General features: G+C 41.4%; 1 protein-coding gene across 1 annotated transcript; it reads left to right on the top strand.

The window, feature by feature from the left end:
• The first annotated feature begins 22,889 nt into the window (after positions 1-22,889).
• Positions 22,890-67,534, top strand: FAIM2 (Fas apoptotic inhibitory molecule 2). The gene is made up of 12 exons (XM_081934876.1): positions 22,890-23,127; positions 27,978-28,164; positions 43,702-43,802; positions 44,894-44,958; positions 45,490-45,543; positions 51,181-51,231; positions 52,580-52,619; positions 53,224-53,261; positions 55,692-55,779; positions 57,487-57,582; positions 62,273-62,326; positions 65,985-67,534. Exons 1-12 carry the CDS (start codon positions 23,113-23,115, stop codon positions 66,132-66,134), a joined length of 939 nt encoding a protein of 312 aa, XP_081791002.1. The 5' UTR covers positions 22,890-23,112; the 3' UTR covers positions 66,135-67,534.
• Positions 67,535-70,950: the final 3,416 nt, after the last annotated feature.

The raw sequence follows: 70,950 nt of genomic DNA, 5'->3' as shown, positions 1-70,950 counted from the left end.
AATAGAATAGCAGAGTTGGAAGGGACATTCCATTGGAGGTCTTCTAGTCCAATCCCCTGCTTAGGGAAGAAACCCTACACCACTTCAGACAAATGGATATACATCTTAAAAACCTCCAGTGTTGGAGCATTCACAACTTCTGGAGGCAGGTTTTTCCACTGATTAATTGTTCTAACTGTCAGGAAATTTCTCCTTAGTTCTAAGCTGCTTTTCTTCTTGATTAGTTTCCACTCATTGCTTCTTGTCCTGCCCTCAGGTGCTCTGGAGAATAGTTTGACTCCCTCTGCTTTGTGCCAGCCTCTGAGATATTGGAACACTGCTATCATGTTACCCCAGTCGTTCTTTTCATTAAACCAGACATATCCAGTTCCATCAACTATTCTTCATACGTTTTAGCCTCCAATCCCCTATTCATCTTTGTTGCTCCTCTCTGCACTCTTTCTAGAGTCTCAACATCTTTTTTACACTGTGGTGACCAAAACTGAATGCAGTATTCCAAGTGTGGCCTTACCAAGGCCTTATAAAGTGGTATTAACACTTCATATGATCTTGATTCTATCCCTCTGTTTATGCAGCCTAGAACTGTGTTGGCTTTTTTGGCAGCTACTGCACACTGCTGGCTCATATTTAAATGGTTGTTCACTAGGATTCCAAGATCCCTCTCACAGTTACTACTATTGAGCAAGGTACCACATATACTGTACCTGTGCATTTCGTTTTTCTTGCCTAAATGTAGAACCTTACTTTTTTCACCATTGAATTTAATTTTGTTAGTTAGTGCCCAATGTTCAAATCTGTCAAGATCCTCCTGTATTTTAAGCCTATCTTCTGGAGTGTTGGCTATTCCTGCTAGCTTGGTGTCGTCTACAAATTTGATGAGTTCCCCATCTATCCCATCATCCAAGTCATTGATGAAGATGTTGAAGAGTACTGGGCCTAAAACAGAGCCTTGGGGTACCCCACTGCATACTTCCCTCCATGTAGATGCAGTTCCATTGAGGACTACACATTGCGTGTGGTTGGTCAGCCAGTTATGAATCCATCTGGTGGTGATGCTGTATAACCTACATTTTTCTAGGGAAAGAAATGAATGAGATGGCTGTTTATACTGGCTCTATGCCTCATGTCAAACCAAACCCCTGATTTGCCTTGATTTGAGGCACCAGCATTCTGCTGTAAGTCTCAGAGGAAGGCCAATAGGTTAGAATCCTGTGCTAAATTAGCTCACCCGTTACTATAATTGCATGCATTTTCATTAGATATTATGGAAAATGTCTTCTGTTCCAATCAATTTCTTCAAAGGAAATCTAAAACTGGATAAGCCAGGTACCCCTGATGTTTCTCACTAATTGGCAATGGTGCATAGGAATGTGCAACATAAATATAATTACCTACAACAGGTATATTCTTGATGGCTTCCCATTCTTTTAAGTCACTGTTCCCTTTACTCATATTTTCTATTTTTTTCCTCAGATGCAGTACAGTGAAGTGCAATGAACTTTATCTAGGATGTGCCAATCCATGCATAAATGGGAAAAACCCAAAGATGTAGCTTCCACCATGACATTAGCTACTCATTGGCTATATGTACTCAGTGTCAGAGATGGTATTCTACCAGTTCGGACTGGTTCACCAAAACTGGTAGCGGAAATCGCAGGTAGTCCCTTCCACCTGCCCCGGCTCTATAGCATCCCATTTAGGCCCTTTTTAAAGCCAAAAGCGCTTGCGCAGAAGGCTTAGCGCATGCTCACATTTGCGAACCGGTAAGGAAGGTAAGTAAATACCACCCCTGCTCAATGTTTCTCCTTTCTCCTCTAGGACATCTCGTGGTCTGAGTCTTTTTGTGTGTATGCTTCATCTTCCTGGCTGTGGGATTCTGGAGGTCACTTTGACAGCACCAATGTTCTTGGAAAGGAAATGGAAACTTCTTGGATCTTGCAGCACCTCCAGTAAGCGCACCTGATTTATAAGGTAAATTGTGGTATACATGATTGCTGCAAGTTCCAACAGGTAACAATATTGTCTGCCCTAACTGGTTCCTTTTGGGCAGGGAGAATTCAGCCTACTGTGTGAGAAATTATTCTGGGTCAAAAACATAAAGTTGAACCGGGTAATTGGTTCCCATCACCACATGCCAAGTTTTGATCCATGCCAAAACTCTCAGCAGCCTTTATTTTCCCTAAATAATATCTGGCATATTTCCCAAAATGTGCTTTTTAAATGACTGCCTTTATTGTAACTGACTTTAAACAGCACACCCAGTGTTTGGATGTGTTTTAGACGTTTCTTTTATATAGCCAACTTTATGATAATTATCTACATACACTCAAGGCCCATCAGCAAATAAGTAATATTTTGCATTCATTTAGAAATTTTTGGTGTTATTGGCCACATATAAAATCTAAGACCTGATGAGAGCTCCATGTTGAAGATTTCCTGAAGCCCTTCCTTTCATTGGTCTTGATTTGAAGTTTAAGGTAAAGGTTCTCCGTGCACATATGTGTTAATTGTTCCCGACTCTAGGGGGCGGTGCTCATCTCTGTTTCAAAGCCGATGAGCCAGCGCTGTCCAAAGATGTCTCCGTGGTCATGTGATCGGCATGATTAAATGCCAAAGGTGCACGGAACACTGTTACCTTCCCACCAAAAGTGGTTCCTATTTTTCTACTTGCATATTTTACATGTTTTCGAACTGCTAGGTTGGCAGAAGCTGGGACAAGTAATGGGAGCTCACTCCATTACACCGCACTAGGGATTCGAACCTCTGAATTGCCGACCTTTCTGATCGACAAACTCAGCATCTTAGCCACTAAGTCACCCTATGATTTGAAGTTTACTTTATCTCTATCTTCAGCTGTGCCATTTCAAATTTCAGGAAAAATCTCAATTCTTTGCTTTTCCATATACCCACTTCCTTCCACTTAGAAAACACAACTGAGGGGAAAGGCATGGCAGGATAGTCTTATTTTCTGCTAACATCCAATTTTCAGCATGAAACTCTGGCCAGGGAAAAGAGCAGAAGGGAAAGATATGGAAGACCCTGCTACAATGTTTCCCTTTACTCATCATCTGAAGTGATTAGCTTAGATTTATCTCAATGTTTATTAAAATAACTGTTCATATAATGATACGGATTTTGGAAGTACCTGTAGGAATGATTATGGATCTGTGTAAATAAATCTGCCTGCTCGGGCAACACTCTACAGTTGTAGACATCCCGAATGGGAATGTTTCTAATGGAACATTTCTCCCCTCAACACACACACACAAACACACACTAATGCCATCCCACATGATTTGATCATCTAAATGTTAAGGATGTTTCTTTTTTTGCAGAAGCAAAGTCAACTAAAAGTCTGGCCAATGAGTAGGAGAACAGCAGACCCGGAAGAGACACAGTAACTCCATTTCTCTTTCTCTTTCCCTTTTCGAAGGGTTCATGGAAGGGAAAGTTGGTCAGGTCAAACTAAGGTATGACACAAACCAAGAAAACTCTGCTTGAATGCAGCATTCCCAGCCAATACCACTAGTACGTAGTTATACTGACTGAGAATGGAAGCATAGCTGGAGAGAACTGGGTTAAGGAAGGAGTGATTAGAGTATTGGCAAGACAACTGTGCAAAGGCTGGGGGAAGAGAGAGAAACAAGGGAGGGAAAACCAGAACAAAGTACTAGGAGCTTTTACTAAGAGCTTTCTTGAAGACTACAAATTTTACCTAATATCCAATACTACTGTTATTAATTCTGAAGAATTGAGTCTGGTGGACTGGAAGATACACTGCATTCTCAGCTATGAGGCTGTTACTTGTGCATATCCTGTATGGCAGCGATGGCGAATCATTTTTGGCTCGCATGCCATAAGTGGGGGGAGTGCAGGGAGGTCGTGTGCGGGCGTGCTGCACCCATAATGCAATGTGCGACCCCCCAGTGTGCATGCGCACACTACAGGCGCTCCCCCCATTTTTACATGCTTTTTTCACCCCCCCTGGCTCCAGAGGCTTTATAGGAGTCAGGGGGGGCGAAAACAGCCTTCCCCCACACCCCGGACGCCCTCTGGAGGCGTCAGGGAAGCCTCTGGACGGTCCCTGAAGCCTTCGGAGCACTCAAAACGGCCCTCCGAACAAACCGGAGTCTCATTTTAAGCGCTCCGAAGGCTTCAGGGACCGTCTGGAGGCTTCCCTAATGCCTTCGGAGCACTCAAAACGACCCTCCGAGCAAATCGGAGGTCACTTCCGGTTTGCTCGGAGGGTTGTTTTAAGTGTTCTGAAGGCTTCAGGGACCGTCCGGAGGCTTCCCTGACGCCTTCGGCTCGGAGGGTCGTTTTAAGCGTTCCGAAGGCTGCAGGGAAGCCTCCGGATGGTCCCTGAAGCCTTCGGAGCACTCAAAACGATCCTTCGAGCAAACAGGAAGTGACTTCCAGTTTGCTTGGAGGGTTGTTTTCAGCGCTCCGAAGGCGTCAGGGAAGCTCATGAAGCCTCCGGAGGGGGCGGGGAGGGTCTTTTCGCCCTCCCCAGGCTCCTATAAAGCCTCTGGAGCCTGGGGAAGGCGAAAAATGGCTTTAAAAAAGGGTGAACTCAGCTGGCCAGCGTGCGCATGCTGGCCAGCTGACAGGGCAGTGCCTCACGTGCCCTGACAAATGGTTCCTCGTGCCACCTGTGGCACGCATGCCATAGGTTCGCCATCACTGCTCTATGGAGTATTGAAAAGTTCTGAAAGTTTTGAGTCAGGTTTTGAGCATTCATCATGTCACAGACAATTCTCCCTTTTCAGCTTTAGGAGTCCTTGCCTCAGGACTTCCAGGCAATACTCGGCTTACTGAAAACTTAGATTCAAAAGAGACGTGACTGATTCTGAGGAATTTGTATTTCTGTTATTCCTCTTTCCTGAAGGGGCAGTCCCAGTCAATGATAGTGGAGAGGAGAGGTCTGCGTGGACACCTCTACTCTGTGTTCAACATTCTCTGCTCTCCCCATTTCTCCTAACATCTACATGAAACTGCTGGGAGAGGTAGTTAGTCAGCCACAGGGCCAAATATCATTAGTGTGCTGATGAGATCCAATTCTTTTTGACCCACAAACTGTGATCTTACATTGATACTAAGCATTCTTTATTTACTGTATGGCATATCATACATACACTAGCAATATGCGACATGCTGTTAGGAGCCTAAGGGGGGAGATTTGGTGCTTTGGAGCTGTGGTGGCACAATGGTTAGAATGCAGTATTGCAGGCTAATTCTGCTGACTGCCGATTGCCAGGAGTTTGGCAGCTCAAATCTCACCAGGCTCAAGGTTGACTCAGCCTTCTATCCTCTTGAGATTGGTAAAATGAGGACCCAGATTGTTGGGGGCAATGTGCTGATATTGTAAACCTCTTAGAGAAGGCTGTAAAGCACCGTGAAGTAGTATATAAGTCAAGGGTGGGTTGCTGGCAGTTTTACTTCTGGTTCGCAACCCGCGCACAATGCGCTTGTGCACTTGCTTCACACTCACTCCACAATTTACAGTGAACTGCGCACGCGCAGTCACTAAAAACCAAAATGGCGGTGGCCCAGCGGCAGTGAGGGAACTGGTTTGGGGGCGTGTCAGGCCTGGGTTCTGTGACCCAGGCCTGAATTCAACTACCGGTTCGGCTGAACTGTGCTGAAACAGGAGGAATCCACCTCTAATATAAGTCGAAGTACTATTGCTATTGCTACTCAGTTCTTATTTAGCTCAAAAGTTCTGCTTAGGGTCACAGCTAAATAATTTGGCTATATCTAAAATTACATGTGGAAGTTGATCAAGCTGCAGGAAAGACTGTGAAATGTAGGAGTCTATATACCTATCCTCTATTTTTTAACTTGAGGATGGGCAACCTGAAGTCATAAGAGTACATGCAGTCTCCAAATGACTTTTTGAAATCCCTTCTGATCTTAATTGCAGCAAAACCTTAGTTTAACAAACTTGAAGTAAAAGAGGCATAGACTTGGTTTAGACTTCACTGCCATTTAATAAGGTAATGTCCATTAAATCAGGAGTTTGTTAAATCAAAGTTTTACCACAGATGGTGCCAGCAATGTCCATTACATAATTATACTATCAAACCTCTTATAGTGGGATACAATCCAGCAAGATGATCATTAGTTAGGTTTATTGTGCAAAGTAAGAGATTAATACAGATTCTTGGAAATTGAATAAACACTCATTGGTTAATGAATTCATTTGGGCTGAATCTCTTAATGCTGTGAAACTGTCCTTTTCAGGATGCTAGAGATTGAAGTATTGTTTTCCGATAGAAGCTTGAGGAGGTATCTATTTGCTTCTCATTAATAATTTTCTGAGAAGCTCCAATTTCTTAGAGGCTTCACATAAACAATCAATGTAAATTGAAACAAATGACCAAAAGTTGGATTTAATAACCATTCAGATTTAATTGATATTCCTGTGGGAGATGATACAATACAATAGTAGAGTTGGAAGGGACCTTGGAGGTCTTCTAGTCCAACCCCCTGCCTAGGCAGGAAACCCTATACCGTTTCAGGCAGATGGCTATCCAACATCTTCTTAAAGACTTCCAGTGTTGGGGCATTCACAACTTCTGGAGGCAAGCTGTTCCACTGATTAATTGTTCTAACTGTCAGGAAATTTCTCCTCAGTTCTAAGTTGCTTCTCTCCTTGATTAGTTTCCATCCATTGCTTCTTGTTCTGTCCACAGGTGCCTTGGAGAATAGTTTGACTCCCTCTTCTTTGTGGCAACCCCTGAGATATTGGAACACTGCTATCATGTCTCCCTGGTCCTTCTTTCTCTTAAGCTAAACATACCCAGTTCCTGCAACCGTTCTTCATATGTTTTAGTCTCCAGTCCCCTAATCATCTTTGTTGCTCTTCTCTGCACTCTTTCTAGAGTCTCCACATCTTTTTTACATCGTGGCGACCAGAACTGAATGCAGTATTCCAAGTGTGGCCTTACCAAGGCATTATAAAGTGGTATTAACACCTCACGTGATCTTGATTGTATCCCTCTATTTATGCAGCCTAGAACTGTGTTGGCTTTTTTGGCAGCTGCTGCACACTGCTGGCTCATATTTAAATGATTGTCCACAAGGACTCCAAGATCCCTTTCACAGTTACTACTACTGAGCAAGGTACCACCTATACTGTACCTGTGCATTTCGTTTTTCTTGCCTAAATGTAGAACCTTACTCTTTTCACCATTGAATTTCATTTTATTAGATAGTGCCCAATGTTCAAGTTTGTCAAGATCCTTCTGTATCTTAAGCCTATCTTCTGGAGTGTTGGCTATTCCTGCCAGCTTGGTGTCATCTGCAAATTTGATGAGTTCCCCATTTATTCCTTCATCCAAATCATTGATGATCATCCAAATCATTGATGATGATCTTGATAGAGATATGCAGGGATTGTTATTTAGGCAAAAGATGAGCAGCATACAAATCTAATAAATAGAGATGGAGCTTTTTTAAAGTTCAGTATGACATAATATTTGGAAGTGATTCAGGCGGATGTTTCCCTAATTCACTGAACTGTAAGAAGGAAGTACAGCAGAACAAAACCTTCAAGATTCTGTTATTGCAACCAATCTCAATAAAAATAATTTTAGCCTTCCTGTGGAGTTGATTTCCTCGTCTAGTCAACCTAGTGACAGTGTGTTGCTGCTGGTTTGCCCCGGATTGGGCAAATTGATAGTGGCAGTGGCAGGAGGCTCTTCCCACCCACCTAGACGTTTCTGCGCATGTGCAGAAGTGTCGGGCAATCGCACTAGCGTGCACGCGCACACAAGCAAACCGGTAGTAAAATAAATTGCAACCCACCAATATGACACTTCCTACTAAACAGCCCATTAAATTATATTACATACTGTACTAAAAATCAGATTACTTTTTAATTCTGTTCTACTTTCTCAACACAGGAAACACACAACACACTAGTGTAAGTTGTTAAACTCCCCGTATATAGATTTCCCCAAAATACAGTCTCACCTACCGTACTTGATTCCATCCATTGCAGTCCTTTGCTTCTCAAAAATACAGCCTTGACCATCAGAAATGTTTTTACTTCATCCTAACCACAATTTCTTCCCCAACCATTGTGTGCGGGATACCTATTTTTATGTCTCTAATCTAAGTTTCACTTAACAACTATTCATTTACAACAGTTCAAAGTTGGAAAAAGTGACTTAAGTCTGCAGTTTCATTTACAGTCATCACCTCACCCCTGCAACCATGCAATTGCCATTCGGGTGCTTACCAAATGGCTCACATTTATGACCTGCTGTTGCAGAATCCTGCAATCACATGATTACAATTGCGATTCCTTCCCCTCCCGATTTCCAGCAAAAGGCACTCATTAGAAAAGCTGGATTTGCTGAACAACTGCATGATTCACTTAACAAATGCCATAAAAACGGTTGCAAAATTGGGCCCAGCAGGATCTATAACTACAATGATTTTCAACAAAAATTCCAATCTCAGGTATGGGTCTAATACTAGGACTGCCTGTAGTCCTTTTGCCTGTAGCTTTAAAGCTGCCCACGTTAGAGCTGTATTGCTCTGAACGGGTTTCTCCACTCATCCTGCTGCTTTTGAGTACAAGTCTAGTATTCTTTCAAAAGCGTGCTAAAGGCATTCTTTAAAAAAAACAAAACACAATTCTAGTGCCACTTCACAAAAATCTCGTGCCCATGTACAGAAGGGGCTCTTCTAATGCCCGATGGGTGTTTTCTGAAATATCAATCACCTGGTACACATGCAGTTGTTCAGGCTGAGCCACAGGTGAGCCAGTCACCTTTTTCTCTGGGCTGTCAGTTTAATGATTCAGTGTGTTTTGCCACCCTATAATACTGGATTAATTGAATGTAAACTATGGTTTAGTTCACACAACTATTATCTTTATGTGGTATCTTGCTCAATAGTAGTAACTGTGAGAGCGATCTTGGGAGTCCCTAGTGGACAACCATTTAAATATGAGCCAGCAGTGTGCAGCAGCTGCCAAAAAGCCAACACAGTTCTAGGCTACATCAACAGAGGGATAGAATCAAGATCACGTGAAGTGTTAATTCCACTTTATAATGCCTTGGTAAGTCCACACTTGGAATACTGCATCCAATTCACCATGATGAAAAAATATGTTGAGACTCTAGAAAGAGTGCAGAGAAGAGCAACAAAGATGAATAGGGGATTGGAGGCTAAAACATATGAAGAATAGTTGCTGGAACTGGATATGTCTAGTTTAATGAAAAGAAGGACTAGGGGAGACATGATAGCAGTGTTCCAATATCTCAGGGGTTGCCACAAAGAAGAGGGAGTCAAGCTATTCTCCAAAGCACCTGAGGGTAAGACAAGAAGCAATGGGTGGAAACTAATCAAGGAGAGAAACAACTTAGAACTGAGGAGAAATTTCCTGACAGTTAGAACAATTAATCAGTGGAACAGCTTGCCTCCAGAAGTTGTGAATGCTCCAACACTGGATGTTTTAAAGAAGATGTTGGATATCCATTTGTCTGAAGGGGTGTAGGGTTTCCTGTCTAGGCAGAGGATTGAACTAGAAGACCTTCAAGGTCCCTTCCAACTCTGTTATTCTATTCTATTAACAAATTCCTAGGGGCAATTAAGAAAAGAATTCAAAAGGCTTCCCAAAAGCAAAGCATGGATGAAGCTTGTGAAGTTTCTACTGTCTCTACCATGTCATGATGTGGTCAACGTTAACTGATAAGAGCACAGTGAATGTATAATTAATGGGAGGAGGAAAACTGATATGGAATCCTGCTAGAAAGTGTCATTTTTTACTTAATGGTACCTTTCCGCCTGCTGCAATTGCACGGGGTGGAAAGGCGAAATTCTAACCATGAGCCTATGCCCTAAAGCAGGGGGTTTCTCAAAATACTTTGGAGAAAAGGTAGAAAGAGGAATGGGTTAATTCTCAGAGTTTGTCTAGCTCAGAAATTATCAGACAATAGTTAGCCAAGTGCTACGGGAAATTTCACCCAAAGGCATAATCATAATTTGATTACACAGAGGCCCCTCCCCCCCTTAGCAGAGGTAAAATATTATAGCTGCATACACGAAATGGTTAAAATTTCTTCTCTGTTAATGCAACTCTATACTCAGGATTTTAATTGGGTTAACTTAATTGGTTTGGAAGATCTTGTTGGAATCTGTGATTTTGATTCACACACACACACCTTTGCTGCTTCCTGTTCTCACTGTGAAAAGGATGGGCAGGAAGTAGTGACAGTTCCCATGTTCAGGCACCACCAGAGGAAGAAAATTGTGATAAACAGGATAGATCAGAATGCTTCTTGGCTATCCTTCCACTAGCATGACAAAACCCCAACCACTTTTTAAAACAAAATCATCCTGCTTGGAATGGATCCACCTATTCACAGTAAGGTAAAGGTAAAGGTTCCTCTCACACATACAGTATGTGGTAGTCCTTCCCGACTCTAGGGGGCAGTGCTCATCTCCGTTTCAAAGCCGAAGAGCCAGCACTGTCCGAAGAAGTCTTAGTGGTCATGTGGCCAGCACAACTAAATGCTGAAGGCACACGGAACGCTGTTACCTTCCCACCAAAGGTGGTCCCTGTTTTTCTACTTGTATTTTTTACATGCTTTCGGACTTCTAGGTTGGCAGAAGCTGGGACAAGTAACAACAGCACTTTGGGCTCAGTTTTGGTCATAAAACGAGGACTATCTGTACAATCAGGAGCATTAGCTCTTTCTTTATTGTAAGGTTATACTAACATAATCTAGCAAGATTGAAAATACCTCTCCCCACCCTTAACTTTGGGGGAAACTAGAGAGGGTCCCTTCGGAAGTGTTTCCCATGCCCTCCTTCCTTCCTTACACACTCGTTATACAATCTGGGTTCTACTTTCCTGTCTTCCCAAGACCGTTACAGGATTGTGTATATAAGATTTTTCTCTTTCACTTTCAGGTTGGCTGGAAATGTGTACACCAGTCTAGATCTTGGGTCGGCAACTTTAAATACTCAAAGAGCCATTTGGATCCGTTTCCCACAGAAAAGAAAAGATCGGGAGTCACAAAAACTACTGGGGGTCGAAAAAGCGCAATAAATTGTGTGCTGGTGGGTGTCGCACATTGGTGATTTTGACACATATTTTGAGTGACAGGGAGCCACAGCAGAGGGATGCAAGAGCCACATGTGGCTCCAGGTTGCTGACCCCTGCTCTAGATAAGTGTGCATGTGATGTGGGGAGGGTTTCCCAAATGATCATAACAAAGCTTGGTTATGCTGTGTAGATTTGACAGTAGACTGATATGCAGGTATCTGCCTTCATTGAACAATAAAGTGATTAAAGTTCTCATTTATTTCCCATGCATTGCACACGTTCATTCACCTCTTTGTTTAGTATGCAACCTTCCAACCTGTGATGCTCAAGATGATTCACAACAAAATGATACATTGAAATAGGATGGATCAGTGCATACACAGAGAGAGACGGAGAGAGAGAGAGAGTCAAAGAGCCCAAACCCATAAGCCTACTGAGAATAAATAAAATAAGGAGGCACATCTTGCAGGGCATTCTTCAGGAGTGATGCAACAACTAAAGCTCAGCTTCACCTTTATATTCAAGGGCGGCAATATTTAGATAAAATCTTACTTGATCACTTCAAAATGTAGGAAATGTAATCAGAGATGATGTGTTACTTTGAATCTTACGCCACTTGGAGTTTTGACAATAAAACTCGACATGAGAATCAGTGAAGAAGCAAGCAATGCACTTCGTCAAGCATGGGAGAAATATGTTCTCAGTGTCATTTAATAATTGAATAATTTCTGACAAGCAGTTGGTAATCCCAAAACACTTTTAGTGCAGAGGAAAAAAGATGAATAATTTCCAAAGCAATCATCTAAAAAATGTCTGAACTACTGAAGGACCATCTAGGAATAGTCACTAGATTTCATGAATAACAAAGCAACAGGTATGGCATATGCATTTTGGCAGAGAAAATGGCATTAAAGTTATGAAAGCAATATATTTTAAATTAACCCTTTCTGATGGACGATTCCTTAAAATCCCAAGGTGGCCTTGCTGCCAACATCTAAATTTTGTGGCACATCTTTCTTTAGCTGAATACCTATCCTTGCTTAATTGTATCTAATTTCAAGGTTTAATCACATGAAGTCAGTTAGGAAAAAGTGGCAGAATAATTAATTTTGGGGAGTGTCTTGTTTTAAGAATGAGGTTGTATCATATGATACGCCATTCACTACCACATGCCCAATCTGTCAAAGAACATTTATGTCTCGTTTTGATTTGATGTATTGGAGTGGAATTAATATTCAAGAATTTAAAATGTCATCAAACTGCTTCTGTAAAATTAAATCTCTACAGCTAAAGTTTCTTGATTGAACAAAAGAGCAATGTTGATTGGAAAAGAAATTAAATACAACTAACAACATTGCAAAGGTAGGGTGGAGATCAGGAAATGTTAATCCAGATTTTAGAAATGTAGCTATTAGAATCTATTGTAGTAAAAACAACCAAGACTAATTAAAGACTAACAGATCTATTATGACTTACTGAAAGAAAGGGCTGTTCCCCACAGCTGTATTAAAGTATTGTGAAATTTTCTAGTCCTTGAGTTGGCAAAAATCTGTGTTAGCTTAAATTGTTCTGCTTTGCTTGCTGAACCCTACATCATCTTGGGATGAGGCCAACAACTGCTGTTGTTCTTACAGATTTAATTCAGGACAAGATTTTAAAAAAGCTATTTCTTCTTTATTACCTGAAGAAGATAGAGCTGGAGAGGAGGTGAAAGATGACTGGAGAATTATCTGGTTTGGCAACTGTCAAAACCTTGAGTACAGGACAGCTGAGCCTCTGATGTTCTCTACCTTTTGCTCCCTATCCGGCTTAAAGATAAAGGTTCCCCTCGCACATAAGTGGTAGTCGTTCCCGACTCTAGGGGGTAGTGCTCATCTCTCTTTCAAAGCTGAAGAGCCAGCACTGTCTGAAGACGTCTCTGTGATCATGTGGCTGGCATGATTAAACACCGAAGGTGCACAGAATGCTGTTACCTTCCCACCAAAGGTGGTCCCTATTTTTCTACTTGCATTTTTACATGTTTTCAAACTGCTAGGTTGGCAGAAGCTGGGACAAGTAATGGGAGCTCACTCTGTTACATGGCACTAGGGATTCGAACCTCCGAACCTCCGGCCTTTCCGATCGACAAGCTCAGCATTTTAGCCACTGCGCCACTGTGTCCCTTACACCGACTTATTTCTCATTCTGTTTACACGTCTTGCAAGTTGTCTGAACATCAGGTTGCAGATATGGAGGTGCTTTGCACCCATGACCTGTTTGGCTATATCTCTCTTTCATACCCTTTTTTTCTCATTCATCATACTGTATCTCTGTCTTTTGCTTCTTCATCCTCTCTTTGCCTTGCTCACTTACAATCTTCCCCTCTTTCTCTTGTGAAAAACCTGGCTCTCCTTAAAATCATTCAATCAGTTATTATCTTGGGCTGAATTTTTGTATTCTTGTGGTTTCATAAATTATTCTCAATACTCCATGTGGCTGATTTGTGCAGTATTCATGTGGGTGACTTATTTGTCATTTCTGGTATAAGATTGTGGCCGGAAATATGGAACTAATCTAATTAATAGTATGTACCAATCTCCTTTCTACCACTAATGGAAAAGCTGTAATCCTGGATTACACAACTAAATTTAGAATGAGGACAAAGCAGAACTCTTCTTTATATCCTTTCTTCTCCTCTCTATTTATTTATTAAAGCATTTCTTAAATGATCTAGGTCAGTGGTTCTCAACATTTTCTTCACCACAGACCCCCTCTTATGGCCATGGGCCTTGGCCACAGACCACTAAGACTTAACTCAATATTTAAATAATAACATTTCTTCAATCCTTTGTGGATTTCCTCTGATGATCTTGTGGCCCCCCAGGGGTCCACATACCACAGGTTGAGAACCGCTGATCTAGAGCTATACAAGCCATCTTTGGAGAGGCAAACCCTTACTTTGCCTGCATAGCCAAACAAAATTATCCTGAACTGCACTGAAGGACAAGGTACTCTCTTGAGGGACAACTGTTGGGTCTAATGAATCACTGTTATAAGTGGTGAGAGATGTTGGCTTGGATATGCATTGGGTTGGATTCTGTCCTTAATGTGTGGCTAGCTTATACTTTCTTGCCCAAGGTTTCAACATTTAGTTTTGGATTACTGTGGCTTGTGGTGATGCACTGGATATTTTCCTTTTACTCAGAGGTATTTCCTCTGGGAGGAGAGGCAGCCACTGGCTAAGCTTTTGTTTGTGTGTGTGTGTGTGCGTGTATGTATGTGCCGCGCACGCGCGCCTTTGAGTCAGTTTTTGACTCCTGGTGACTGGACAAGTTTTCTGCAATTTTCTTGTCAAGATTTTAGAAGTGATTTCCCCTTGTCTCCTTCCTGCAGAATGGGTGCATCCATCTGCTCATCACACATTCTTCTTCCTATTTAATTATGTGAGGATTTTAAAAAGTGTCGCTCTTCTCACCTTCCCCATTCTCATGCTAATGCTATAATTGCTCTAAGCTGCGGAAATGAAATGCTTTCTCCATTTAAGAATCAGTCCAGACAAGCAGTTGTTTAGTGGGCTGTGGCAGGAGCCTGATCCTGCTGTTGGATGGGTATCAGGGCCTGTAATTAGGCTTCAAAAACAGCAGGGGTAAATTTGGTAGAAATTGTGTGCAGAAGACTCTAGATGGCCTGCAAATTCCTCATAAGTGGATTCTCTGTCTCTGGAGCAATAGCAATAGCACTTATATACTGCTTCATAGTGTTTTACAGCACTCTTTAAGCCGTTTACAGAGTCAGCCTATTGCATCCAATAGTCTGGGTCTTCATTTTACTGACCTCGGAAGGATGGAAGGCTGAGTCAACCTTGAGCCGGTCAGGATTGAACTCCAGGGTGTGGGCAGTGAGTTAGCCTGCAATACTGCATTCTAACAATTGTACGTAGCTTCATTTGCAACACAAGTTTTGGAATAAAAATGGAGGAGCAGGTGAGATTCCCCTACCCCCTATTGCTTGAAAAGATCTTTAGAGGGACAAGGATTCACAAGTGGACTTTTGTATTTGTAATCTCCAAAACCAGTTTGGTACAAAAAAAAAAACACCTGCTGGTCTAAACTCTGAGAGATTACAAGTTCTAGTCCTTCCTTAGGCAGAAAAGCCAATTGGGTGACTTTGGGCCAGTCATTCTCAGCCCTGTATTAAATTATTGTTTTAAAAGAAACACTTTAGGAACACAGGCCGGCTTTTCATCCAACTTTCCATCCAACCTGACAAAGAAGTGCTCCTGTCCTATTTAATTTTACATAAGGGTCTTACAACACAGGAAAGCTTTCCTGGAAGGGATAAGACCAAAAGGAAAAGAAATAGCCACCACTGGTAGGGTTGCCAGGTGTCCACTATTTGAGCGGACAGTCCGCTTTTTTCACATTATGTTCACTATTTTTTTTCACAAAATAGTGGACTTTTTTTTATTCAAAAGCTTTATGATGAAATGGGACGTAATCTAAAGCTGTACAGTCTGAAGAGAATAAGGATAGGAGAATCGCGTTTTGTCTTTTTTTTCATAAGTTAGAATGAGACAAAGATCGAATATCCATTGAACTCGATTCTCCGAAAAAATTATTAATCATACTCAGGCACAATCTGTGCATTTTAATAAGCTATATCTTCTGCTATTCTTTAAATTCTCTGAATAGTTGCAGAAGTGATATTCCTGAATACTGTGATAATGAAAAGAGTAAAAAGAAGCAAATAACCTGAAATATTATTGTGTATAGCAAGTTGTACTCAATTGTTTCACAAGACATTTAATAAAAGTATATAAAATTATTTACATACTATTTTTCTTAACTCGCATTTACCTATTATTTTTATATTATACTTTTTTCTTAGTTGGATAGGTATGTTTTGGAACACTCAATAACGTATCATCATTTGAGGTTCAATGAGTACTAGCCTCAATATGTAGAGTGCGAATTTGTCAAACCAAAGATTTCGTTGAAGCATTATAAACATAAAAGTTAATCATTGTTCTTATGTAAATACTATTTTGCTGTGTTCTAATTAAATCACCATGTAAGTAATATTGGGTTAATCTTTAGTAATAGCCATCAGTTGAATCAGTTCTCAGTATAAAACACAAGTACATAGCTTCAGTGAATTTAGCAAATTCTACAAATTCGTGAATTCACTGTTAAATTTGAATTAAATCTAAATAAGTAAATTATTGTTCACATAATAATGTATAATATTATTTAAATATATCAGTTAAATAATTCGTTCATTATATTGAATAGATAATATGTACTTTATATATTTTGATAATTTGTATACATAAAAATATATACTTTATATTATACTTTATATTTAACATATAATTATTAAAATCAAATAACAATTATGTTTGAATAAATTTAGTTAGTTACATTCAACTGATGAGATTAAAATAAAAATATATTATAAAATTATGTACAGTTGTTAACATTTTAAAAATGTATTGTAGCTTGTGTCGACTGACCTAAAATGGCGTCGAGTGATGAGAGTGACAGCGGCGAGATTTCGAATTCTTTAAAACGAAAGAGAGGAGTGTGCAAATACACCAAAAACTGGGAAACTACTTTTGCATGGATTACCAACAACGAAACCGACAGAACAAATACGACGGCCTACTGTAAATTGTGTCAGAAATCGTTCACAATTGAATATAATGGTATAAAAGCTGCCACACAGCATGCAAGCACAAAAAATCATTTAGATAAGGAGAAAATAGCTTCCAGCAACAAGCGAATCAATTCGTTTTTCATTGTTAAAGACTCCTCTTTCAGTGAGAAAGTGACTGTAGCTGAAATGGCTGAAACTTACCATGGAATCAAACACCATATTTCTTTCCTGGCTCAAGATTGCGGTATTAAGTTAATGAAGCAAATTTTTGATGATTCAGAAATTGTAAAAAAGATGTCTTGTGGAAGAACCAAATCATCAGCTATTGTCAATGAGGTTTTGTATCCTTTTTCTATTGAGTTGGTTCTCAATGATCTTAAAACTGGAATTCCATTTTTTCTCTCCACTGACGCATCAAACAAGGGAAATCGCAAAATGTATCCCGTTATTGCACAATATTTTACTTATGAAGAAGGACTGTGTGTGAAAATTTTAGACTTTTATGAGGATTCTTTCGAAGATTCTACATTAATAAAAAATCAGCTGTGTCGAGTTCTTAGTGATAACGAATTGGAAATAAATAATGTTTCAGCTTACTCAGCAGATAATGCATCGGTCAATTATTGAATGAACAAATCTGTTTACCAGAAATTATATTGTAGCTGCTCATTGCAATAATCACATTTTACACAACAGCGCAAAAAATGCAGTAAAGCAGTTATCTTTTGATATCGAAAATGTAGTGCTGAAGGTTTTTGCCGAATTTTCAAATTCTGCGAAGAAACGAGAAGAGTTGAAATCATTTTTTGAGTTTTGCGAGTCAGAATTCCATGAAGTTTTGCACCATGTTCCAACACATTGGTTAAGTTTGTTTAAAGCGGTCGAAAGACTTCTTTTAAACTGGATACCTCTAAAATCGTATTTTATTTCTCTTGGATCTGATGTGTGCCATAAGGTTATCTGGAACCTTATTTCAGATCAGGAAAATGAACTCGCAAAGGACGATGAACTAACAATTTCAGAATTGTATTTATATTTCACGCACTTCTTCATGTCAATAATGCAAGACACCCTACTGAAGCTGGGAAGCAAGTTTTTTCTTGCATGTGATCTTCACATTATCATGTGTAAGCTGTGTGATTCTTTGCAAAAAAAAATACGATGAACAGTTTTTGGGAATGAAAGTTTTATTTGCCTTACGTAAAAAACATTTGCCTGAGAATGCCGTGCAAAAGTTTAAGAAAGAAGCCATCAACGTGTATCAAAGAGCCATTGCGTACCTAGAAAAGTGGTATAATTTCACTGATTCAGTATATGAGACGCTAAATTGTTTCAATCTAATTGATCGCAATAATCCTCCAACTTTAGAAGAAATGAGGAACATCTGGTTATTATCACCATGGCGAGAAGAACTTCCACCCAACACTCTCTTCGATGAAATTTCTGCCATAGAAGAAGTTTATGTTCATCTGCAGGGCGATTCATCCCTTGAAAAGTGGACGTACTTTTTCAAGAAAGAGCCAGCTCCGAGTTTACTGAAACTGTTCCAGTATTGTGCATCAATTCCGGTATCAAATGCAAACGTTGAACGAATTTTCAGCGTCATGGGAAATTTGTGGACTGACGAACGTAACCGACTGCTTGTACCATCAGTTCGAAGTGAACTTTGTATATTTTTTAATATTTCTCAACGTTGTACTGAAATTAAAGAATTATTCCTTAAACACAAAGAATTGATCAAAGCTGCGCAGTCAAATAAAAAATGCACACGACAGCAAAATAAAATGTAATTTAATATTTTATATATTGTTATATATTTTATGTTTTGAATTTTAAGTAAAGTTTTGAAGTGATTATTTTAATACGTGTTAAAATGTTTGTAAGAAAATATATAATTTAATTGTAATTTTTTTTTAAAAAATTACTACTTAACCACCCCACCCCCACCCCGCTTGTCTGCTATTTTTTGGAAGCAGACCTGGCAACCCTAATCACTGGTGTTCAAAGGCAATAGCAATATGCATATTTTTGATGGGAAAGTTGGAGTTTGAAAAGACAGGGTAACTACTCTTTGAGCCCCTTTCTTCTTTACTTTGACAGCTTTTCATAAGGATGGGAAGATTGACATAACCTCCAGAGGGAACACCATTCCAGAAAGGGGAAAGCCATCACAGAAAAATCCCACTTCCAAATCCAAATCTCCTGAAGAGCTATCAATCTTCTGCAATGGAATGGGAATACTGAATGAGTTATTCTGACTGGAGAAAGCATGCCCGCAAATTCCCTGGGATTAAGTTATTTTAAATATAGACAGAACACTTTGAATGACATCCAGAAATTGAAGGGAATCCAATGCTTTAGGTGTCACATGGCTGTAATGGCTATTACCTAACAATAAGAGTGGGTGAGGGTAGAACTGCATTCTGTACCAATTGCAGTTTATGAGTACTTTGCAAAGGAAGGTTCAGATAGAACCCGTTGGAAGAGAATAGCCTAATGTGGATGAAGATATCTCTTTATATAATCTAGTTGATTACAGATATCAGCTTAATATCAGCCAGGACTACACAATTAATTTAATTGCAATATTGGCAACAATTTTGCAGTGCCTCCAATTAGAGGCAGATCTGAATAACGGCCAGATGTTAAAATTTCAAAAAATGGCAAAGATCTATTGTTCGTTCATTTGATTCCTGAAGAGTTACTCATTAGTTAATCATCACACTACCCCCAAAAAAGATAATGTGACCATCTAGCACTTTTTTGCCTTTTGGTACTGTTCATGGGGTTTTCTGACTGCTCTTTAGAAGGCCAGATCCTGAAGATGAAGTTCAAATACTTGAGAAGGAAGGACTCACTGGAGAAGAGCCTAATGCTGGGAAAGATTGAGGGCAGAAGAAGAAGAAGGGGATGACAGAGAATGAGGTGGCTGGATGGAGTTACTGAAGCAGTAGGCGTGAGCTTAAATGGACTCCAGAGAATGGTAGAGGACAGGAAGGCCTGGAGGAACGTTGTCCATGGGGTCGCAATGGGTCGGACATGACTTCACAACTAACAACAACATGCACTTTTTTCTGCATTCCATCTTAAAACTAAGTCTAGAATTCCATTGTCTTTGGCCTCAGTGGTTTGTATCTCTGCCTCATTTATTTGTTTGCTTTGCTATCTGATGAATGTGAAGAATTTGAATGCTTGCAAACTGTTTTATGCCACTTTTTAGATTCTCTTCTTATGTCATTGTATGCTCATGTTGCTCTATTATATTGTTTGTGCTGCAGTTCTTTGAATGACATTAAAATTCAATGCGTAGCTACCACTGATAAGATCTCTGTTTAAATGTAAATAAAACACAGCTCTCTATCTTTCAAACAAGATAACATGCACCAGGGAAATGGAAAAAAGGTGAGATGGAAAAAATAGATCTCAAAGAAGTCAGAACAAAAGACTTTATTGTTAACAAAGCACCTTTACATAAAGTTGGAGAAGGAGAAATTGTCTGTTGGAAGAGATATCTAGTTCCAGTTCCAAGCTAGGAGAAAGGCACTGGAGACAAAATGGAAGCTGGAGGCTGATTGGAAAGAGGGCCAATTTATTGATGAAGCAGAACCACCAAGCACGTGTGATTCTGGGCAGCTGACCACATGGAGTTGAGAGTGGGGGGTATTTATACCTTCTCTTGGGCTTTGCACTTGAACTTCCTGTTCCTGTGCAAGAGCCTGTATTCTATTGGCTGTTATCAGACTCCCATGGGGCCATGTGCAAATCCTAGGAGTTTGAGCTAAGTTTGGTTGACGTTTGCTGGGGGTGGTGCCACTGAAATGATGCAATGAAGGGGCTTGTGTTCTGATAAGGTGTTGGGCAATTCCTATTGTGGCTGAGGGCTAATCCCACCTTTGTTGGATCTTGCTGCAGGGAATTTGCTTATGAATAGAGCTAGCTATCTCTTTATCTCTTAAGTGCTGACATCTGCTGAGGGCTATTAAGAAAGGTGGGGCTATTAAGAGTAAGTCCGCTTCCTGCCTCTACAAAAACATGTTTCCAGGAAAGTACAATATTTTTTTTAAAAAAAGATATTTCTCAAAATATTTCATTCTTCTAGGAGAGGAATGGGTGCTAAGTTTTTACACGTCTAATGGTATATTGCCTGATATAGAACAGCAGTGCTTGCTAACTTTTATGAGAACTGAAATCCAACACATCTGGTTGGTACGGTAGCGTTGAAAGAGGTAGTCCTTGACTTACAACAGTTCATTTAGTGACCATTCAAAATTATAACAACACTGAAAAAAGTCACATGACCATTTCTCACACTTATGACCATAGTAGCATCCCCCTGGTCATATGAATAAAATTCAGATGCTTGGCAACTGGCTCATATTATGACGGTTACAGTGTCCCGGGGTCATTTGATCCCCTTTTATGACCTTCTGACAAGCAAAGTCAATGGGGAAATCAGATTCACTTAACAACCATATGACTAATTTAACAACTGCAGCAATTTATTTAACTAATGTGGCAAGAACATTTGTAAAATGGAGCAAAACCCACTTAACAGGTTTCTCACATCAATTTTGGGCTCAGTTGTGGTCGTACGTTGAAGACTACCTGTATAGAATTCACACAATCCCAATGATTTGGTTAAGAAACAATCAAGAATAGGACCAGATTTTGAAAGCATGCTGGTCTTTCTCTTGTTGGATGGTGGATTGTTGGATGGTGATGGCTTACAGTGAAAGAACAAGCATAACAAAACCTACATTGTGAAGGCCAGGATACTTTGCAGTACTGCCTTTCTCCTGTCATTTTAGTTTGCTTCATCAGTTCTAGCAGATAGGACATGCTCTGGATCGCTTCTAACACATAGTGTCATCTTGTTACACTTGGAGTTGCATCTTCTCAGTGGCAGTACAGTATCTGTCCTATGGAATAGCATCCTCCTGAAGATTCAGAGGCATCAAAGACATGGCTGTTTCCATAGAGGTTTGGGTCAGCAGGCTAGATGAGCTCTGTTGTTGAGGAAGTATGGTGTGGTGTTTTTTTTGCTTTGGATTTGTTTTGTGTGTGAGTGGGATTATTGATTATCCATGGAGACCAGAGGGTTATTTGTTGTGGTTTTGTGTTTCTAACCCTTGCACACCACCCTGAATCACCCGAGATGACAGGCCATTAAAGGTAAAGGTAAAAGTTCCCCTTGCACATATGTGCTAGTCATTCCTGACTCTAGGGGGCAGTGCTCATCTCCGTTTCAAAGCCAAAGAGCCAGCGCTGTCTGAAGACGTCTCCGTGGTCATGTGGCTGGCATGACTAAACGCCAAAGGTGCACGGAATGCTATTACCTTCCCATCAAAGGTGGTTCCTATTTTTCTACTTGCTTTTTACATGCTTTCAGCTGCTAGGTTGGCAGAAGCTGGGACAAGCAATGGGAACTCACTCCATTACATGGCGCTAGGGATTCGAACTGCCGGCCTTCTGATTGACAATCTCAGCATCTTAGCCATTGATCTACCACGTCCCTTAAATGTACTTAAATGTACATAATGTACATTGCTTATTTTATTTATATATGGCTGGCCATTGCAATTGTATAAATAAAATAAGCAATGCACTTTAAGGGATTGGCAACGAGTCCCAGTGTAGGTTGCCTGAAAGAAGTCAGTGATGAATCTAGGCCACAAAGCAATTGACCTGCGATTTTACAAATAAAAGGAGATGAATGCTGCTGTAACATTTAAAAAGGACTCCAAAGGAATCAGCTGTTCTGTGAGAGAGAAAGGGGGAGATATTTACTGAACTGAGCAGAGCAACAGGGATCTCTCCTCTGTCTCTGATGAGCAAAGCTTTTTATGTGCCAGAGAAATCTAATAGTCCCCGGGGCTGTGCTGGCAATTGCTCCCTAGGCTGCTGTTAGTAACACAGGAAAGCGGTGCCTCTCTGCGCATCTCATTTCATCTCACTCCCTGCATCATTGCCTCCTCCCCTCCTGTTCCCGCTGCAAAATGCTGGACCTCGACCGTCTCCTGCATCCTGGCATCCACCGGATTCTACCTTCGCACTCCGATTCTGCAAAACTGGGCCCAGAAAAAGCCTTTAAAAATAAATAAATAATAACAACTCGCCCCCCCTCTATTTCTTCCTTGGCTGAGCCTGCTCTCCTCAGCATCACCCCCACCCCACCCCCGTTCAAAAGCTGGGCAATGGTATCGCCCCAGCTCCATCAGAGGGGAGATATGCTCTAGATATTGCTGGAACGTAGGAGAGTCCTCGCAGGCTGCGGCAAAGGCAGAAGCGGAGACCGCCCGGGAGAGCAACCCAGCTGGCTGCTGAAAGAGGAGACTGAATTGCCTCCCCTCCATTCCTCCTCCCTGAAGGGGCTTTATCTGAGCCGAGTGAGGAGCGTCACTGAAGGGGAAAAGATGACGCAGGGGAAGGTAGGTTCAAGCTGGACCAGGACCCTGTGCTTTCATTCACGTGGCTGAATGACCTCTATAGACGATTTGCCAATTCCCCATCACTCTCTTTATCTGGAGGGCTTGTAAACTATCTGCTTTCTCTGGATGCTGGGTGTATACAGATGGAAAAGAGATTTTTTTAAATTATTCAATTAATACAGGGCTGATTGCCCTGCCTCCCCTACACTCCCATCAAGATTAAGTTTCACAGCAGCCCTAGAAAAAATTACCCTAATTTAGACTACTCATAAACCATAAAGCATCTTTATTTCCCCAAGCAGGGAAAGGAGGGGAGAGAGTGACTTCTGAATCCATAAGAGATGCAATTTCTCCATGCTTGCTTTGGTCCCCTCTCCCCCCCACCAATTAAAAAATATGTTGCCCTGGCAGTTTAGCAATAGCATCTAATTGAATGTTGAATTTTAGCCCTTGATAGGTATTAGGATTCCTGGATGGCAAATTATGGTATGAATGGTGTATTTAATAATGGTCTAAAAATCATGTTGGCTGCAAGTTATAGGTGCTCCTTTATCGGGAGTCCCAACTTTGTCATTCGGGATGTCACAAGGACTAGGCATCAGGTCCTAAATCCAGAACCTGTAATTCAGGAAGCAGCATAAGTCTTCACTCAGAGAACTGCAGATTATGGATTGAGAAGCAAACATCCATTTTTGGACTGATATGCTGAATTCTATGTTTTCTTTCTTCATTTTTAAAGTTGTTTTCAATCCTTGGGCTAGATATATACCGGTTTGCAGATGTCCAACAATATATCATTTTCTTCTTTTAAAAATAAATAATTCAAACTATTACATTATCCAATCAACAATTCAGTAACATTACTTAGGGTCATAATATGCAGAAGGGGAATTATGTAACTTTGGCTTGGGCAACAGAATGTGTCTGGGGGATGTTGAAATTGTGGATTCAAATTGCACTCCTCTGGCTACCCAGTGGCATTTAGGAAGGGTACGGAATGATAGTGTGTGTTCTTCATTGAAGAAAAGCAGGTCATTTTGGCTGGAGAGATTCTTTTTTTTTGGGGGGGGGGGGCAACAATCCCTATTCACTGTTCTTCCCAATTCCCACCTTCCAACTCTCCTTTTAGCCAACCTGAGACCCTCCAGATGTTATGGAACTACAATCCCCGAAGGGTCTGCTGAAAGGGAATTTTGGTTACTGTAATCCTGGTGAGCACCAGGGTATGTGCGTGTGTCTTTCCAAGAGCTTGTTCCTTTGCATTAGATCATCCCTGCCTCAGCAGCACCACAGTGACGCAGTTCTGGGCTACCCTCTTGTTGCGTTTCTGATTCTGAATATTTACTGATTGCCTCAGCTTGTTCAGTGAAAATGTGTTTAATTATCATAATCTGTATAGAATTTGTCATTTCATGGCTGAAAGTGGCTACAGGGAGGCTTTATGCAATCAAAAGCTTTGTCTGTCTTTATGCGGATGCTAAGTGATGGACAGTAGTGACTTAACCCAAACTGAATGACAAGCTTACAACTTTAGGCAGACCTAGTACTACCGTGTTTCCCCCAAAATAAGACAGGGTCTTATTTTTGTTTGACCCCTGAAATAAACACTTGGCCTTATTTTTAGGGAGGTCTTATTATTTTTTAGGTGTAGGAGGTGGCGAGTGTGGCCACCTCATGGCTGCTGCTGTGTTGCAATATTTTCGGGGAGGGCTTATTTTCTAGAGAGGGCTTATTAGCACATGTGCTCAAAATCCCGATTGGGTTTATTATCCGGGGAGGTCTTATTTTTGGGGAAACAGGGTAGTTTTGAAGTCTAATTGAGGTTAACAGGAATTTCTAATTTGAATCAGTTATTTAAAGTGGAGATATCAAGGAGCACTGTCTATATTATGGGAAATATATGGGCGTGTGGCTTTGCTATCCAAGGATTATTTTTGGACTGGCTGAAGAATCGGGTAATTTGTGTGCTTCCCAGCAGGTTTTGTTGAGCTATAACTCCCAACATCCTTAGCTAAACTGGAAATTGTTCAATTACATGCAGAGAATCATTGTTTCCCACTTTTGGGCCAAACTATAAGACATATTATGACATTCTCTTGGTTTCTGTTGGCTTAATGAAAGGAGGAATAGAAGAAAAGAGTCTTATGACTTTATAGCAACAGAAAATGGGATTTTATCCAACCTGTTCAACTTTTTAAGAATCTCATAGAATACTAAGAGCAATCTAGGAAATTAAAATACGAGCACTTTCACAAATTAAATGAAAGTTGTCAACAGCAGTATTATTCTGACATTCATATAATAGACTGATTTTAACTGTGTTATTGTAATGTAGGTACTGATGAGGCAATACAAAATGCTTGCCTCTACCTCCGTTCGTCTTTTAGTTGTATTGTTTAAATTAATATAATAATAGAATAGATGCTTGGGAAGCTTATTTAGTCATAAAATAGCTGCCTTTGGAGATATATACACCTGCAAAGTTGCCATTTTGTAGATTATCAGATACCCCCCTGTAACCCCTATCCCAACTATTCTTGCACAATCTTCCACACTACCCCTTCTTTTGTTATTTTCTTGGCCTAAAGATATTTTCTTTCAAAGCAAGCCCTGGACTATTTATCTTTCATTTTGTTTCTTAAAACAGTGTCTATGATTGAGAGATGGGTTTGGGTTTTTTTTTGGGGGGGGGGGAAATTAAGATGATCTTGGAGGCTGACATTTTTCTTTGAGGCATCTCAGCTTCATCATCCCTGACATATAAGCCAATTGTGTAAATTAAAATATAAAATTTATCCATGACTGATGTGTTTCAAATGGTATTTCAGTTAAAAAGTCCAGAGATGTTTTATCTAGAGATGGCCTTATCCATGAGTCTATGTGGTATATTTCGATATAAGTTTAGGCATTACTTTATTTTTTTAAAAGTGCCCATGGACACTATGATACTTGGGGCATTATTTGGAGACTAATATCTACCAGATTTGGCCTTTCTTTAATAAAAGCTTCAGGAGCTCCTTGAAGAAAGACATGAATTATGTCTAAAAAATACAATAAATAAATTGCAAGTTTCATAATTTATGTGCCTTCATTCAGCTGCTGTTGGCTGAAATAACTGACAACGAATCTTATGAAAAGTTTTGTTTCCAGAAGGTACAGTGTAGTAGTGAGAAAGAAGCTACTGTAAATATCTACATTTGATTTCAGTCAGTAATTTTTCATGGTGATGTATTGTCAGCAGTAGGTGAAATAATGTATTTATTTGAAAGGAAGGCAAGTTTTTTAAATATATATAAATATCTGTAAAATGGGACAGTCATTCCTGATAATCTGAGCAATGGAAACGGGGTTGTTATTTCAATTTAATCTTCTCCTTTGGTGTATCTTGAATTTAGGCTTGTTTCCTGTCTGAAGCTAAAATTACAAGTCCAATTCAGACATGGAAGCAGAGGTGGTATTCAGCAGGTTCTGACCAGTTCTGGAGAACCGGTATCGGAAATTTTGAGTAGCCCGGACAACCGGTAAATACCATCTCTGACTGGCCCTGCCCCCATCTATTCTCTGCCTCCCGAGTCCCAGCTGATTGGGAGGGAATGGAGATTTTACAGTATCCTTCCCCTGCCACGCCCACCAAACCACGCCCACCAAGCCATTCTACACCCTCCAAGCCACGCCCACAGAACCGGTGGTAAAAAAAAATTGAATCTCACCATTACTTGGAAGATCACTTGCTTGAGATCCAGACATATAGCTGCTCCTGTACATTGCGAACCATTTTGTGCATTACTAACCTAGATGATTTCAGGGATTTTAAATACACCAGAGGATTTTTTTCTTAAAAATAATAAGTAACTAAGCAAAACAAAAGAGAAATTGAGATTGAGGAGCAAGAGAACCTAGAATTTATCATGCAGGAGACGTTTCTCAAATGTTACAATTCCAGAAGCGATAGGCCTGAATAGCTCTAAGCCAGGAAAGCAAGAGCATCACTGAACACCAAATCCTGTGCCTGTGTCTTGTCTTGAGAATGCCCACTCTTAATGCCCGTAGTCAGTGCATTCTGCTGGAATGCTTGAAGCAATGTAGGTAAATTAATACAATATTGCTCTGGACATTCTTGCAGAATGCACTCTGGGCATTAAGGCTACCCCATTCCCAAGACAAGACAGAGGCTCCTTATTGTAAACCTCCATGTAAGAAGGTGTATGATGGATCGATCAACTGACCGTTCTCAATGGGCAGGGAAATCAAGAGCAGGTCAGAAAAACAGGGGGAAAGGCTTCTGCTCATGCATCCCTCCCCTGCATTTATTCCAGGCTAAGAGGTTTATCACCCACACATATACAGTTAGTCCTGGACTTACAACAGTTCATTTAGTGACCGTCTGAAGTTACAACAGCACTGAAAATAGTGACTTACAACCATTTTTTTACACTTATGAACCGTTGCAGCATCCCCATGGTCATGTGATTTACATTCGGATGCTTGACCACTGACATTTATGTGGTCATCTTTTGTGATGTTCTGACAAGCAAAGTCAACGGGGGAAGCCAGATTCACTTAACAACCGTGTTACTAATTTAACAATTGCAGTGATTCACTTAACAAACGTGGCAAGAAAAGTCGTAAAATGGGGGGCAAAACTGAACTTAACACATTTTTTTCACTTAGCAGCGTAAATTCTGGCCTCGATTGCAGTCATACGTCAAGAACTACCTGGACCTCAAACCCTGGACCCTCATCTACTTTTGATTCTCTTCTCCATCTCTCCCTATTGTAAAATTTATAAGAAAAAATTATCATTCTTTTTTTTTTTTAAGTAATCTATTTTTTTTCTTTCCCTTTTGCAGCTCTCTGTGAACAACAAGCCTGCAAATTCTGAAGGGCAGCAAGGAAATGCCGAACGAAAGGAACCCAGTGCCCCTGCAGTACCACCAAGTTATGAAGAGGCAACCTCAGCAGAAGGGATGAAAGCTGGGGCCTTTTCTCCCCCACTGAATGTCCCTCTCCATCCCACTTGGGCGTACGTGGATCCCAGTGAGTTGTCTGATTCAAACAAAATAATCTCACTCATTTTGAAATGTGGCGACTTCTTGCCCCATATCAGTCCGTTGAAGCTGTAGTAGATCTGAAATTCAGATCAAAAAGGTTTTGTTTTTCTGTCTGAGAAATTACACCCCCATAACTTTTCGTTTGCAGGACAATCAAATATATTTTCCTCTGCATGAAAACAGAACCAATGTGGAATAGAAATGGGAAATTAGGAGTGTCCAGAGGGAAAGTCAAAAAAGTGATATGGTTGAAGTCCTTTGGATATGTTTAAGGTAAAGGTAAAGGTTCCCCTCGCACATATGTGCTAGTCGTTCCCAACTCTAGGGGGCAGTGCTCGTCTCCGTTTCAAAGCCAAGGAGCCAGCGCTGTCCCAAGTCGTCTCCATGGTCATGTGGCTGGCATGGCTAAATGCTGAAGGTGCACCAACATATATAGGTGGTTCCTATTTTTTTACTTGCATTTTTTATGTACTTTCATATTGCTAGGTTGACAGAAGCTGGGACAAGTAAAGGGAGCTCACTCCGTTACACGGCACTAGGGATTCGAATCGCCAAACTGCCGACCTTTCTGATCGACAAGCTCAGTGTTTTAGCCACTGAGCCACCACATCCCTTTGGATATGTTTATACCTATACAAAAGGAACATGGCTGCAATTATGAGGTCATAATTGACATCTTGACTATTCTGAAATACTCTCCACTCCCTCTACCTTGCTTAAGTTACCAGACTGGAAATAAGGGGCTTATCATAAGTCATAAAAGCTCACTGGGGCTGTGGGGTCTGGTCACTAAGATTATGTACTAGCTTCAAAATATGATTTGGAGAAAGTGTTTTGGATTCACTCAAGCTCAATCCTCTCTCTGATGTTCATTAAAACAGCCTGTCTTTTTCTGGGCTTCCCAGTGTGATCTCAGAAAAAGAAAATTACAGTCTCCGAAGCGGCCTACAACCTACTTATAAGCAGGGGTGGGATTCTGCCAGTTCGGACCAGTTTGGGCGAACTGGTAGCTCCGACGATCAGCTGGGAACGAACTGGTGGGCTCGATGATCAGGTGGGCTCCTCTGCCCACACTATTTCCCTACCTTTATCTTCTCAGCTGATTCGCGTGGCAGAGCACATTGCCACGCGAATCAGCTGTGTTACTCCTCCGAAGAAACCCGGAAGTGAAGATTTTTTTCAAACTCTGCAGCAAGTGCAAGCTGGCGTGCAAAATCGTGTGATCACTGAACCGGTTGTTAAACCGGGAGGATCCCACCACTGCCTATAAGATTTTGGTTTTTTTTAGTAAGAGAGATCTCAATAAAAAAGGGACATGTTTGAACATGAATGTTGGTAGACAAACAGGGGAAGCAGTGGGTTTGAATCCCAGATAGAAGAGGCTTTGAATTTCACCTTGTCTCACTCCTTGCTTCATGCTCCACAGGGCCTTAGTAGAAGCTTGCAGTGGAGGAAAGGAGGAAGCAGTGAAAATTGTATCATTATCTTCTCTGCTGCCACTATAAGCTACTACCTCAACATCAGCAATAACAGCCCTTTACCCAGCCCTCTCTCCCTCTTCCCTTCCATCCATCTTAGATGGATCACTTGGAAACTGCACAAGGAGAGGCTGGATTATTTGGTGGAAGCAAAATACTCAGAAACCCTAGAAGCTTCCTTGATGCTCACTTCATTTCTTCTCCTAATCAAGGAAGAACCAACCTAGAACTAAGGAGAAACAATCAGTGTTAGACCAATCAATGGGATGATTTGTCTCCAGAAAGCCCCAACAACTGGATGATTTTAAGAAGACATTGGACAACCATTTGTCTGATGTGGTACAGGTTTTTTGCTTGAGTCGGGGGGTTGGACTAGAAGACCTCCAAGGTTCCTTCCAACTCTGTTATTCTGTCATCCCTCCTTCTGGCTTGAGAAAGAATCTATGTAGAAAGACATCTAAGTCATCAACTGGGGTGACCTTCTAAAGGAGTGGGGCATGTACAGTGGATACATATGCATCTGCATTCTGAATAGAAGGGGGGAAGAGTGTCCCCTGAATTGAACAGCAAAGCAGAAGGGAGAAGGCATACGTTGTGTGATGATCAAGGAGATGAGGGAATATCTTGCAAGGGAAGAAATGACTGTAGGTAAGGGCTTCTTCCTCTTTATCTTTAACCACTGTAGCTTGGAGAGGGATCCTAAGGGCTTCTACCAGCTTCTTCCAAATCAATGCCAAGATGTTACTGTGGATATCTAGTCTTACTTGGGGGGGGGGGGGTCCCCATCTGAGATGGCCTGTGTAGAAGAACAAATCAAAGTTCGAATGCAATGCGAAGCAAGCCAGAAGATGTTCCATGCAGTTACAATACCAGAAAGTGACACTGAAACATTTCTGAACAAATCATCTTATTATCCTAGATTTTTTTTAGTACATTAAATAATGAATAGGACACAAAAACAGTGCAAGAGCTTCAATACTATACAATACAATACAATAGTAGAGTTGGAAGGGACCTTGGAGGTCTTCTAGTCCAACCCCCTGCCTAGGTAGGAAACCCTATACCGTTTCAGACAAATGGCTATCCAACATCTTCTTAAAGACTTCCATACTTTTTCATGATGCTATATGATATTCTTTTATTCCACTTTTTTTTTGCTAATTAGGAAATCCCGGATCAGTACATTTATGCTGAAAAAACATTGCCCAAATTCTTGTTTATTTTATCAATATTACATGGTACCATAAGTACTTAACCAGACTCCAAAAGTAGTAAATATAGATTGTGTATGGATGCAGACCTAGTATTTTCAATCCCCTAACCTTAGTTAAGGAAGAGTGAGCATCTTATATATTTGTTTCCCTTCATAATTCTTTTTCTCATGAATTAAAGTCTGCTATAGCTTTGTGCCAATTTTATAGAACACAACTCTGCAATACAAATGTTGGTTAGCATAATAATATTGTAAATAAAATTAAGTACCCCTGCCAATATGTTGTGATAATATCTGAAAGGGATATCCAAAGACCCGAGGTGGCACAATGGTTGGAATGTGGTAATGCAGGCTACTTCAGCTGACTGCTTTCGGCAGTTCAAATCTCACCAGGCTCAAGGTTGACTCAGCCTTCCATCCTTTCGAGGTGGGTAAAATGAGGACTCAGATTGTTGAGGGCAATAGGCTGACTCTGTAAACCGCTTAGAGAGGGCTGGAAAAGCACTATGAAGCAGTATATAAGTCTAAGTACTATTGATATGTACAGATACTCCCATTTAACCAGTGACGTGCAGTCAGGGGAGGCAGGGGAGGCAGAGCCTCACCGCTCTCATCATGAAAATAAAAAAAAATTACTCCGGGAAGCCATGAAAGTGGCTGGGAGAGGCACGCGGCTTGGTTTAGCCTCCCTGGACATCTCAGCAGCAGCCCTAGTGTGCTGATCTCGCCATTTTTTGCATCGGGCGAGCCCGGGATCCTTGCAAAGGGAATGGGATCACGTGTGCAGGCGGCTTCTCAATGCCAGCCTCAGATCAGCGCAGCCACAGTCCCCTTCATGTTGGCTTAGGAAGGAGGGGAATGGGACCACGTGTGCAGGGGAAGGGGATCGCAGCTGTGCTAATCTGAGTCTGTGCGCGGCTGAGGAGCCGCCTGCACACGTGGTCCCATTCCCCTTGCAAGGATCCCGGGCTCGCCCATGCAAAAAATGCCTAGGTAACATCATCAGTGCTAGAAGGGGGGGGGGGGAAGGGAGAGAAAGGAGAAGGTTCTCTTCTCAGAAATGTCTTTGCAGTGGAGCTGCGGCAGCCTGTCTGTCCCTTTCTGACATTTCTGAGAAGAGAAACTTCTCTGTTTGGGCTGCTCCCGTGTGATCGGAGCAACCACGCGGTTTGATGACGTCACCAGTCTCACCACTCATAAGCCTCACCGCACGTCACTGCATCTAACTATGGTTAGAAAACTGGCTAACCTTGGTGGCATAATGCATTAGCCAGTATAGTTAGTTTACCTTTGGCTGAACACAATATACCAACCTTATGGCCTGCCATTATGTGTGAAGCCAGCTTTTATGGTTGCTTATTTTTTTAAAAAAAAACAGCTTAGCTTTGAATATTGCCATGCCAGTGGCTATTATTTAACTTATAGAAAAAAGGTTTTGGGTTGTTTTGAAGATGGAAGGTGGCTCATCAGGAATAGAAGACCAGGAGGTGAATGGGGCATTGAGAACATACCAAGAAGTTGGGGGTGGATGGTGAAGTAGACACTGGGAAAAAGCAGTGTGGGTTGGAAGATACCAGAAAGATTGGGGAAGGGTACATCCAATGCCTGCTTGCCTTTTTTAGATAATACCTTTGAGTCATAACTGACTAGAGAAGAGAAATTGAGCCCCTAAAAATCATGGCAACAGTGAATGGAAGATCCTATCAGTCTCCTGAAGATTACAGTCAGTCCTGTGTCATCACAATGCAGTGACTTGGAGGACAGGACAACTTTGCAGCAAAACTTTTCTCCCATTGCTCTTCATTGTTTTTGTTCTTTTAACTGCTAGAGTCTTTCAATGCCTTTGGAGAAGTTTTTTCTGCGTAAAACCAACACAAAGCTGGAATCCCTACAGAAATACAGTAAATGCAACTGATCAATTAATTCTTAGCTTAGCTATTACTGTACAAATGGGCATTTGGAAAGTTGATTTAAGGTAATGCCAAAGTGGTACTGTTGCCCAAAGGCCAAAATTATTGACCATTACCACAATGGCAAGTTGTGATGCTTGATTCTCTTAGCTCTTTATGGGAGCGATTTAATTTAGTCAATAACTGCTTTTACAGGATATTGATCTTGAAATTTTATAGTAGCACAAGATTTTAGTGGAATTTGCTGGCAAATCTAGGGTTATCATTATATTTTGAGCAATAACATGGATAAATCCGAATTATCCCTCCCCCTCCCCATACCCTGTTGCTTCCCTGACTAATAATGGTTATGTGAAATGTATCATATTAAGTAGATGGTGGGAATATTCAGTTTGGAGTTTTGAAAAAAACGGGTAGCCCTAAATATGTGTCTGAGATTCCTATCTTGAGATATGTCTATATTATTATTAATATCTGTAATGTTTAGAGCAGTGATGGCTAACCTTTCCCAGACCGAGTGCCCCAAAATGCAATGTGGATGCGGCCCCTGTGTGTGTGCCTTGCCCCTACACATGCATGCATGGCTCCTGCTCGTGCCTACCCCCACGCATATGTGCACGCCTCACCGCATGCCCCCCTGCCCCCCCATGCACGCACACCCCTCACATGTGCCTCCCCCACTCACAGCAGAGACCCAACAACCAGCTGGCCAGCGGGAGGTACACATGCATGCGCAGTGGAGCTGAACTAGGGCGACGACTTGAGTACCCAGAGAGAGGTGCCATAGGTTTGCCATCACAGGTTTAGAGGATAAGCATTAATAGAGCATAGCATTGATTTGGTCATTAACGTAGCATATATATAGCAGCAAATGAAATCATATGAGAAAACTTTTACATTTGTTTAAAGACCAGGAAATGTAATTCCCAATGTCTTCCTTATGGTAACTTATCCTGATACCAGAGGAGAGAGAGAATGACAGCTTACAGACGAAAGATTAATTTTAATGATGAGTATTGTTGGAGCCTTTTGGGCACCAGGAACTGGCTTTGTGAAAGACAATTTTTCCACAGACCGGGGGAGGGGTGGGGGAGCACACAATGTAGATCCTTCACATGTACAATTTACAGTAGGGTTTACTCTCCTGTGAGAACCTAATGCCTGATAATCTGAGGTGGAGCTGAGGCATTGATGCTAACACTGGGGAACTGCTGCTAATATAGATGAAGCTTCACTTGCTCACCTGCCGTTCACCTGCAGCTGTGCGGCCCAGTTCCTAACAGTCCTAGGGCTGATATTGGTGTTGGCCTGGGGTGTGGGGACCCATGTGTTGGAGCATAGATAGATTAGGTCTATGTTTTAAGATAAGATGGAGCCACATCCCTACTAAAGAATCAAGTTTTGGTTTGTTCCTGTTCTCAGAGGAAACAGGGCTCGTGCATGCTTAGGTGAAGCTATAACTTAGAATATTTTTGCTCATTTCATCGGGTCTATCTGCCTGATCCTTCCCTAGGGCAAGTGCAACATGCCTTTGTTAACACAGGTGAAATGATACTGCATCTAAGGAGGCTTTGACAATTTTAGTTATGCAAAATATGACATTATGGATATTGATTTATGTTGTTACAAAGTATCAACATTGTATTAGCTGCCATTTTTGGTTGGTCTATTTCCAAGCTTAAGCTCAAAGTTTTACTACTGGGCGTTAAGCCCTAAAACATTTTTGAGTATCAAATGTTGTAAGAATAATTTCTCACATTATGAGAAGCAAATATATATATATATACACTACACAATTCTGAATCCTGAAGATGAAACTCAAATACTTTGGCCACATGGTGAGAAGGAAGGACTCATTGGAGAAGAGCCTAATGCTGGGAAAGATTGAGGGCAAAAGAAGAAGGGGATGACAGAGAATGAGGTGGCTGGATGGAGTCAGTGAAGCAGTAGGCGTGAGCTTAAATGGACTCCAGAGGATGGTAGAGGACAGGACGTTCTGGAGGAAGGTTGTCCATGGGGTCGCGATGGGTCAGACACGACTTTGCAACTAACAATAACAACAATAAAGTTCTGTTTTGTTTCCTCCTGTTGTTTGAGATATAGGTATATTAAGTGGAGCCTTTTTGGTGACAGAAATCAGCCTGGAGGTCTCAGGGAGCCTTACTAAGCTGAATTTCCCCCATGCATATTAGGACCAGTTTTCCCAAAATTCTAGATAAACCTAGTTACTGGCCATGTAGGCTAAGAATTATGGGATCTCAGCTGTAGTCCCAATTCATACTGAAACCATCAGCCTAGAGAAGAGTGCTGTAGAATAATACCCTCTCCAGCTACCTTACATATGTGACTGAGAGAGGCTTTAAAAAAACTTTTGGCAAGATTTTGTTGTTCAATTTTGTAGCGATTTCTTTTGAATGGCATTTTGATTATAACTGCTGTGCTTGAACTGGTTACTTCATTTTATTCATTTTATCTTGCTTTACTGGGGTTGTTGACAGCCACTTTGAACTAGTGGGATAAAGTGTTTTAAAATGGTATATGTCTAAACTCCACAGGAGTCATCATGCTATACTGTATTACAGAATGTTTGTAGACTTCGATTATTAATTGAATTTGTCATCGTTTTAAATTGGAGGTCTATGCATCCTACAGGATGGCCCTCTATTTGAAGGTTTCCTTCCACGATAAGTAGAGAGAAAAGAAAAATCTTGTCATTGTCCATCAATACCCAGCACCTGAATAGAGCTGTGTTTTGCAGGTGCAATTTGGTTTAGATTATTATTATTTGAAGATCAGTCTCTCTCTCTCCCCCTCTCCGCCCCCCCTCTCTCTATCTATTTACACACACCTAAATTTGTATATATGTATTTTAAACAAAGAAATGCCTAGTTTTCTTCTTAATTGGATATGGTATGTGTAGTAGCAGTCCGATTGTTTATGAAATAATTCAGACTGTTATTTCAATTCAGAAACTTGGGTAATGTTTTTCTTAGTTGTCAGCTTAAACAAGATACAAACTGTTCAAAAAAAAAAAATCAGGCTTGTGCAGTGGAGACACACCTGTCTCTGGAGGGACAGAGTTTTCATCATAAGTGATGTCAAGGTGGGTAATCTCAGACAATTAGCTAAGGCCAAGGGAATCCATCTGCAGAAGGATTAATTATATTCAGGAGCTTAATATTCAAGAATAAGGAAAGCATTTGACCCACAGCTGAAAAATAAAGTCCGATCTGTACAAAAAATATATAGTTTTCACCATTTCATTTTATCTTATTGCTAGCAAAATGCTGCCTATTTGCTTTGGAAGATGATTCCCCCCCCAGTTTTCTGGAGGTATAGGTATCGACGTATAACCACAATTGGTACTGGAATTAGTCAGTATGGTCATAACATGAATCATCATCGTGTGACCAGACCTGATTTTATTACTATTTTTTACCAAGTAAATCACACAGTTGTTTAGTGAACCATGTGGTCATTAAGCGAATTCACCTTCCCCAATTGAATAGACTTGTTGGAAGCTGACTGAGGAGGTCACAAACCCCATTCACGTAACTGTAAGACGCTGCAACTGTAGAAAATAAGATCTAGTTGCAAAGCACCTAAGTTGTGATCATATGACTATAGACGTGTGTGTGTGTTTGTGTGTGTGTGTGTGTGTGTGTGTGAGAGAGAGAGAGAGAGAGAGAGAGAGAGAGAGAGAGAGAGAGAGAGAGAAAGAGAGAGATGGTTGTAAATTTGAAGATGGTTTGTAAGTCACTTTTTCGGAGGCCGTTGTAACTTTGAATGGTTGTTAAAGAAGTTGTCATAAATCAAGGACTACCTGTCCTACAATTTGTTTCTGTATCTTACGCACCATCATATCAGGTGGTTGGTTGCTTGTCTGTCTTCCATAGGGTTCTTCTTGATGGAGATTTCCTGAAAATCTCCATCACTTACGAAACATATTTAAAAGCAAAAAATCACTTACGAAACATATTTAAAAGCAAAGATTTAAACAAAAAAGATCCCGGAAATCAGATAACAAACAGCTCAACAAAATTATCAGCCAAGCATGAAGTAGCAATCAAACAGACCAAGCCTTTGCTTGAAGGTATTGGGAAAAGGAGTGAAAATAAAAGAGAGTATTGTCATACAACAGAGTTATCTGTAGTGCAATTCTACAGTGCATTTTCTACAGTGGTAACTGTGTTGGCCTGTGGCAGCAAAAACAGCAGAGAGTTATATTTCACCTTACAAAATAATATTTTCTTTATGGCAGAGGCTGTGATCCAAGATAGATCATGTTACGATAAATGTTTGTCTTCAAAATATTGGAAATTCTTGGTGGTGGTAGTGATGATGGTGATGTTAAACTCCAATGCACTGCTTTTGGCTTCCTGTACATCATCCTAGGCTAACAACACAACCATCCCTACAATTATATTGAGACATGATTCCTGAACATGCATCTCCTAATATTGAGCCCCAATATGGGATTTTAATCAGTTGGTTTTGCCAAACCCCTGCTATGTTTTCTCTGCCTAATTTCCCAGAATCCCTCTTTCTTCTTGACCCAGAATTGTGGAAAAAGTTGTGGTCGCACCTTTTCAGATTAACAAATTGCATTACAAGGCATACATTTTAATGAGCTATATAGCTCACTTCGTGCAATGGGGTGAGATGGAATCCCTGCCAAATGCCAATAGTTGAGGATAGTGACAAAAGAGGGTTATTGCTTCAACATGTATTTGTAGCCCCTACTCTCCACAAGGCGTGGGTTCTTTTTGTGACATTTAATACATATAAAACCAACCCTCCCATCCACCCTGATAGCATTACAGGTAGACCGCGGGTTACAACTGGTCCCTTAGCAGCTATTTGAAGTTACGACAGACCTCCCCAGAGCTACTTACAAGCTAATTTTGAAGTTCCAATGGCTGCCCACCTCCTTGTGGTCATGTGATCACATTTTGGACAGTTGGCAGCCGACCCTCACTTACATCCCTTTGCATCATCCTGCGGTCATGTGATTGTAATTTATAATGTCTTGCCGGAAACCAGTGTTTCAAGCAAAAAAACACCCATTGGATACATTGCCCATTTCAATGAACAAGGACACACATTCAGTTTTGTAGCTAACCAAGATTGTTGGACGAGCAGGCACAAAAGCAGCCAGGGAGGAGATTGAAGCTGGGGAAACAGGCCCCTTGTCAGTCATGATCTTTAAAGCGTTCCATGGCACAGGACCTAGTTACTTGCGGGATCACATCCTGCCCCATACATCCCTACGACCAATCCGCTCACACAGAGAGGGACTGCTCCGGGTGCCGTCCGCTAAACAGTGTCGGGGGGCGACACCCAGGAGCAGGGCCTTCTCTGTGATGGGCCCAGCCCTGTGGAATGACCTCCCCCCTGACATCAGGATTACTTTCGATCTCCGCTCCTTCCGTGTAAAGCTCAAGACCCACCTCTTTCAATTATCCGGCCTGGCTCAACCGTAGCTTATCCTATTCCTCCTGACAGTCCTTTTAAATTGTATTATTTTGGGGTATTTTTAATGGCTAATTTTTTATTATTATTAATGTAATGTATATTTAACTATCACCTCCTCCATGCATGTATGTATATGTATGTATATGTGTGTATCTATATGTTTTTATGTATGTATGTATATTTTTATTGTACGCCGCCCTGAGTCTCTTGTGGAGAGGGAGCGGCTAACAAATTAAATTTAATAATAATAATTTAATAAAATGCTGAATTATCACCAGCCTATCAAATATTTAAGAGCCAAGGGCTTGGCAGCACAAGGAAATGACAGCCAATCACCAGCCATCAACACACCAATCAGCCAATAGAAAGACACCACGTAAACATAAATCACAGAACAGCCCAAAGAGTATATTGCAGTAGAGAAATTCCCTGAAGATGGGCTCCAGCATGAGTCCGAAAGCTCGGAAGAATAAATCTCTGGTCCCAGTGACCAACCCAAATTTGATTTCGCACAATGGGTTTGCTTCATGATCGCCATGCTTGTTTAATGAAGGTGGAGTTTGCTTAATGACTGCCCAAAAAAAGGGCCATAAAATAGGGCATTACTTAACAACCTCAATCCAGCCTCAATCACAGTCGTAAGTGAAGGACTAGCTGTTTAGTGTTTCAATAGATAGAATGTAAATGGAATAGTTGAAATAGAAACGTGATTTCTGTGATACCAATCACATGACCTTGGCATGCAGTACTTGCAGTTTCACATGTCACTGGAGCCTAAACAAATTATGATGCTGTTGCTTTCTTGTGATATTCACATGATCCCAAGAGGACAACATCTGCCCAGACTCCCCTTGCCTTGTGGCCTTTTGATCCTGCTTTACAGCTCGTGGGTCAGATCTTTCAGCAGAACTGGAACATGCAGTTTTCAAAGTCATTCTAGGTTCATCTTTGACATTTTTCTTTTTCATTAGATCTTTGACCTCTGATACTGTCGCCTGTGACATCTTTTAAAATTGCCCATCTAGGAGATGGGAACTTTCCATGCACTTCAGCCTCAAAAGTAAATTAAAGTTTGTTCTGTCTCTTTGTCTCTCTTTCCCTTCGTATGTCCAGGATTCAAATGCACAGAACCCACATAGCCCAGAAGCAAGCTATAAAACAGGGAATCTCTTTTTTTTTTTAAAAATCCAAAATAGACTTAATAGAATGGGAATTAATTGAAAACAACCTACGTATCTTTCTTAGACAATACTTTTTAAAATGTGTGTTTATCTCTTCAGAATTGTAAAATAGTCTTATTTATATAGAGATGATCTGTGGTGATTCTTTTTCCTTGCATGACTTTATTATTTTCAAGAGATGTTCGTTCTGTCCTGTTTCTGCCTCAGTTGGCAACTAGCTGTTCTTAAAAATTCAAAGTCATATATGTACCGTCAGAGGTGGGTTTCTGCCGGTTCGCCCCAAATTGGGTGAACAGTGACGTGCGGTGAAGTTTATGGCTGGTGAGGCACTGACACAGTGGTGGGTTTCAAAAAAATTTTTAGACTTGTGGACTTCAACTCCCAGAATTCCACATGCAGGCATGCTCAGTTCCGATTTAAAGCGACAGCATTTGTTTTTCTCCTTTGCGAAAGAAGTTTCCTTCTTTCTTTTTCTTTTTCTTCTCCCTTCCCTTCCTCCCTCTCTCTCTCCCTTCCTCCCCCCTCTCAAACACACACACACACACACACACACACACACACAGACACACACAGAAGTTGGATTGGACTATCTCTCCTACTCCCTTCCCTCTCTCTCACTCACTCACTCTCTCTCAAACAAACAAACACACACATACACAAAGTTGGATTTGAGGGAAGAGCACCAGCGAGGAGACCACAGGAGCCTTTGCCCAAAGCTCCGCACCAGGAGGATGAAGTTTGCATTCCTCCCCCTCCCTCCGACCCACACGTAACGTTTCCAGCTGTTTCAGAGAGGATTTCAACTCTGCTCTTGCCTCGGGTCCTCTGAAGAAGCCCGCCCAAACGAGCGCCCTCTACTATGAGGCAGGAGAACTGCGTGCCTCACCTCCATCAGGAATTTTTAGGCTTTTAACCCTTGCTTAACTCTGCTCGAGTGATCATAAAACGCCTAAAGTCAGACTAGATGAGGCATGCAGTTCTCCTGCCTCATAGTAGAAGGCACTTTTTAGAGGCTTTTTTAAACAGTTAAGCAGAGTCTTCCACGGTGAGGCAGCAACTAGCTCAGTCTGACTTCAGCTCTCGCCTTTTTCCTTTTACATTTTTTTTCTTTTCATGATGACAGTGGTGAGGCTGTGCCTCCCCTGCCACACCTGACTGCACGTCGCTGTGGGTGAACTGGTAGTGGCAACTGTGGGAGGCTCCGCCCACCCACCTGGATGATTCTGCACATTTGCAGAAGTGTTGCATGAGTGAACTGGTAGTAAACTTAATCGAAACCCACTACTGGTACATGTGCATACATATTTTCAGGTGCAAAATATATCTCTCTACAATTTCCCTTCACATTTTCCACGCCATTTCACTAGTCCACTCATGTTATATAGTTTTAGGTAGGCATTTTATATAAATTTGTGGGAGTTGGTAATCTATGTTGCCGCAACTGGAGATGTTCAGAAACCCAAATTTGGTTTCATTTGCACTCCTATCTGAATATAAGAATGGCAGATTCACCCAGCTCATACTGAAATGAGTATATTTTTCTCCCCTTCCCTGTTTATTACATTTGTTAGATGCTATAATTCCATTTTCACTTTCGGTCAATTTATAATAATATGATTTTCTTGTTTATTTTTGTGATCTGAGTCTTCTTGCTATTGCCCCATCTCCCTCCACTGGCAGAGCTCTGGCCCCTCCTGTGTCCTGCGTGTCCGTTGTGGTGTCTGGTGGTTTCTCTAGGAGTGTTTTATTTTTTTCCATAAAGGCCTGCGCCTCTATGGGTGAATTAATTCTGATTCTTGTCTCCTCCCAGAATATCAGCATACCTTCAGGCATCAACCATCTAAACCACACCCCTTTCTGGTATAATTTATTCGCTAATTGCGAATAATTTTTTCTTTTTTCTCTAATCTTCTTAGGGATCTGCTTCAGAATGGTTATCTCCATATCATGATATGTCAATGCTTGCCCCCTTTGTACACCCAGAATTTCATCTCTTGTGCTTTTTCTAAGGAATTTAATGTGAACCTCCCTGGGTACATTGTGTGTTCTAGCGTAAGCTGAGTTCACTCTATAAACCAGGTCTATATCCCACCCCATCTGTTGTTTTTCTTTGTGTGTGTAGTCAGCCAGAATGTTTGTCATAATGTCCCTTATATTTTCCCCATCTTCTTCTATAACATTTTGAAATCTAAGATAATAGGACATTCTCTCAAATTCTAATTTCATCTGTTGGATGTCAAGATCTTTGTTCCCTTTCTGCACAGCTTCCACCCCTCCCCCCCTCACCTCCTCCACCCCCCCTTCCACAAGATCCAGTCTCTGTGAGTTCTTATAAATTTGGGCTTGATTTTCTTTAATTTCATCTTTCATTTCCCTTAGCTGTTTCTTGATTTCCTCCTGGCCCTGTAAAATTTGTTGAAGCATTTGTTGAAAGTCCATCTCTATAGTCTTAGATTGCATCAGTTCTGTTATCTTTGACTGTGTGGCTGGACTGGATGTTACAGATGTTAGAGCAGACGTGGCAAAGCCAGGTTTCCCAGGAGGTGGTCTTTTGGATGCCATCCTTTATCACGTTAGAAGTTCAGTCCATATATAAGATAAACAGTTAGAAAAGAAGGGTAGCCAGGTGAGGTCCGGGAGCAGAAAGACCAGGCAGAAGAGAATCTCTCTAATAAGTCTGGCAATAGATGAAAGGTTTCCCCTAGAAAGTTCAAAAAATACCAATCCACAAGAGCTTCCTCTGGGAGACACGGAGACAAAGACCGGAAGCCTGAATTTTAAAGGTGGAGTCAGGTTTCACAATTCATAAAGACAACGGAAGTGTGCCATCTTGCCCTGCCAGTTTTGGGCACAGAGGCATAACAAAGTTTTAAAAAGTTCCAAAAGTCCTCAAATCACAGTAGAAAGTGAAATTAAGTTGAAAAGAAAATCATCTCAACCTGGGTGAGGCTTCATTCGTTGGCTCTCCCCCCTCCCCGGGGGCTGAGAGCAAAATTATTCCTCGCCGCTTGTCCAAGGGGGGGGGAAACCCCCCTCCCTCCAGCCGCGCCTCCAGAATACTCCGAAAGTTATTTTAAGGAAAGCTGACTAATTCTTCGTGCAAAATAGGGCATGAAGAGAGAAGCAACCTCACCGCACCGCAGCTGCTTCCTTCAATTGCTTCATTCTCCAGACGGCTTTAGCGAGGCGCGAGGCGCAGAAACGCGAGGCGCCCTCCGAACTAGCTCCCCGGTGCCTTGGGCGCGCGAAAGACCTCCCGCCGGCCGCCGCCGCTGCAGGAGCTCCCCGCGATGCCGCCCCTCCGGCAGGACCCCTCTGAGGGGTGTCCTGTGCCCCCCAAGGAGTGGGGAAGCCCACCGGAGAGCCGGAGCGGGCAAAGAGCTGCCCGTCGCCGCTGCCGCCGGAACCGGAACTGGTTGAGCGAACTTTGATCCTTTTCTGAGCCCAACTGCCCTGGGAGAAGAAACAGGCGCAAGCATTCTAGAGCAGTGTTTCTCAACCTAGACAACTTTAAGTTGTGTGGACGTCAACTCCTAGAATTCCACAGCTGCCATGGCTGACTGTGGAATTCTGGGAGTTGAAGTCCACACACCTTCAAGTCTCCAAGATTGAGAAACACTGCTCTAGAGTAATGGTCTACCTCTGAAGGCCATTTCTGTCATAGCTGGGCATTACTGGCATAGGAAAACAATGCTTGACTTGGTGCAGGGAATGAAGTGAGATGCAACTCACAAAAGTGTATGCCTTTGAATAAAATGTGTTAATGGGGAAAAGTATGGCCAGACCCTTCTTGATTTTCTGGTACTGTGAATTAGCATTACTTGCCTCTAACAGTGTTTGGGGCAAGGAAATATTTTCCCCATAGCATAGCAGATTGACTGCCATTACCTGCAAGTGATTTCAGAAGAAAGGAGAATGGCGTGTGGATGGAAGGAGGGAAGTTTTCATCAAAGCTGTGTTATATAGTGGATAGACATCTCAGAATGAATGTGAGCTGCTGAAACCAGCCAGAAGAGCTAACCAGCCCATAATATAGACTTCTATACTTTCACGGTCCCTATGGATGTATAATTTGTCTCCAATATTTTCTTTGATTAGCTCAGAAAAAAACAACCAGATAATAGGTTAATTCAATTTAATTCAAATTAAACCTGAAATTTTGTGTAAAATATTTAGGCCATAAATTTCAGTAGGGAAAAGCACAGTTGTCATTTTATATGACATACCCTTTGCTTAAACAAATTCTTTATTTTCCACTTGTTTCAGATTCCAGTCCTAATTATGGAAGTGGATACTCAGGGGAAACTGAGACCCTCACAAGTTTCAGCTGGGATGACCAGAACGTGCGCAGGGTATTCATCAGGAAGGTAATGTCAAAGCAATTAAGACCAAACCAAACTCAATGCTTAATCAGTAGTGAGGAAGAATGGTAGGTTGCAAGGGCTTAGTTCTTTTTATGCAGGTCAAAAAGAAGCGCAAGATCAAGAACAGGTGTTAGAACAAAGGCACAACATCAGATGAAATGAATCAGAGACTAAAGCTGATTCCAGAAGGAGTCCATCATGAAGAAGGGCTTCAGAAATAATAATCAATGCCAAGGTCAATTGTCTACTGAATGAAATCACAACTGTTAAAATTACGCTCAAACATCAGCTCTCAGGCCATCTAAAATTCTTGCCTCTTAGTTATAGATCTGGATCATCAGTTTCCTCCAATTTCTGGGACTTGAAGGTATTCCAACTAATTTTGGCAAACTCCTAACCATATAAAGCTTTGAGCCTGGAATTGTGTCTTGAGTTAGACTCAGGAATGTTAGACCTAGATTCCAGACTTTGTAGGCTCAGTGGCTGTCTGGGAGTTTCTGTCAGGCCCCAAGAACCAGAAACAACACAAGGAGTTATTTCTGAGTAGTTTCTTTATTGTTGTTAGCGTACAGACATAAATCTTGATGGACTAAACCAATTATAACTATAGATGTACTCTGTGAACTGTTAATTTGGGGGGGGGGGGTGTCCATCTTTGCCCTCTTCCTGCCTAACAGATATTTAAAGCTCCACTATCTCTGGGAAAGAGCCCCTCCTTTCCTCCCTCCCATGAATCTGGATTACATTCCACTATAGATTGACATTGTGTTCTCTACTAATGACTCTTCATAGGAGGTAGCACCATCACCCTTGGATCATGTTCTCCTCAACACATAAAACAGCTCCTTCATGTGGACACTTGTCCACAGGAGCAACTCCTTCCTCTCAGTACTGATTACATGGCCCTTAATGGAGATGGCTAAAACATGGTCACCTAAGGAGATTGCAGTATATATAATGTGTGAACTTCCCCCCAAAAGAGTGGGTGGTAGAACTAGGTTGATAGGTTCTGGCTTGCTTTTTAATTATCAGGTCTTCAGAAGAATTGCTGAGCATTAGCCAGGCTGATATTTATTCTGTTTCTTTTATATTAGGTTTACAGCATCCTTTTACTTCAGCTCCTTGTTACAGTCACCATTGTGGCTTTCTTCACTTTCTGGTAAGTCTCTGTCCTAGTAACCCTGCCTAGCAACAAATCTTTTGTCTCTGCTTTTCTTTTCTGGTCTGCTATTTTCCTCCCCTATTAATGTTACTTTTCCCATATTCTCGTACTACACATTTTACAAATGAGGAATTAAACATGCAGAATTTTCTTATAAATATTATACCCCTGATCATACATCTATACTGCATGACTCAATCATGTTTTAGTTTGGTGCATATTTGAAGCATTAAGGAAGGCCACTTAGAAATATTCAGATCAGAGCATCCTTTAAGGAAGGTATTTTTAATCAAGCACTAAAATCCAAATGTATCTTGATTCTTTGCTACATCAAACATAGTGAGTGTTCTATTTTGTTTTCTATGTTAGCCATAACCCGCATCAATCAATATCTGTTGTTCTTAGCAGGGTGGTACTTTATCATTTATTAAAACATTCAATTAGGTCAGTATTAAATACCTTAATCAATGATTTTAGTGCTCCATCTTTTGCTCTCATTCTTCTAATCTCTTGTGTTTTCCATTGCAGTAAACCAGTTCAAGAATATATCCAAGCAAATCCAGCCTGGTACTGGGCTTCCTAGTAAGTACAGATTTGATCTCAGAGATTATTTGTATGTCAGCCATCAAAGTTAACACAGCATTGTATAGGATAAGAAAAAACAAAAACAAACATTATTTGCAAAATTACCATGTAGCTTCATTTCATTTCCCCCCCAAGGATAAGGTGAGGTAGATCACCTTAGCCAACCAGGATCAAAGTGTAAAAATGGTGGTAGCCAATTATATTTATTTATTGTTCAGTTTGTTTGAAGGGGTTCAGTCTGGTCACCATATCTATACAGGTCGTCCTCAACATATAACCACAATTGAGTGCAAAGTTTATGTTGCTAAATGAGAACTTTGTTAAGTGAGTTTTGCCCCATTTTACTACTTTTCTTGCCTCAGTTATTAAGTGAATCACTGCAGTTGGCTAGTTAGTAACTTGGTTGTTAAGTGAATCTGGCTTCCCCATTGACTTTGCTTGTCAGAAGTTCACGAAAGGGGATCGTGTGACCTTGGGACACAGCAACGATCATAAATATGAATCAGTCGCCATGGATCTGAATCTTGATCACATGATCATGGGGAGGCTGCAAAGATCGTAACTGTGAAAAATGGTCATAGGGTCACTTTTTTCATTGCTGTTGTAATTACGGTCATTAAGCAAACTGTTTGTCAAGAATTATCAGTATTCTTTTATTTTACCTGCAGTCATCCATACTCAGTGCTTAAAATAGGTGAGGGAGAAGGAGAAAAGGAAATAGGGCACATCTCCCCACTTTTTTTTGCTATTTTTGTTTTGCTACAGATTCTTTTTTAACACGGGGAAAGGACAAAAGAACTAAAAGGACTAAAAATCATAATTTCAGAGGATAAACCTTGCGTTGTTCAATATGCCCCCCCCCACACACACATCTTTGTTCTGTGCATACTTTGGCCACTCTTTCTAGGATCCACTAGGGCAGTGATGGCTAACCTTTTTCACATTGCGTGCCAAAAGCGGGGGGGGGGGGGGAACACGGGGGGGGGGGTCGTGCATGGGCATGTCCACACCCATAGTTCTATGAACGTGACCTCTGCCCTCCCTCTGCTTTTGGCACATGATGGACCCATTTTTCGCCCTCCCCAGGCTCCAGAGGCTTTCTAGGAGCCTGGGGAGGGCGAAAGCAGCCTCCCCTGCCCACCCCGGAGGCTATCCGGAGGGCAAAAAACAGCCCTATGGGCAACCTGGGAGTTCAGGAACAGACGTCCAGTTCTCCCATAGGGCCGTTTTTCAGCCTCCGGACGGCGAAAAACTGCTGAAAATGAAGGCCGAAGTCAGCTGACCACCACGGACATGTGCACTGGAGCTGACAGGGCATTGCCTCGCGTGCCCTAACGAATGGCTCCACGTGCCACCTGTGGTACGTGTGCCATAGGTTCGCCATCATGGCTCTAGGGAATGGGATCCTGGCCCATTTGCATAACTGCCTTCTGTGATTAGAAGCCTAGGAAATCTCAGCACTGCCCCTGTCCAATTTGCAGGGCTTTTTTCAGAAGCTGAAGAAGAGGCCGAGCAAATCAATAACTAAAAACAAACACTGGGGCCCAATTTTGGCCCAAATTCATGGGCCCAATTTAAGCTATAACAAGAGCATGTTAAGAAAGGATAATATATTTAAGCAAAGTGGGTACCTACACTCTTTAGTCCTATTATTAAATGTTTCAAATATTCATGCATGTGGGCCCTCAGAAGTGCAACTACTACCATTTCTGATCTATGTGAAAGAGGGATGCTGGGAATTGTAGTTCAGCAACATCTTCACTGCTCGCTTGACTTTTCCTCAGATAAGAAAGGGGGCTGAAGAAGAACTTGTACAGACAGCAAGTGCAGCTTTCATCAGACCAGCTCACATGGAAAAACCAGTTCTTGAGAAGTTTACCTTCCTAGTTTGGAGGTCAAAAACCCTCATATTGGTCCACATAAACTGGTCTAGCAGATCCATCTCCACAGACAAGTGTTTCTCCACTCTTAAGTGCAAATTTAGATGCAAATGGGTGATAGCTATGTAAGAAAAATGCAAACTCGGAGAGATTATAGGAAGGTATCAGCTTTGCAGTATGAAAGAATCTTAAAAGGAAAGATCTCAGATCGGTCATAAATGAGCATAATGGGAAAAGAAAAGTGGGAGAGAAGAATTGAATGGTTTACTCTGGAAGAGACATGTTTTGTTTTGCTGCAAGACTCCATCGTTTAATGCCAGCTCAGGTATTTTAGCTTTCAGTGGAATCAGACACTGTGATGACCCAGGAATCTCAGAAACTCATGGACAAGGCATTTCACCTGGACCCTAATCGAAATTAAGCTCTGTGTGCAAACTTAGAATGCCAATAATTTTGGGATGGTGGACTCTTTGCCAGCTTTGAAACTCTGGCAGATACCTAGAATGGCTACAGTTCAGTCGAAGCCACACAGTCATTTGGCATATTCAATTGCCGGTCATCAAGAGGGAATCAAAGTTAGGGAAATGAAATGATCAGTATGAATGAGAGGCCTGTAAAATGATAGAGAAAGTCCATTCCAGCAGGAAAAAGCTATGCAAGCCATGAATCCATTATCAAAATCCAATAGTAGCAATAGAAGATGGAGAATTTCTTTTACTATGAGTAACGGCCTTGAAGAGAGAATTTAGGCAGGTACGCATCTTTATATATATACAAAAAGACTTATTTATTTGTTTTTTAAAAAACATCCTGCCTTTATTACTTCATTACAAGATGACTGATACCTAATACTTCTCCCTCCTACTATTTTCTCCACAACAACAACTCTTGGACAGTCACATGTCTCAAATTGTATAGGTTCTCCTGCTTGAGCAGGGGATTGGACTAGAAGACCTCCAAGATCCCTTCCAGGTCTATTCTTTGATTGAAACTCTGTGAGGTGGGATAGGGAGAGAGGGGGAGAGAGAGAGGGAGAGAGAGAAAGGAGAGAGGGGGGGAGGGGAGAGAGAGAGGAGAAGAGAGACTGGCTCAAAGTCACCGAGTCAGCTTTCCAAGTCTCCTGATTTCTAGGACCTTCACCACTATGCCCAACTGAGGTATTCTCTTCATTTCCCAATAATATTCCATTCTTCTCTGGATAAGTTTTAGGGTTAGGGCGAGGGAGTCAGTTAAACGCTCAAGAGAAGTGTAGGGTGGGGCAGAGCATTAAAAACCTAGGTTGCTGGATGCAAAAGAAAAATGACAGCGAGACTAGCTTGCGTGACAAGAGGCTTGCTGAATTTTCGTGTTCTGCATAACTATTTAAGGTGCAGTACTTTTGTCCTCTTCAGCGAGTGCCAACTTTTCACAATAGCATTGCTTTTTCAGCCTAATGGCATACCACCTGACTATTGCAAATGTAACTGGAAACCTGCCCTTCCCATTAACAAGCCGATTTCTTCTTTACCAGGCAGATGTTGACTGTCTGGGGAGCAGTTGAAGGTTACATTCTATTAAAATTTATCTCGTGGAAAAGTACCAGTGGAATGCTTAGGGAGCAAGGGTTAATCTTAACCTCCCATTCTTTTTTGAATCAGAAGCCTTGGGTCCTTAATAAATCACCTTTGCATTCTGCTAGTTGGCTATAGTACATGGATTACCTATTAGAATTGAATTGGGGATCAGAAATATCTATTTTCCACCCTGAGATGGGGTCTGGAGATTTCAACATAAAACTTAAAGGACTTCAAAAATGTATGCCAAAGTAGCTATCTGGTTGAAGGCTAATTTTCTTTAGAATGATCAATAATCTCTTTTGGGCAATATATTGTACATAGAGAAATACATACTGTAGATGATAGACAGACAGATAGACAGACAGACAGATAGATAAATAGGTAGGTAGGTAGGTAGGCAGGCAGGCAGGCAGGCAGGCAGGCAGGCAGGCAGGCAGACAGACAGACAGACAGAAAGACGACAGATAGACAGTGATAGATAGATAATGTGTGTATGCCTTCTAGTCAGTCTTCACTCCTGATGACTGCCTGTTCCAGTCCCTGCAGTTTTCTTGGCAAGGATTTTGAGAAATGGTTTGCCATTGCCTGTTTCCTAGGGCTGAGAGAGAGGGACTGGCCCAAGGTCACTCAGCTGACTTTGTACCTAAGGCAGGACCAAAACGTACGGTTTCTGGTCTCTAGCCTGATGGTTTAGCCACTGCTCCACACTGGCTCTCTCTATAGATATTTGCACATTCAAGTCTGACAATCTTTTGCTAGCAGAATGGATCATGGAAATTGTGATCTAACACTTCTGGAGGACAGCTCAGTACAGGAAGCTGGTCTAAAAGTATAGTATCCTCTAGAGCTGAACAAATCATTTGAAAGGGGTATTTTGGAATACCCAGGCACACATATAATACAAAGCTCTTCTTTTCAACTCATGAAAGCAGCCATGTCTTTTATCTGCCTTGTGAAGCTGTTCTGGAAGCCGATCCCGGCTGTTTCTGTTCTGTTGAATGTAGAGCCACACAGCACTTTCTCGCGGCTGTGGGGTCACATGTGTGGGAGATACCGGGAACAGCTTCCCAAAGCATGGCTTTTCAAATTGCTAAATTGTTCCAACACCTACATTTGAAAAAGCTGCTTTGGCATGTTCCAACGCATCTCTTTCCAAAGAATTGTGCTGCCCTAATATCCACGTATTGTGGAACAATGCTGATCAAAATTGCAGGACTGGCTTGGAGTTCATAAACAGGATGAGAAGGAGCCTTGTTATTTTCTCCTCTACTATCACACAAAGACCAGACTTTGCACAGGATGTATTTTCAGACACATTCTTCAAATATCCATCTTTGTTACTGTAGAAAAAGTACCACAATGTTCACAACATTGTCATAAAAGGCAACATATGGATGTTGGGAAGGGCTTGTTTAATTTGAGGCACAGAAAGATATTGCTTCCTTCCTCTTTCCTAGAATTTGGTATCAGGACTGCAACTGGGCTAGGTGTACAAAACATCTGATTTGGTGGAAGGCCATTGTTGGATAAAAGGCTGAAAGCATCTATTTACTTAATTTTATGAGAGAAAGCACAGAGAAGTATTTAAGGACACTGTTAGGAAGGGGAATTTCTTGATCTTGGTGACACTACCCTATTTATGGGCTTTCTCCCTTGTTCGCATCTACATAGTTTCAACTTGGAATCTGTTTTACTGTGTTTTGCTCTACCAGTCACGGTAGATTGTGGTAAAATATTAGAATTTATTCTTGCCTTTGAGTGTTCCACATGTTTTCCACAAGTTTCCAACCAATGCAATCCTGAGAGGGGGGCGTTTTTGAGATTATATTGGCCTGTGGAAGAAACAGACTATAATTTGCCATGCTGGTCCAATGCAGGTTGGCAGATATGATTGGTGTTAATCTGGGATATCCATCAGGGCTATTCGCCTTGGAAGACCCTTCTGGACATATAGATGCCCAACAACATAGTCCACAATTTCATTTACCCACACAAGCTCCTTCGTCTTGTCAAGGTCCTGATCATAGAAGGAATTATTATGTCTAGTATTTATACAGTGCTTTTTTCCTCAGAATTTGTTAACCAATGATCATCTAAGATAGAAAAAAAAACTCTTAAGATTCAGAGTAACAGCAGCCAGGATTTTGTCTCCTCCCCTTGGTTCATTCTCTTTTTCTCTCTCTCTTTTCTCCTCCTAGTGCCGTTTTCTTTATCACCTATTTGATCCTTGCCTGCTGCTCTGGACCAAGGTAAAATTACACAGGGGGTTTGGGCTATTTGTGGCGGGTTGATTCTGTTTGCAGAAGAGACCCGGTGATGGTGGAAGTGTGGATATTCTAACCTCACTTGATCTAGCGTTGTTGGCCTGTCCAAAGAACCAAATATGGCCACCAATTTTTAATGGATGTGCTTCCTTCTGGGGTTTAGAATGTATTGTTATTAGGATGGTTAAAATGCAACAAATAGAGTATAACGGGAAGAACAAGAATATAGACAAATGAGTCCTGAGATTTTGTTTTTTGATTAAATGTTTATGCCACCCATCTCCACTAGAAGGTGATGGGCATCAGTTTTCAAAAAGGATGTAATTTTTTCTTTGCACAAGCTCTCCTTGGCCTGTTAACCATAAACTCAGCCATCTGCCCTTGAGGGGTGGGAGGGGTGGGAATGGCTCAAAACCATTTCATTGGTTGATCCCTCAGAGTAGCAGTTGAATGCATCCAATGCATAATTAGCCACCAATGCTCTTTTCGAAATGCCCCTTGTATCCATTCATGTTCAGTGAAGAAATGCTCTCATCTTTTTAATTGTGAAAACATTGAACCAAGTCATTATCTTTTTCATCTGCATGTCTAGAATAAAAGTCACAGTTCTACATGGTTCATACTGAGGACTTTGTTCTAATATATACCCAAAGATACTCTGCGAGAGGGAACATGGGATGAAAAAGGGAAAAAAAATAATTTTGGGGCAGAATAGCAAAACAGCTTCACATAATGAACATGACTAGCTCAGATTCTATCGTACAATTGCATCAAAAGACATTTTCTATATTTCAATGCTACGTCTTGGCATGTTATGGTTGGGGGAAGTTGTCTACTGTATATGTCTACTGTGGATTATATCTATTATATGTTATACAGCTGGCTTATTTAGGAAAGGAAAAGTTCTCATTCACCTGATTACTTTGCTTGAAAGGACTGATATATCTCAATGCTGTAATATCTTGGCTAATATTTGATCCAAATTAGGGTGGCTAGCTATTAAATCAGTTCTAGTTGCCTCTTTAATAGCTGCCCAGCTCCATCCACAGCTATTAGGAGGTGAGAGTTAATTTTCATGCCATAAAAATGTTTCACTCAGTAACTCTTGTACTTTTAGGCTTAGCCATAATTCAAATGAATTATGCCTTGATACCAGGCCCCTTTGTGTAACCAGGATTCTTGCAAAATTGTACACGCTGTGGCCTGATTGCTTTAATTGCTCTGTTGTTCTTTAATGATCTTATTATGCAAGTTAATGATGTACAGCTTTCTTTTCCCAGTGATGCACTTTGGATAACCTGGTTCACTTGGCTCCCTTTCATTTAATTCACAGGAGGTATTTCCCATGGAACCTGATCCTCCTCAGCATCTTTGTAAGTAGCCTAGTAGACAGTGCTGGGACTTTTTTACTTCCCCACTTAATCTGCAAATTTAGAAGGCGAAAGGTTTATCACCCAGCTATTTCCAACCACATGTTATTATGGCACCCACTATCATTGGCACCCATCTAGTAGATCAATAAGGGATAGACTGTCAACTCCTAAAGATTCCAGCTCCTCATTGGTGCAGTAAATAAACCAAACACACCAATCAATTAACAAGAATAGTAGGAGTTTCAACCTATGAACCTGGCCTGCATGTAGCTGTTCAGTCTGAGTTGTCTGTGCAACACCTTCATTAACTTGCACGATTATCTAGTTAACCACAACTCGGGCCTCACATGTCCAGGTTCTTAGAAGGACCCCTTCTTTGCCTAAAACCTCATTTACTCTCTTCCTTATTTTTCTACCACGAGATAAACCATAAAATGGTCAGATGGTTACGGAATATGGTAGACTATAGAATGTGGTCTTTCAGCTTAGTTGTGACGTCTTGTCTTGAAGAATGAGATCCAGAAACATCCTTGTTTTACATCCTTGTTCCTTCTTAGCCTCCAGCTTTTGCTTCTGCAGTAACTAAATATATTTATTTTTATAGACTCTGTCCATGGCTTACCTGACAGGAATGCTCGCCAGGTAAATGTCCATACTAAGCACCTGAATAACATGCTGAGTATTTATGTCTGTGCGTGTGTGCGTGCATGATTATATTTTTCCCTGGCATTCTGCATTTTTCTGCAATCAGTACTTCTGAAAATCAAGAACTATATCAATTATATAATTTGATTTTAATTTCTAGACTTTCTAAGACTATTGTTCTTCAGTTCCCCAATTGTAGCCCAGTTCTGTAGCCAATAATCAGTTGCCTATAATTAGCCAACTTTTCCCAACAGGGTTGAACATCATTTATATTGCATCTCCAACATTAGGGAAAGTGATATTTACTTAACCTAGCTAGCATGTAGTACTGTTGATGCACGACATTATGACACAATATTCTGTTAACTAAGAACTAAGCCCACCCTCTTCCTCTATTTATCCCAATGCCTTTTTCTGAATTAGACTCAGCATCCAATGAACTGCCGTTGTTTGGTAGGCAGGAAGACCATCTATTAAAATAAGTCAATGGGACAGTCAAGCCCAATTTTCTGCTAACATGGACTCTTTTTCTGGTTTGCACAGAAGCTAGCAAGATGGCAATAATAATAAGGTCTTAATACTAATACTGTGCTTATTTATTAAATTCTCAATAAAACTCCTCATGTTTGATACTGGTTAGACAAAGCTTTAAGGTTAAGAGTATTTCTCCTTAATTGAAAAGAAAGGAAAAATGCTACAGTGATTGTTTTTATTTTGGTTCACTTAATTTTTGTTAGTATTTGAAATCACACAAAATTGTTTCATAACTTGAAATTAATTTAATCTTATTGATATAACTGGCAATGAATAATGATTGAAATCTTACAAGATTACTAAACCTCATACTATTTTGATGGACTATGTTCATTTTAAGGTACGATCTTGAGAACATTTAGCCATCTTGAAAACCAGTGGTTTTTAATGGACTGGAGTACTTAGGCATTGCCTAAGATCACCCAACCGAGTCCTCAAAATGTGGTCAATTGTTAACTTACAAATTTAGTTTCTATAATAATATTTTTCTGGGAGCTCTGTCTGTCTGTTTGATAATGTACCTGTTCAGATGGGCAAAACAAAATAGCCAATGAACCAAACATCTACACTACTATATCTGTATATGCACTTCTATGTATATTCTGCTCTATAGTACAATGTTTATAGCTTCACAATGCATGTCGGAAAAGGCTATAATGAGTGGAGAAGAAGTGTTGGCAGAAGGACCGTTCCAGTGTTTTACTCTTCAGAATATCATCATTTCAGGGAACCAAGATCAGACTGATAGCATGCAACTGCTGTACAGTAGCTCTAATTCTGCCCAGAAATGAATAGATTGAAGTGGAGGAGAGGGGGAAGATGCTAGAAATAATCTTCTTTTTCAGTCTGTCTCTGGTTTGGGTCTTGTATAATCCTCCCTTTGTTTCTGCTGTAACAATCTCATGTAGGGCAACATGATGAATTTCCATTGTTCCGTATTTATCAAAGGCCAACCAATAGCATGGGGAAAGCAAATGTGAAGAGCAGATAAGCAAAGCTGTCACTCAAGCATCCCAGATAACTGAACAGGGCAATAACCACTACGCTTCCCCTACCTATTCAGCAAGCGTTTGCAAAAGAATATAAAAGTAAATTGGGAGACTCAAAATACTGAACATATTTTTCTAGGAGCAAGTTCTATTAAAGTCTAGAACTTTGGATGTAATATACTGATGGAACAGTGGGAAAATATGTTTTCAATTAAATTTTAAATATGTTAAAAAAATTGGGGTTTACATTGTTATAAAATTGGAATTTGCATTGCTATAACTTAAATGAGATTTCTTACAAAATGATACACTCTTGGTACATATATGACTGCAGAAAAATTGTCTTAGAATGTTTAAAGGTACTGATAGAAGACAATATTTGCAGGTTAGGATTAAACTGTTCAGAGAGTCATTGGTACTCTCTGAGCTTGGTGGTTTTCTTGCAGATGTTTAATTAGCAACAGGTAACTTCATCACGATGTTAACTAGTTTGGTAATGAGACCTCTATAAAAAAACCACCAAAGTCAAAGAGCATCAAGGTCCCTATTGTATGAAATTACTTCAAATTTATTATGTGAACAATATGCTAGGTTATTTTATCATGCCTGGTGGACTTGTAAAAAAGCCAGAAAGTTCTGGATTTAAATACATATAATGATATAAAGGATGTTCTGGATTAACATTCAACTGAAATCAGAACTTTACTTGCTGGGATTAATTGGTGGTCAATTAGAAAAAAGTCCCACAGGTGGTTTTCTATGACCCTGAAGATGGAAATTGGCCATTAGATTAACAAATGATCCATAGGCAAATTTATAAATGTTAAACAGATTTTATTATGATGTGTCTGATCTTGACTGCTTGACTCTTCTCAATGATGTCATGTCATTACTTCTTTTGTAGCTACTACAACACCACCTCCGTCCTCCTCTGCCTGGGGATTACAGCTTTGGTTTGCCTTTCCGTCACCCTATTTAGCTTCCAGACCAAGGTGCATACATGCATTTATACCATAGTTCCCTGATTTTACCATTTACTATGTAAGCAGAGAAGTTTTTTCTTTGTTAAAATTAGCAGGCTGCAGGGATTGCCATTGCCTATTGCAGCCTCCGCTTGCCCCATTTTTGACTTCCACATCCCATTTTTTGATTCTGCGTGCCCCGTTTTTGGCTTCCGCATGCCCCATTTTCCATCCATTTTAATGTGGAGATGGCAATAGGCTATGGCAATCCTTGCAGCCTGAAAAAGCTGATGTTTGGGAAGCCTGACAATCAGCTGCTTGTGCTAATCAGGCTGTGCTGAAACTGAAACAGGCTGTTTTCTGTATGCTGCAAGGAAGCAAATTGCTGGGAGGCAGATTTTTTTCCCCTTATGCTAATCAGGCTGTGCTAAAATCGAAACTGAAATGGCTGTTTGCTGTTTGCTGCAAGGAGGCAAATTGCTGGGAGGCAGAGACAGATTTGTTTTTCTTGTTTTCCTCCCCAAAAGTTAGGTGCGCCTTATACTTTGAAGCGTCTTATACTCTGAAAAAATATGGTATTTGCAGTCTTAGCAAAAGGAAGATTTTACTCTGGAGCTGTGTTTTTCAACCTCAACAGCTTTACAATGTGTTGAAGATTCTGGGAGATGAAATCCACCCATCTTAAAGTTGCTGAGGTTTAGAAACCCTGCTTTAGAACTTACACCATTGAGCAAACTTACACTGCTTCTCCTTCCATGCAGGTAATGGTGGCCTTCGAAAAGCAACTTTGCCATGGAATTAGACTTGCCCCTCTGCCCCCCCTCCCATATCCAAATTTGAGAATTGGCTCAAGAAGTGCCAACCAAAAAGTTAAAATGAATTTTCTCCCACTGGGAATGAAGTTAATCGGCAACTTTTTAGATGGAGAAAAAAAATGCTATTTGAGACCTTTTCAAACAGTATGATGAGTTTAAGAGAAACCCACTCCATCATCATTCATTCAGAAGGACTTTATCAGGCAGGAACAGCAAGAAAATCAAAATATAATAGAATACTTTGAAAGAGTCTTTTGCCCTTTCCCCATTGCAAGTCAAACATTTTCTATGGTTTGGAAGGGTTGAGTTCATGCTGCGTTGACAGCTACTCTTGATCTGATCTCTATTTATGATTTTGCCCCTATGATTGGTATTGAGGGCTGTGTTGGAGTTTATAGAAAACATAAAAGGGAATATACAATATATAATATACATTAAGTTCAGAGAACACGTGGTAAAGGCTATAAAGAGTGGTGGTATGACCCATATGGGTGCTAAATGAAGCAGCAAATACTTGGGGAAATTTTTTATTCATTTATGGGAGCCCCCTCAATCTTGTAACTTGAAGATTCGTTGGATATCAATTTCATTGGTGCTCTAAGGTGGCAGATTCAAGGCACCTGGTCAATATTAAGTTGGGAAAGGCAGATGTGGGCATTACTTAGGCCAGGGATCCCCAACTCCCCGGTCCATGACATGCCAAAAACCAGACCGCATAAACAAGCGAAGCCCCATCCACAGGATGCAGGCAGCACAAGACACCTCATCCCCTCCGGTCCAGGGGAAAAAAAACCTCTCCCCGTGGAACTGTTCCCTGGTGCCCAAAAGGTTGAGGGCCACTGACTTAGGCTAACCAGGAGCTAAGGGACTTTCAACTTAATCCATGCATCTTATACCTATATCCTCTTGTTTTCTCCCACAGTATGACTTTACGTCTTGCCAGGGGGTGCTCTTTGTGATGCTGATGGTGCTGCTGTTTAGTGGGATCATACTGGCTATTATGCTTCCTTTCCATTACGTAAGTTTCCTATTTTTGCCAACTGAATCCATATATGCATCCTACCAAGTGTTATTTTGCCACGTCTAGTAGCAGAGGAGATGCAGAACTATTTTTCTATGCTCAGTTATGCGATTTATTTAGAAACAAAAATACCCCACTACAGGCAGTCCTGGACTTACAACAATTCGCTTAGTGACTGTTCAAATTTACAATGGCACTGAAATAAGTTACTTGTGATCATTTTCACACTTATGACCGCTGCAGCATCCCCATAGTCACCTGAATGAAACTTAGATGATTGGCAATTGACTCGTATTTATGACGGTTGCAATGTCCCCGGGACATGTGATCTCTTTTTGCAAACTTCTGACAAGCAAACTCAATGGGAAGCCAGATTTTTAATGTTGTACGCCGCCCTGAGTCCTTTTGGAGAAGGGCGGCATATAAATCCAAATAAACCAAACCAAACCAAACCAAACCAGATTCGGTTAATGACGGCGTTAACTAATGTTAAGAACTGCAGTGATTCACTTAACAAATGTGCTAAGAAAAATAATAAAAAAAGCAATGGGCCAAGCTCATTGAACAAATTTCTCACTTAACAATATAAATTTTGGGCTCAGTTGTGGTCGTAGGTTGAGGACTACCTGTATCTTAAATTTTTTCTGTACATTAGTTTTCCGTATCTGTATTACCCTCACTAATCAAACTACAGAAGGATCCTTTGAAAGGAAACATGGTTCAAGAATGTGAACCTCACTAGATATTTGGGAGGGAAATCACTTCCTTTCTCCATTTTCACTAAACTCTTTAGGTTTGATTTATTTTTCTCCTCTATTTTTTTTAAATGTTTACTTTTATCACAACTGCTGCTGGCATAGCTAGTGAAAGGCAGAAGGCTTGGGACAGATTGTCAGCCAAAAGGAGATGTGTCAGTTATCATATGGGGGTGGTAAACAATTTTGGAAGATCTTGTTTAAGAGAGGGAAAGTAAAGATGAATTTTTACAAAAAACTCTGCTGATCTTTGGTTCTGCTGTTTGTAGAATCTGTTCTGGGGGCTGCTGATTGCCTGGTATCTAATTGCCATGTTCTCACCCACTTTTCTATATATTCTCACCAGAGGTGGGTTGCTAGCGGTTCACACCAGTTTGAGCGAACCGGTAGCGGACATTGGGACTGGATTGCCGAACCGGTAGGGATGGCCGGCTTGCCACGTCCCCAAACCAGTTCCCCGGTCACCCATGCTGTTGCATGTTTTTTACTCATTTTATAATGTTCTGCGCATGTGCAGAACAAGTAACAGGTAACTGCACATGCGCAAGCAACACGCGGTGGGCTGGCGCACGAAGCAAACCGGCAGTAACACCGGCAGCAACCCACCCCTGATTCTCGCTCAGTAACAGAATAATACAGTAACGGACTTGGAAAGGACCTTGGAGGTCTTCTAGTCCAACCCACTGCTCAAGGAAAGGGGAAACCCTATACCATTTCAGACAAATGATTGTCCAATCTCCAGTGTTGGAGCTTTGGGAGGCAAGCCGTCTCACTGATTAAATGTTCTAACTGTAATTTCCTCCTAAGCCTTATCTCAGTTTGTTTGGCCACATTAATTACCTGTGTTTCAGGCCTTGTTATCACTTTAGCAGCAGCAGGTTGTGTCACTGAGTTGCGTTTAGTTTTGAGTTGCTTATGGGGCAAATATTTATTATGGGAGGGAAAGAAAGAGGTAGAATGCAGGCAGGGAGGAAGGCTAGCATCTCTCCAACAACAGTTTTTATTCTACCACTTGTTATCACAGGAGCCTTCTAGATATTGAGAAATATTGATGGGGAAAAAAGCGGGGGGGGGGGGGTAAGCTTACGTTGTGCTGGCCTACGTGGTGAGGCTCCTTTGATAAGCGTACTTTGTTTGCTTCGTTTTCGGCTGGGTTGGGCTTCCCATTAACTTGGTTGGCTGGGATCATTTGTCATCTCCTAATTGTTTCCCTCTGGAAACCATTTTGAACCTCCATTCACATTCTTCTGTTATCATTCTGCAGTAGCAGAAGACGTCATCTGCAGTGGAGGAATTTCTAATGTCCACTATTATATTAAAAAAAAATGCCCATAGGCTTCCGACAGTGTGTGGGAGAAAAGAGTTACATTATTTTATTGCTGGGATTTTTGAGTTCTGGGAGAAACAATTTCTTCTTCTTCTCCCCATAGATGTCCATTAAAAAAAATACTCAGGGATGGGCTGCTATGGGTTCGTCCGGGTTCTGGGGAACCCATAGCTAATGTTATGGCCGGTTTGGAGAAACTCCAAATTCCACCACTGGCTGGCCTCTCCCACCTTACTCCTCCTCTCCCAGGAGTCTCCACACGGCCTGTTTTGGATGCAAGGTAAGTGCAGGGCCTGCGTGGAGGCTCAGGGAGGGGGGGAAACGGGCCACCCAGACGTTACGGAAGGCCAGAAATGGGCCTGTTTTCAGCCTCCGAAGCCTGGGGGGGGGCAGTTTTTGTCCTCCCAGAGGCTTGAGGAAAGCCTCCAGAACCTGGGGAAGGCAAAAAGGCCCCCATCGTGATGCAGGAGGCCATGCCCACCCAGCAACCAGGCAGAGAACCCGTTGCTGAAATTTTTGAAGCCCTGAAAATACTGATGGATTGGAAATAGCATTTACCAACTCCTTTCACCATATCCAAGCCATTGGGTGTGATCGGCTTTCCTTTTCATTTGTTAAAATTAAAACAGAGAAGTGTGGAGAAGTATGCCACCCCTCAGAGGAAGCAGCAGACAAGTTGGGGGTTAGCAATGGTTTTTAGCATGTTCCTCTGATCTTGGACCTCTGTATGTCTTAATTTTCTAAAGTCTAAATCTCTGATAGGTAAGGCTTATAAGAAAACAAAAATTGGCTAGATGAAAATGCATTTTCTTTTCTTTTCCTGGATGTTGAAGAAGACAGTTGTTAAAAAAAAGACACCCCCCACCCCCAAATGATTAAAAAAAAACCCAAACCGTGTGTGTAAAGAGTTGCCAATATTCCATCTTCTCTAAATGGCTTTCAGCACATACTTGTTTTCAAGTTGTTTTTCCTGATCGTAACTGTATCTTTGGGCAAGTCTGCAGATTAGAGCAGATCATGACGTGAAGTTAGTTCCAATCGATCACAAGATGATGAAAGGTATGCTTGAATGCATTGAAGGACGGAGGTTGAGAAACAGACAGGATACAGTGAACTAGCTTGACCCGGAGAAAGTTGTCCTTTTCATTAATGTGATTTCTACTTGAAGAAAAGGTAGCAAGTCCCATTTTTATTTAGTCTTTGACCTTAAATAAATCTTGCTAGAAAGATTTTTTTATATAAAGGAGTTCCACTCATGTGATCCCCCATTTATAGTTGCTGCCTACCAATGCAACAAGCTGATAAAAGCTTTACCGTGTGATCTATGCAGATCCTTTTTACTATCCCTATAGAAAACAATAAAAGGTTTCCAAAATACACACACACACACACAAACCAACAAACACACACCCACACACACTCATTTGAACATGGTAATTTTAAAAAGCAATAGCTATTCAAAATCTGATTGAGGGGAATGTATGCTTCCGTCATCTACACGAGGCCTGATAATATACAAATGAGATGTTATCAGCTATATAAAAATGTATAACATTCCGGTCATACATTCATCTTAAATATTAACAGAAGCAAAAATGGCAAAAATAATACTGCTTGCATGTCTGAATTATTCAGGCCCAAAGTGAATTTAGTGGTGCTTTTTAATTACTGAAGAGAAGGACCCGGGGAGACATGATAGCAGTGTTCCAATATTTGAGGGGCTGCCACAGAGAGGAAGGGGTCAAAGTATTTTCCAAGGCACCTGAGGGCCAGACAAAGAATAATGAATGGAAACTGATCAAGGAGATTCAAACTAGAAATAAGGAGAAATTTTCTGACAGTGAGAACAATCAACCAATGGAACAGAAGTTGCCTTCGGAAGTAGTGGGAGCTTTATCATTTGAGACTTTCAAGAAGAGATTGGACTGCCATTTGTCAGAAATGGTGTAGGATCTCCTGCTTGGGCAGGGGATTGGACTGGATGACCTACAAGGTCCCTTCCAACTCTGTTAATCTGTTAAAATCTGTTAGGCTCACTATATGAAAACAATGAAGCTCCTTAATTACATATACATACTCACAGAAACATAGAAATAGTAGAAACTAGATACTGAAAGATGTAGCCTTAATTTGTCCCATTTGGATGAGAAGGCCACCAGTAGAATTCTGAAGGCACTCGTCCATAAGGAGATCCTGATGTCCTGCAAGAGGCAGAATAATTGAATGACTAGAAAGATAATGGTTCCATCAAGGCCTCAACCCTGTTAAATGCAGAATATCCAGTGCAGGATGAACTGCAGCATCCCTAAACCTGTTTGCTGTGTGAGCGAAGGAGAGATTTGCAACCATTTCAAGAAGAAAACTCCAGGGCCTACCCTTAGAGACAGAATCTGTTTCCTATATTTTTCACCTAGAAGGCTACCTGTCATTATGCTCCATTATGTCCAATCACATTTGGCCAATAAAGAATTCTTTGTCTTCATTATTTGGGAATCAACTAAACCTTCCTTCTTTCAGCAGTCATTTGGATATTTCTGTCCTCACATAGGTTATATTAAATTCTGCCTATTAGGTTGACCCCAAAGCTCTGTCTCTTTCTCTGTAGGTGCCATGGCTCCAGGCCATTTATGCTGTTCTGGGTGCAGTTGTATTTACAATGGTAAGTTAGCATTGTTTGTATTGCCTAGGATCCTAGGGTCCTTTCAATGGATATGGGTCGTATGTAATTTTGCAGAGGGAGGGGTAGCAAAGGGTGAAAGTGGGTTTGGTGATGATGCAAAGTGATTGGAGTTACATCATGCACAGAGACCAGGAGGTTCTATTTTGGGTGGGTTGTCAAGTAATTTTTTAAAAAACATTGTGAAACCTAATTTAATGTACATGTTACCCCTTCAAAACAATGGGAAATTAACCTGGTGGCTCTGACAGCTTGAAAAACGTGGCTTAGGGGCATTCTGTATCCCTAGGGCTAAAGATCTATGGAGATTCTCAGTCATCCAGGTCATGATTGCCCCAAAGGTGTTTTTTTCAAAAGGCAACTGGACTTCCTTTGTGAAGACCTTTCACTTCTCATCCAAGAAGCTTCTTCAGTTCTTCAGTCCTTTCAGTCAGCGACTTAAAGAAAGAAAGTCCAGTTGCCTTTTGAAAAAGCCCCTTTGGGACTGAAGTCTGTCAATATTTGGGATAAAGTAGTGAGATCTGCAGGTCCCTTTTATGATATTACAATAACCTTATAGAAATTAGGTAGAATGTTTTCATCATTCCTCAACTGCCTTCAAAAGGAAGATGAAGTCCTTGGACAATGCCGTTCTTCAGTTTAAGAATCCAAAGCAGAGTAAAGCATCCCGAAACATGCAGGCCAAGGAAAGCTAAAACAATATAGGCTACAGTGTGCCATAGACATAAGGCAGGGGTCGGCAACCCATTGCTCTGGAGCCGTATGTAGCTCTTTCATCCCTCTGCTTCTGCTTCCTGTCCACAATTGATAGGGTTTTCAGTTAGGACAGGTAGAGGAAAAAGGACGCCATGCTAGGAGGAGACTCTATGGTGGAGGAACCGGACTTCCGGTTGGCAAAGGAAAAAGGATGCTGCGCTAGGAGGAGGCTCTATGGTGGTGATCGGGAACAAGAATTCTGGTCAGCAGAGTAAAAAGGATGCCGCACTAGGAAGAGACTCCAGAATTGAACGGGGGGCTTCCGGTTAGGACCTTTGTGGCTCTTCCAAGTGTTTAAGGTTGCGGATCCCTGACATAAGGAGATCGTGGAAAGTATACTGTGTCAGTGATCAGTTTTAAGACGGTTGGTCCCAAAATAGGAATCTGTGGGTGGAAAGTATGCTCAGCCTGATTTTTATCCCCATGAAAAGCCAAGCTCCTCTCCTAGTCATGTTTAATTGTTTGGATTTCTGCACCAATGCAAAAGAACCAGAAATGTGAACTATTGTCAGGTGGATGAATGAATGAATGAATGGTCTCAATAAAGCCATCAATTTTTTAAAAGGCACGTTAGAAGCTTGTAGGCCACATACGTGTATTGAAGGGATGGATAACAAGTGCATTCATGGGATAACACTGGCTGTATAGACTTTGCCCCTTCCCTATTCTGGGCTCTCCCAGGCTGAGAGAATGTGACATAGTCAAAGACCAAAGAAGAAGGCAGCGAGGCAGCAAACATATTGTAGGCTGGTCTTACACCAGATCCTATTCCATGTACCATTTCCCTGTCCACTATTATATTCTAAGGACAGATTCAGCCCACTGGGTCAGCAGTTTTTCACAGCTCAACAGTTGGCAGCCCTATTTCTTTGTTCAGTAATCCATCTGATGGGAATGAACCTCCTTATTTGAGATACATGCCTTTTGGGTGCTGGAACATTTCTCTCTGTTTGTCAGGGTTCCTGAAAAATCTTTCTGTAGATTTCTCTGCACACTTCTCTGAGCTACCAAAAGGTTTTCTTTTTTCTTTTTCTTTTGGCCCCCGTTTCCCTCCCTCAGTTTCCATTTATCATCTCTGCTCCTGATTCTGGACCTTTGAATGTGGTTCTTACGCAAATACTCAGCGATAGGAGAGATATACACATATCAGCTAAATGGGCCAGTGCCTTAAACCAACAAGGTTATCCGGCCTATTCCTGTAATCCTGTTAACAATACTGGAATAAACCAGCTTACCACTTCCAATTCCAAACAAAGAAAAGCTGTTCCCCTTGCTTTCTGATCATGTCACTTTGTACCTTGATAACCCAGGATCGCTCATGGCACTAAACCACAAATATAGAATGGTGGATCCTGCCAAGCTTCATGAATGAGGGTTTTAGGAAACAATCATGAAGCAAAGGAAAGAGGATGGAAAATAATAATATTAGAAAATTACCTTGAGGCTCCACTGGGTTGGTGTTGGAATGATGCCAAAATATAATTTGGACTTAAGGCTGTCTCATATATCATCTGAGATGAAGCAAAAACAAAGTGGAAAGAGCATAAACAATTGCCAGGGCATGTTTTTGCAGCAGTTTGGTATTGTGGTTAAGGCACCAGGTTGGAAACTGGGAGACTGTGAATTCTAGTCCTATCTTAGGCACAAAGGGGACCTTGGGCCAGTCCCTCTGTCTCAGCTCTAGCAGCCAGGTAAAGGCAAACCACTCCCAAAATCTTGCCAAGAAAATTCACAGATGCAGCCTGGCAGTTGCCAGGTGACAAAGCCGACTTAAAGGGATCTAAACCAAACCAAACCAAACCAAACCAAACTAAAAAAGGAGGGTTCAGTGGAAAAAGCAGGGGTTTGAAATTTAAATCGTCTAGGTTTGATATGATCAATACCACTGCATTTGTAGCTGTGGAATTAGCAGCGCCATTTCATGAAGCTCGTGTGGAAGTGACAGTAATGTGAAGAATATAACTCATAGATTCATTTCTAGCTTGAATTTTAAACTAGTCCAGATGAATCCTCACCAGCCAACTTTTTGCCACTTCTGCAAACTACTGGAAAAGAAAAAGGCTTTCATACCTTCTACCCCATAAGCTTAGGAAAAGGAAAAGTAGGAGAACGGTAGAAGTCCCCAGCTGGGATCCCAAAGAAAAGTTAGGGTGTAAATTTAGTGCAGGAGTGTCAAACTTGTGTCATCACAGCAGCAGCATGTGACATATCTGGACTTTTCTCCCCTTTGCTAAATTGGGTGTGGGCATGGCTAGTGTGTGACTCATCTGGCCCGCAGGCCGCTTGTTTGACAGCCCTGCTCTAGTGAATAGCCTACCCATTTTTAATTTTAATATTTAAATTCTGTCCCGCCAATAAATATGCATCAGTCATAGTGTGCGGTTTGATTTTATTTAGCATATTGTGTGCACCTAGCCACTGTGGCTTGTTTCGACAAACCACAGTAAAACTAAGCCTAGCTCAACAAGGCTAGGGAAATCAGGGCACATCTACTGAACTGGATGATTCCTTTTCCATGTTCTTGCTCTGTCACTGAACACACTGGAGCTCCGATTAGCCTATGGCTGGAGAAGATCCTCAATTGATAATCCAAGCCAAGGGAACCTCCATAGTGAAGAACAGAGTTAGGTAGGAGACGCTGAATATTCACAGATGTGAATCTAGCTGCACTTCCAAGAGAAGCATTTGGGAATATCCATGCACAGGGATATAGGTTTTGCACACATTTTTTCCCCATACATGTCTGTCAACTCTTTTCTTCTTTCTTAACTTATGGGAATGGGGAGCAGGGTTTGGGGAACCAATTTTCTCCACCCAACGCCTTGGACACCAAAAGATTGCATTTTAATCACTGTCTGCGTTTGCTTTTTTTTCCCCTCCTTAGTTCCTGGCCTTTGATACCCAGCTGCTGATGGGGAACCGTCGCTATGCCATGAGTCCGGAGGAATACATTTTTGGAGCCCTCAACATATATCTGGACATCATCTACATATTTTCTTTCCTCCTGCAGATCTTTGGAAGCAGTCGGGACTGAGCCTCCAGGCCCTGTGTCTGATAAAACAGAAATATATTTAGAGAGAGAAAGAGAGAGATTTATAATAATACAACAAGCAAGAAAGGAGAGAAGGAAAGAGAAGTAACCTCTCTGTCCTTTAGCAAGCTTCATTGCTTCAAGAGAGCATTTGCTCACCCACTGGTCTACCTGAGCTCCCGATGCAGCCACGTGTGTATGTGTGTGTGTGCGTGCGTGTGTGAGCGTGTGCGCACGTACACATGTGTGGGTATATTTATATACACATGCTCTTAGGGTAAACCGGTATATATGCTAGGCTTTCCCTTGCTTTCATAACTGCTTTCAATATGTATACTGAAATTAGCGTAGCAATAGAGGAAAGAGCACTTAGGAGAGGGGAAAAAAATACTATTGATTTTAACTTAAAACTGAACAAATGAAGAAACGAAATAGCCAGAAACTTAAGTTTGCTATATCCAAAGTGAGCAGGTTGTAAAAACGCCCCAAAATGTATGTAAAGTTCATTTTGTTATGATGTGAATTGTTCCAAATTTCCGAGTTCTGGCACAATCCCAGTCTGTATATTGTTGTTTCTACTTATATCTGCCCTCCCTCCAAAAGAGTTTAGTAGATTATATATAGTTCTTCTTGGTTATTTTTTCAGCCAACTGAATAACAAGATTTTATCTGCTGAAATTTCTTGGTACTCTTTCGGGACCTTCATTTTGGCTAGATCATTTTTATCTGGCCTACCCATTTAATTTCCCGATTTCTAGTTGAAGATATCTTTTTTAAAAAAGAGTTATTTTGCATATTTTTGTTTTGGCCCTAATCTCAGGCTAGCCAAAAAGGGAGAGAAAAGTGAACCTTATAAAAAAAATGAACCAAGGACTATGTTGGAGTTTGTTATACTCTGGTCCCAACCACTGGTAGAACCACCGTTTGCTTTCCTTGCACATGTGCTTCTGCTACATCACGTCTTCCACTTGTCCTTACTCTCTACTCCCACCCAAATGTTAAGTTCCTTGGGACATTGGTGGTAGTGCAGAGGAGATCTTTTCAGGAGCTTATCAGAGCCCAGAAGATGACAAGGCAATCAGCAAATAAGAGAACCATCGTCAATTTCAGCACATTCTTATTATCCCGTTATTTTGTGAGTGGTATTGAGTGGGCTTTATAGAAGAAGGAGAGCATCTTTTGGCAGTTTCATAACATGTTGTACATAACGAAATCTAGAGAGGATTTCTGAAAAGGGTTTATTCAGTCTCTGTAAGAGTCTTCAATAACTTTGCACTCCCCCCATAATAATCCTTATGAAGATGAAGAGACAGAGATGGCAACCTTACTTCTCCTACAAGACATTTTTGTAACCCTGATCACTTTTATCCATTAAAAAGTATCTTGTTACTTGTCCTGTGCAATAGTCCAGAACTACTTTTTCTACTTTGGTGTAATCATCCAGGCCTAAAAACATAATTTGCAAGTTGTCACTTGAAGCGATCCTACTATATTTGCTTAGAGAAGTTGAATGACTGTGGCAGCAGCCTTTTCTAGAATCTACGTGTGTGTGTGTGTGTGTGTGTGTGTAACACTCCAGTGCAATGGCATTCTTCTTGGGAATGCTTTCTTTAAAAAAATGGTAAAATAGTGAGAGATGGCTTAGAATTTTTTCTTTTTTAAAAAAGAAAAAAAAGGAAGACCCACACCATGCTTTTTTAAAGTACAAAGTATAAATATAATCTTTATTGTCATTGTATTTAAATACAACGAAATTGGTTTTAACCTCACTGGTGCAAAATTATAGCAGAACCAAAAAAAAAAAAAACTAGCATGTGCATGGAGTGAGTGTGATTGTATTTAAAAGTCTGACAGCCCAAGGATAGAAACTATCTTTAAACCTATTTGTTCGTCTGGCTATACTTTGATGTCTTCTGCCCGATGGTAGAAGTGCAAACAGATACTGACCAGGGTGTGAATCATCTCTGAGTATCTTCCTTACTCTGCTAAAGCAGGGAGATCTGGCGATGTCATCCAGTGGTGTCAGAAGGCAACCAATGGTTTCTTGTGCCGAATTGATCACTCTCTGTAGTGCCTTCCTGTCCACAGCTGTTAAACCAGCATACCATACTGTAACGCAATATGTGAGGACACTTTCTATGGTGGACCGATAGAAAGAGGTCATCAGCCGTTGTTCCACCTGATTTTTTTGCAGGACTCTAAGGAAATGAAGTCTCTGTTGGGCCTTTCCAATCACCAGAGGCGTGTTGTTTTTCCAGGTGAGATCTTGACTAATAAGCACTCCCAAGAATTTAAAAGAGGAAACCCTCTCCATACAACCCCCCTCGATATACAGTAGGAAAGGCTCCTCTCTCTGCTTTTGGAAATCTAGCACCATCTCTTGTCTTACTAGTATTTAGTTGTAAGTTGTTTCTTGAGCACCATGCGGATACTTTCTGGACATCTTCCCTGTATGCTGATTCGTCCCCTCCAGCTATGAGACCCAGCACCGTTGTGTCGTCTGCAAACTTTATTATGATGTTGGATGGATCAGAGGATATTGACATATTTTGGCACTATAGTTCAGATGGCTCTTGCTGGTTGTTAAGAAAACTACTAAAATTGGACGTAAATGGTCTGGGGGGAAAATGGACTCCCTCTGGAGCCTGCCATCGCTTACCCTACTCCTCTCCCAAATATTTTCTGGTCAAATAACAGTGTTGATACTTAGCTTTGGTTTGGGTGGGGGTTCTAAGTAGCAGTCTTTCCCAATTTGGAGTCTTTTGAGTTGTGTTTATCTAGACCAGGGCTGTCAAACGTAAGGCCCAGGGGGCAGATGTGGCCCGCAGGGTACTTAGATCTGGCCAGTGGGGCCACCCTAGAAACAGTGAAGGACTGGCCTGCAGTGCTTCTGCCAGTGAAAACTGGCTCCTGAGCTCCGTTTTTGCTAGTAAAGGGTTGCAAGAGGCCGTGGCAGCCAAAAATGGGGCTTGGGAGCCTGTTTCAGCTGGCAGAGCGCTCGGGCTGCCATAGGCGCCTCTGGCAGGAGTTATGTCAAGCTGGCCACACCCACCCTGGTCCCTCCACCCCCTTAGATCAAACAACCCTGATGCGGCCCTCAGTGAAATTGAGTTTGATGCCCCTGATCTAGACTCCTGTCCTTCCCAGCATGACAGATGGGCATTGGTGACCCATGAATCTGGAGAGCACCAGGCACAATCAGATTATTTTGAATGATTTTACAACAACAATATTCGGCGTTCCTTAGTGAACTGAGTTCCTTAGTGAGCTGAGAAAACCATGTGGTTGAGAAAGAGCTGAAACCAGGTCTACTTTACCACCTGGAATCTGCAGACAGATGCACTGTATGGGATGGTATGGTACCTATTTCATGATTTGCTCACTGCTTTTCTTTTTCTACTGTCCTGCTTAGCCTCCGAGGATCTCTGCACACGAGGCAGAGCTCACCAGCAGCCTGTCATCCAAGCTGTGTTCAGTCAGAATACCTGCTTACCTTTCCCAGTGTTTATAGCATATTGTGTTCCCAAGTGGCTCAGTTATTCAAGCAGGACATTCTGTCCCAGGTTAATGTATGTCTTTGCTTGCATTGCTTGAGTGCATCAGGTCCTGGTGCAGAGACATTAAGTTCCTTTGGCTCCCCACTCCCTGCACAACCTGCAGGCTGATTTCAAGACTGGAATGAGCTCGTGTTTGTAGTCTCCATCAGAGCTCTTCGTGCCAAGTAAGGAAGCGTGCCAATGCTTCCTGCTCTAGAAAAAATACTCCCTGGTATCTAGGTGGCATGACCTGGAAGCTCAGGAAATTACACATGGGGGGGGGGAGCGATACCAGAGCTGAGGTCAGCAACTAGCCATCCCCTCCCAAATTTTAGATGCTAAAAGAGAAATGACAGCTGTGAGGTGTCAATTGGACTGAAGAGCTGAAGAAGACCTTCTTCAAAGAGCCTTTAGCAAAAAAAAAAAAAAAAAAGAGTAATTGTGACCAGGGGTATTTAGAGCAGAGGGATTTGGGAAGTGAGGGGGAAGCAGGGGATGAGTTAAGAAGACTTTTGTTGCTAACCAGAGGGCAATCTCGGTTTGGAAGGGCAGGGAGATGACTTGCTTTACGTGCCACCTCCCACCTCTGCATGTCTCCAGGCTACAGTCCAAATGAACTCAAGAGAGTACCCAGAGTATCTTTTCATCTCCATTGGGCCCTTAATGTTCCTCATTTGGAAATCATACGTTATTTTCTTAACTGTGGGCTGAAGGCTAAGACCAGCAGCCTGAAACTATTATTTAAAAGGCGATGCTTCCAGCTGATACGGGTGGTTTATCTGAGATCTCCCTGAGAACAGAGAAGGGAGTGCGTCATCGGGCGGTGTGTGGCAATTCTGGCCCATGAAGAAAAAAGGATTTTGCCAGCAAGGGCGCAAATCGCCTGTCCTGAGCACCATCCAGTTGCAACTGCTCTTCCAAGCCCTCCTGCCTCTGCCATCCTTGTACCTCAAACAATTGGCCAGTTAAGGCCATGGAAGGACAGAAAGAGAAAATTGCCATGCACCTACTAACAAAGGTTTTTTGTCCCGTCCTCCCCTTTTTTAACATTTCTACACAATTTGTTTAGGGACACGGTGGCTCAGTGGCTAAGAAGCTGAGCTTGTCGATCAGAAAGGTCGGCAGTTCGGCGGTTCAAATCCCTAGTGCCATGTAACAGAGTGAGTTCCCATTATTTGTCGCAGCTTTTGCCAACCTAGCAGTTGAAAAGCACGTAAAAAATGCAAGTAGAAAAATAGGAACCACCAGGTAACAGCGTTCCATGCACCTTTGACATTTAGTCA

Source organism: Natrix helvetica, assembly GCF_964273705.1.
Source record: "Natrix helvetica genome assembly, chromosome: 1".
In the NCBI taxonomy this organism is placed as follows: domain Eukaryota; kingdom Metazoa; phylum Chordata; class Lepidosauria; order Squamata; family Natricidae; genus Natrix; species Natrix helvetica.
The sequence above is the reverse complement of the archived record's forward strand: the minus strand, read 5'-3'. Positions and strand labels throughout refer to the sequence as shown.

Coding starts and splice junctions, on each gene's coding strand:
- FAIM2 (XM_081934876.1), top strand. Junction 45,544..51,180: donor GCCTGGTACTGGGCTTCCTA/GTAAGTACAGAT, acceptor TTCTCCTCCTAG/TGCCGTTTTCTTTATCACCT. Junction 51,232..52,579: donor GCCTGCTGCTCTGGACCAAG/GTAAAATTACAC, acceptor TTTAATTCACAG/GAGGTATTTCCCATGGAACC.